This window comes from Miniopterus natalensis, chromosome 19, assembly GCF_054644295.1.
Source record: "Miniopterus natalensis isolate mMinNat1 chromosome 19, mMinNat1.hap1, whole genome shotgun sequence".
Taxonomy (NCBI): Eukaryota; Metazoa; Chordata; class Mammalia; order Chiroptera; family Miniopteridae; genus Miniopterus; species Miniopterus natalensis.
This window is the reverse complement of record NC_142099.1, coordinates 34,918,971-34,979,918: the sequence shown is the minus strand read 5'-3', so window position 1 is coordinate 34,979,918 and position 60,948 is coordinate 34,918,971. Positions and strand designations below refer to the sequence as shown.

At 46.6% G+C, this 60,948-nt stretch overlaps 4 protein-coding genes across 6 annotated transcripts; 1 reads left to right on the top strand and 3 right to left on the bottom strand.

Moving 5' to 3' along the window:
* Positions 1-451: 451 nt before the first annotated feature.
* On the bottom strand, positions 452-21,827 carry LIX1L (limb and CNS expressed 1 like). Its single transcript, XM_087828053.1, has 6 exons — positions 21,521-21,827; positions 13,263-13,426; positions 10,027-10,167; positions 3,766-3,861; positions 2,915-2,992; positions 452-2,579 (listed from the first exon to the last, which is right to left on the bottom strand). The coding sequence occupies exons 1-6, from the start codon at positions 21,810-21,812 to the stop codon at positions 2,337-2,339; spliced, it is 1,014 nt and encodes a 337-aa protein (XP_087684179.1). The 5' UTR covers positions 21,813-21,827; the 3' UTR covers positions 452-2,336.
* A 357-nt stretch (positions 21,828-22,184) lies between these two features.
* Positions 22,185-38,434, top strand: POLR3GL (RNA polymerase III subunit GL). Of its 3 annotated transcripts, XM_016202411.2 has the most exons (10): positions 22,185-22,252; positions 22,840-22,918; positions 23,083-23,145; positions 35,138-35,293; positions 35,626-35,755; positions 36,601-36,669; positions 37,012-37,068; positions 37,287-37,360; positions 37,671-37,781; positions 37,944-38,434. In XM_016202411.2, exons 4-10 carry the CDS (start codon positions 35,180-35,182, stop codon positions 38,028-38,030), a joined length of 642 nt encoding a protein of 213 aa, XP_016057897.2. In that variant the 5' UTR covers positions 22,185-22,252; positions 22,840-22,918; positions 23,083-23,145; positions 35,138-35,179; the 3' UTR covers positions 38,031-38,434. The 3 variants fall into 3 exon arrangements, with proteins under 3 accessions (XP_016057897.2, XP_016057895.2, XP_016057896.2); XM_016202409.2 differs by lacking the exon at positions 23,083-23,145; XM_016202410.2 differs by lacking the exons at positions 22,185-22,252; positions 22,840-22,918; positions 23,083-23,145 and adding an exon at positions 28,301-28,375.
* Positions 24,054-25,538, bottom strand: ANKRD34A (ankyrin repeat domain 34A). The gene has a single exon (XM_016202408.2). The coding sequence runs from the start codon at positions 25,536-25,538 to the stop codon at positions 24,054-24,056; it is 1,485 nt and encodes a 494-aa protein (XP_016057894.1).
* A 12,795-nt stretch (positions 38,435-51,229) lies between the features above and the next one.
* On the bottom strand, positions 51,230-55,382 carry TXNIP (thioredoxin interacting protein). Its single transcript, XM_016202412.2, has 8 exons — positions 54,898-55,382; positions 54,237-54,309; positions 53,983-54,130; positions 53,522-53,624; positions 53,140-53,396; positions 52,891-53,038; positions 52,627-52,778; positions 51,230-52,494 (listed from the first exon to the last, which is right to left on the bottom strand). The coding sequence occupies exons 1-8, from the start codon at positions 55,145-55,147 to the stop codon at positions 52,459-52,461; spliced, it is 1,167 nt and encodes a 388-aa protein (XP_016057898.1). The 5' UTR covers positions 55,148-55,382; the 3' UTR covers positions 51,230-52,458.
* Positions 55,383-60,948: the final 5,566 nt, after the last annotated feature.

Genomic DNA, 60,948 nt, shown 5'->3' with positions numbered 1-60,948 from the left:
TGAATAGTTCACTTGGTTAGGGTGTCATCTTGATCTGGGGCCTCAAAGAGGAGCATGTATGGAGAAATGAGTTTCATTTTGAATATATGAGTTCAAACAACTTGGGTCATATTCAGGTGGTGATGTCCAAAGTGTGGAAATACAGATTTAAAAGCTCAAAACAGGTTGGGGTAGAAAAAATAGATTTGAGAATCATGTGTATGATAGAGTTTAGATCACCACAGTGGGTGAGATTGCAAGTGGAATTGGGTAGAACTTCAGGAGAAAGAACTAAGAACAAAACCCAGGCTTCCCAAATGTCTGAAGAAGGGGAGGCAGAATGCTTTCCCCCAGCAGTACAATCTTATCTCTATCACCCAAAGCATACTAATAAAAATTATTTTTTAGTATATATGTAAAAGAAAGGGTCATTTTATAGCTCCTCTGATACAAAAGTCTCAAAGAGTCAATGTGGCACACTAGACAAAAATCTATTTTAATTGTATAAAATTATACATATAAAATACATAGAAAGTACTAAAAAGACAAGTAAAATCTTTAACACCAAAAGTGTACAGATCAGGGAACAATTTTTCTCAAGTTCTTTGGGATCTTACTGGTTGGTATTTGAGAAAAATAGTAAATCCAGGAGGTGCAAAGACAAGTTCTTCCCACAACTCACACCCCTTAACACTTCCCAGAGAAAGAAGCATAGGAGAAATGAAGGTTTATGATTTCTGGATTATAAATATCAATAAAAACTGAATAGACACACCTATTGTTTAATGTAGGAGCCTCTGCTCCAATCCTACCTGTACTTGGTGGAATACAGAGAAGGGGCTTGGAGAATTCAAGGAAGTTCATTTCAAGCAGTGATACATTTGTTGCTAGATACCTTACCTTTGATCCCATAGATGATTTCAAAAGGAAGAAAGCTGACTTTCATCTTGTCCCTATCTGATCCAAAAGAGAAAATTGTGGCCTGTTTACTAACCTATTTGTGAAAGCAAAGTGTATAATCATTAAATGGAAAGTTTAACTGTAGAAACATTAAACTTCCCAAGCTTAGTTTAGAAAGTGCACTGAGCTATAATATTGTATAAAGGAGACTACAGAAACAAGGGGAAAATATATCTTAGCTCTACAAAAAATTATCCCAAAGTGAATGTTTTCCTGTACTCCAGATGATTTCTCTCCTAATTCCACCCAGGAGAGTGGTAGGGGAAGAGAACAGTATTAAAAACACAAATGGCTGATCACTGATTCTCTTTCTCTTCCTACAGTCTCCCAACTTTCCAATTAGGAAGTGCCATGATGCCAAAGTCTCATTTAATTTACCTGATCAACTTATGCTCTAATAATCAATATGAAGGAAGAGGAAAGAAAACAGAAAACAAATGTGAATCTACGGTATGTACATCTAAGGTAGTAGACAGCAGCAACTTTGTGGCAGTGAGAGGAACATGGCCCTCACCAAATAGGACAGATAATTTTTCTAAAGAGCAAAATGATGGCAGGAGAGTGAGGAGGGAAATATGTTTTACCTTCTACCAATCTCTACAGCCAGGAAGGTCTAAATAAAAGGCTTAACTAAGCTAGGGGAGCATGGGGGTAGAACTGAAAAGGGAATATGGAAAGACAAGGAACTTCAACCCTGACCCCTTCTGTAATGTACAGCACATCCAGAAATCTGGACTAGCAATTTAGGTGACAAACCCTTGTGAGTTGTGTTTATAATTCCTCTCTTGTTCCTTGGCACTTTCTCAGGAATGACTTTAAAGATGAGAAACCAGATCTCCAGTTTCTACCTAGTACCAACTAGAGTCAGAGGGGAGTAAGGTAGTGGTGAAGAGGGGTGGTGTAGGTTAGGGAATATCATTACTGGAGGAACAACTCGGTACCAAGTAGGCCCAGCTCAAGATAAACCAAGCCAAAGGTTTTGCTTTGTACCTTATAACCCATTTGAGTCTAAGAGAAAGCAGGAGGGGGGCAGGGGAAATAGTCCTTATTCAAGCTCCCTGTTATTTTAAAAGAAGGAGACATGAACACTTAATCATCTTGTGCTACTGAAATGACTACACAGGATTACTGGGAGTGTAAAAGCCAGCAAAGACCCAAAGACAGCCTGCCCTTCTTGTAAAGTGGCGTGGAGATGCTTCAAATGAAAGCACATCCAAAAGCTAGAAGAAAAGGGATCTATCTCTTAGCCAAAAGGAATCCAGGTGTAGAATTTATACATACATATATGTGTATATATATGTATATTTTTAAAAGTATAAAATTGAGAAAGTATGTACAGAAATTATTCTAAATCTTAGAAAACATTAAAAAGGGCCTGGAGATATGTGGGTGGGCACCTAGCAGTTGGAAGAATGCATGTTGCCTAGCTGCCCAGCAGCCAGCATGAGAATATCTTTCTTCTCCTTGTGGAAACGCAGCTCCTTGCCTGCCAGGCGGGCTTCATCCAGCTCCCGCTCAGTTGAGGCCAGCTCTCTAGACAGTGCCCCTGGCACACTCTGCTCCCGGCTCACCCAATCCAATGCCATTTGGTGGCGAATATCATCATCCAGCGCTCGATGTGAATAGTGAGCCAAGACTTCCTAGAGGGGGAGAGGAAATGTGAAGGTCACTGACAAGGTAAAGGTTCACACCACATTGACTCAACTGGGACTAGGAACTCAGCCTTGGAGTCCTAAGTGAAGTCAGCACTTAAGCCGTCTAAGAAGATTCTTAAGGGAAATGTCCCGGTGGGGGAAGCAAGGCAGGCAAAAGAATCACAGCTAAGATTTAAATAGGAAAGATAATAGGAGTGAGTAGGGCACTTTAAGGCTTTCAATACTCACAACCTGGTGTCCATAGACTTGATTATTTCTAATACAACCACCATCTTAAAACATCCCTCTGCCAGACTCCCCTCACCCATAGGATCTCTTACCTGCCGAGAGCACTGTCTTTCCCTCATGGCCTTAAGGCTGCCATTCCAGTGCAGCAGTTGAAAAACTGTCATTAGCTCCTGGGGGAAGAAAATATGAAGTGCCAGGACAGTAATTTTATATTGTTTGCATCAGAATGACATGGGTAACCTTTTACAGCATGTATTTGCAGAAGCATCTGGTGTGTTTTTTTAAAGATTTTTAAAATTTATTTTTAGAGAGAAAGTGGGGGGGGGGAGGTGAAAGAGTAACATCAATCAGCTACCTCCTGCATGCCCCCTACTGGGGATGGAGCCCAAAACCCGGGCATGTGCCCTGACCTAGAATCGAACCAGCAAACTTTCTGTGCGCAGGATGATGCCCAACCAACTGAGCCACACAGGCCAGGGTACAAAGCATCTCTTACAGCAACTCTGAATGCCCTTGGGGGAAGGAAGATATTTATATTTTGAAAAATATTCTAGCCCTGGCTGCTGTGGTTCAGTTGGGCATCATCCTGTGCACCGATAGGTTGCCAGTTCAATTTCTGGTCAGGGCACATACCCAGGTTGCAGATTTGATCCCAGGTTGGGGTGCCTGTGAGAGGCAATCGATCAGTGTTTCTCTCTCACATCGATGTTTTTTTCTCTCTCTCCCTTTCGCTTCCTCTCTAAAGATCAGTAAAAATATTTAAAAAAAAATATTGTAACCTCTTGCTCTCCCTTCCTTTCCAGTTGAATATCAATGTATTAGGGATTAGTAGCAGGCATACACACACACACACACACACACACACACACACACACACACACACACACACACACAAAAGGGCTGACCCATGCTATTAGAGCCAAGGAAGTAAATAGAATCGTACCTGGAATTCCAACATTGACTTGCCCTTGTTGGATTCCAACATGAATCGGAAGGCACCAATCCCTGTATTTGGGTTGTCAGCTTCCTCCCTGTTGCCCTGGTAACAAAGGAATAAAGATTTTCAATAAGAATTATCTCCTCAAGCAGCACTATCCAATAGAAATGTAGTTAATATAAAATATATTAATTTTAATAGCATATTTTATTTAACCCAATATATGCAAAATATTATTTCATCTGTAATTAGTATAAACTTATTAATGAAATATTTTTCTTGTACTGATTTTTCAAAATCTAGTGTCTCATGCTTACAGCACATCTCAGTTCATAGTAGCATATTTCAAGTGTTCAATAACTATATGTAGCTCGTGGCTATTCTGCTGGTCAGCACAGACCTAGAGGACTCTAAAGTTATCACACATTTTAACTCAGGTGACAGAGAAAGGTCAATCTGATTTTACCTATTTTACAAGGGAGAATACTGAGACAGAGAGAAGAGCCCAGATTTAGCCAAAATAACTGAGTGAGTTCAGCATGTGAGACTGGACTAGACTAGAGAACAATTGGGCAAATGCGTTCTAAAGGGAGACAGTAGGAGCCATAAGCATGGCAAACTCTGGGTAGCAGTTTGGCCTCCTGAACATTTGCCTCATGTATCTTCTACTGGTGACATGAGTCTGCAGGGCTAGAACTAAGATATATTGTCCTACCTGTAAGCATGGTGTGTGAAAAAAAAACTATACAATATAGAAGTTAAGAGCATGGTCTGGAACTCCTAATAGTCTCATGGCTTTGGTGCAGTCATATAACCTTCTGTTCCTCAGTTTCCTTATCTGTAAAATGGGAATAATCACAGATGTACCTTATAGGATAGTTTTGAGAATTAAATAAGTTGAAAATTTTTAATTTAAAAAGTAATATCGTTTAAAACTCCAATCATATACAATGTAGGTGCATAATTGTACTAGATCTGGTGTTCAGTTACACAATCTAAATCCATACTGGTATTGGCTCTGGTTTGGTGCTATTTGGTGGTAGTTTAATATTATTTAGTGAGCTCTAGTTGGGTAGCTCAGTTGGTTAGAGTGTCGTCCTGATATGCCAAGGTTGCAGGTTCAGTCCCTGGTCAGGGTACATACAAGAATCAACCAATGATGCATAAATAAGTAGAGTAATAGATTGTTTTCTCTCTTTCTCCCCTTTCCTCTCTCTCTCAAAAAAGCCAGTGAAAAACATTAAAAAGAAAAAAAATATTATTGATAATTCCAGGTCCTCGGGCTAGCTGGGACTTCTAAAATAAGGGTATTGGTTTATCAGTGACCCTTTTGTCAATCTGATCTAGGAAAGTAAGGCCAGGAGACTACTGGGAACATAGGGACCCAAATTTCTCCTCCTGCTCCCTGAGAAGTTGCCTGTTCTTTCTAGCCAGTTCCAAACCATACACTCCACCTCCCAAGTAAGAACTTTTATTCTGCTGTCTTTGAGAAAGGGACCTGGGTAGAGGTCAGGCACCAGCACGTTATACCCAAATTCAGTTTATTGTGGGGCACTTTAACATGGGGTCTTATTGTATTTGTATCATACCTAAAATAATGCCAGACACTTAGCAAGGACACCATAAGTGCTAGCAAACTATTATTATTTATTTTCATTGTGTTAGAATCAATGAGTCAGAATTACTCAAGATCAACCCATATTGTTTTGTGGCTCCTGAGAAACAATCTTGCCACATGTAGTTAATCTCTGCGGTGAACAAAGATGACAAAATTTAGATTTAGAAGTGAAAAGCAAGGAGGAGGAAAAAAAGGGTAATCTTCACTGTTAGCACTTAGGGCTCTGAAGAAACAACCATTTTCATTTTTGCCTATAATTGTCCAATATGGTACCTTACTCAGTATCTTCAAAACTTTCCATGATATGGTACCTAGACAATAATGATCATACCTGTATAGCCAACTGGGATATACAGAGCAGCCTGCCAGCAGAGGCTGTGTGGCAGAGGAGTCCACCTGCCCCGGCCCTGCTGAGGGGATTAATATCATGGCACATCTGTAACCTATCTGGAGTACATCAGAGTGGCATGAAGCACCAGTTGGGAAGTTGTAACTCATATGACACTTGTACACTTAACATGGTTATAAATGAACTCCATTTATTCAATAAACGTTTAATCACAGAATACTTGATAAGGGGTGGGAACATTAGAACGTAACTGGAAAGGAATTAGAGTTCACTTAATTCAATCTACTTATTTTACAAATGAGGAAACTCAGACCAACAGAGAAGCTACGTGATTTGTCAAAAGACATAGTATAATATAGTGTCAGATTCAGGAATTTTAAAGAACAAAAGCTGAAAATAAAGAATGTGGTCCTCACTCTTCACCCATGGCTAAGACTAAGTGAAAATTGTTATTCTGACCCCAGCCGGTTTGGCTAAGTGGTTAGAGCATTGACCTGCAGACTGAAGGGTCCCGGGTTTGATTCTGGCCAAGGGCACATACCTCAGTTGCAGGCTTAATCCCCCGTTGGGGCTGGTGTGGGAGGCAACCAATCAATGTGTCTCTCTCACATTGATGCTTCTCTCTTTCTCTCTCCTTTCTACTCTCTCTGAAAAGCAATGGAAAAAATATCCTTGGGTGAAGATTAAAAAAGAAAGAAAATTGTTAATCTAGATAATGGGGATTCTATTGGGGCATTAATGTGAAATCCATTAAGTTCTCGATTTGGGGATAATCAAAGAAGAGTACTGGCATGAGAATAATAATTGCTTACATTTCTTTACTTTTACTTTGTAGTAGACACTGCTGGTGACCTACCCAACATCTATTTCCTTCTTCCATACACTAGAACAGGGGTGGGGAACCTTTTTTCTGCCAAGCGCCATTTGGATATTTATATCATCATTCATGCGGGCCATATAAAATAATCAACTTAAAAATTAGCCTGCTATATTTGGTCAAAACTTTAATTAACTCACCCCTAATGCGATAGCTGGAACTGCTTCTCTTTGGTGAGGCCTTTGCAGGGCAGACAATCCCCACCCCTGCTATAGGGTTCTAGTGTCTACTTATCTCCTATGTGCCTCAGGGAAGAGTGGGTAGATCCTAATCCCTTTTGGTGCCTGTAATTTGTTTTTGTAATTGTTTTGGTTTTTTTAAAACATATCTTTATTTATTTCAGAGAGAGGAAAGGAGGGGGAGAGAGAGACAGAAACATCAATGATGAGAGAGTTATTGGTCAGCTGCCTAGCCCGCAACCCCGGCATGTGCCCTGACCGGGAATCAAACCCTGATCTCCTGGATCTTAGGTCAATGCTCAACTGCTGAGCCACATCCAGCCGGGCTGTAATTGGTTTTAAGGTGGGAATTCTGGCCATTGGGAGGTAGAAGGGAGGTCTGCTGGAGGGCTTCTGGGAAAACATTCTTTACTATTAAAGGGAAACTAGAAAAGATGGTCTCTTTCTGTCTCTGAATGTAATTATGTCTGAATGTCTAGAATTTTGTAGCCTTTTGAACCCTGAGGGGAACCTGCCCAAGTACAAAGCCAATATCCAGAGAATGGCTGAGTGGGGATGGAAAGAATTTGGGCCAGATGATGATATTCTTGATCCATAGAATCAACCAGCCCTGAAATCTGCTCTACTTCTGGACTTCCTGTCTGTCATGTTAGATAATAAACTTCCTTCCTTATTCCCTTGAGTCAATTTGAAGTGACATTTTCTATTACTTGCATCCAAAGGCATCTAAATAGATAACACGTGCTAAGTGCTGAATATATTCTCTTTTACCCAATAATCCTATGTGATAGGTATAATTGTTATCCTATTTTACAGATGAGGAAACTGAGACTTAGATTCAGTAATTTGCTCAAAGTCACATAGCTAGTAGAATCATAATTTCAAAACAAGAATCAGAGCCCATGCTCACAACCCCTGCTTCCTATAATCCAAACTAATGTGGGTTTTTTTGTTTTTAACCCTCACCTGAGGATATTTCTTCCACTGCTTTTCAGAGAGAGTGGAAGCGACAGAAAGAGAGAAACATCGATGTGAGAGAGGCACATCAATTGGTTGCCTCCCGGACGCACCCCAGCCAGGGCCCGGGATCGAGCCTGCAACCAAGGTGTGTGCCCTTGACTGGAATTGAACCCAAGACCCTTCAGTCCAAGGTCTGATGCTTTGTCCACTGAGCCAAACCAGCTAGGGCACTAATGTTTTGTTTTATAATACATTAAATAACTAGTGACAAATGTACTTTCTTAATTTTAATTGGCTTTGATTAATATAAAAGTGTTTTTATTCCCTGCAGACACTGCTGCCTGGGGTAAAGAGTAATGGGAGAAAAACAGGTGTATCCTAGGTAACAATGGGAAGCCAACTTAAAGTGTTCAGCATTGCCCTGGCCAGTTTGCTCGGTGGTTAGAGCATCAGCCAGAGGTTGCAGGCTCAATCCCTGGCCCCGGTGTTCAGGAGGCAACCAGTCAATGTGTCTCTCTCACATAGATGTTTCTCTCTGTGTGTCTCTCTCTCCCTTCCACTCTCTGTGAAAAGCAGTGGAAAAAATATCCTCCATGGAGGATTAAAAAAATACATAAATGAAGCGTTCAACACTAATCCACAAACAGGTAAATGAAGCAGTTTAGTGCATGTAATTACAACTTAAATGCAAAGAGGACAGAAACAGAAAATTGGTCTGACTTTACCGCCTTGTCAATGAAGTTGTGGGAGGGAGGAAGAAGGCGGTGTTAACTTTTAAGATATACTTTAAGCCCTGGCCAGTTTTGCTCAGTGGTTAGAGCATTGGCCCTGGAACTGAAGGGTCCTGGTTTCGATTCCAGCCAAGGGCACGTACCTAAATTGCCCCGGTCGGGGTATGTAGGGGAGGCAACCAATCTCTCTCTCTCTCTTTCTCCCTCTCCCCCCGCGCCGCCCTCTACTCAAAAAGAAAAAAAGTTCCTTAAGCTAGAAAAGTTTCTAAGTTGGCTTAGGTTCCAGTCTTGGCTCTAGCACTTTAGGCAAAACTTCACTTCTGTGTTTTTAGTTTCTTCATCTGTAAAACAGGGGCAATAATAGTACTTACATATCATAGGATTGTTGTTAAGATCAAATGAGATGTGCCCTAGCTGGCTTGGTTCAGTGGTTAGAGTGTTGGCCCTCGGACTGAAGGGTCCCGGGTTTGATTCCTGGTTAAGGGCACATACCTTGCTTGCAGGCTCCATCCCCGGCCTGGGATGGGGTGTGTGCAGGAAGCAACCAATTGATGTCTCTCTCACATCGATGTTTTTCTCACTCTCTCTCCCTTCCACTCACTCTGAAAAGCAATGGAAAAAATATCCTCAAGTGAGGATTAAAAAAAAAAGATCAAATGAGATGTAATACATATAAATCACTAGAATAGCCCCTGGTATAAAGTAAATGTTAGGATTAGCTGTGGTTATTCATCATCACCATCATTTGAAAGGACAAATGTTCTTTTTTTTAACTCTCACCCGAGGATGTTTTTCCACTGCTTTTCAGAGTGGAAGGGTGGGGGGAAGAGAGAGAGAGAGACATTGATGTGAGAGAGACACATCAATTGGTTGCCTCCAGCACAAGCCCCAACCTGGGCCGGGGATCGAGCCTACAACCGAGGTATGTGCCCTTGGCTGGAATCGAATCCAGGCCCCTTCAGTCCATGGGCCGACGCTCTAACCACTGAGCCAAACTGGCCAGGGCAACAAATGTTTTTTTTAGAGAGAGTAAATAACATATCCTCCCCATTCCTAGAAAGGAAAAAGCCAAGACACACTGTATTATAAAGTATTCTTTATATTCTTTATTAATAGAATAAAGTAATGGAAGCAGGAGACAAGTGACAATAAAAAAAGTCATATGAAAGAAAGAAAAAAAAGAACAGTGGAACAGTGAAGGAAGAAGAAACTAAAGTCTAAAATCAAAACTGGGAAAAACAAAATTCAAGCTCAATTTTTGTTTTGTAATATCTCTAAAATTCCATATATCTTGAATTAAAGGTTTCTAGATACCAAAGAGACACAAAGGTTTTGATATACTAAAGAAACAAAATAGCAACAAAAACATAAACACATATATAGAATGAGAGACTGAGACATATGGAGCATGTACTACAAAAAACAGAAAAAACAGAACAGAGATGCAGACAGGAAATAAAACAAGAATTCAGGAGTTCCCCAGGAGTATACAAGACTTCCCAACCAGCCAGTTCTATCCCCACTCTCCTTCCTTCCAAGTCCAAGTAACTTACATTGAAAGATGCCAGCGCCTCAGAGACACTCTTCTCAATGAACTCGTCAGTGATTCTTCGGGAAGGATGTTCATTAAATACAGAGTTCATTAGTGCAATCTTTGCAGCACTCCGCCGGGCCTCAGCTTTTGTGGGGCAAAACTAGGCAGGGTAAAGAGAGAGAAAATGCGTGTATGTGCGCCTGAGAGAGAGAAGGAACAATGGGAGGGAAACAGTTGGGACAGAAGACACTTGGACACTCTTTGGATAAATCAGTTTGTTCAATGCTCCCTCCAACGTTTTTACTGTACAGTGGTGGGGGCATTTGGAAACATAATTTTGATTCAACATCCTGAAGTTATTAAAGAACTAGAGATGGCTATAGCTCACACCAAATTGAAAGAATCAGGAAGGCTGCTGAAGTCAGCATATAATCACTGGATCTGAAAAATAGCCCTGTTTAAACTGTCAACAGAATTAATGACTCAAAAGCCAGATTCTGGCCAACCTATTAGAAATCTGTATCCTGTTCTCTTGTTCTGTGGACAGGCCAGACGTTTTCATCCCTCTAGATGACCTAAGATTAGAACAAAGCTGTGTCTAGGCTGCTGCTTTAGCGGAGACCTCTAATCTGTCAGAAGCACTCATCTGGGATTCTTGGCCTTTACTTTTAGCTGCAAGCAGATCCCCCAATTGTGTAATGAACCAAGGAGCTATCCCTGAACAGAGTCTAAGGCCTGGGAAAGGAATCTGGAGTCTTCTTTTTCCGCAGTGGAAACAAGGAGAAGAGGGGTGGCTAGGGGAAGGAAAGCTGACCTGAGGAAAGCAAGAAAAGTTAAAAAGTCATGTTTTTACGTTGCATCCAACATAGGTACCATAGAACAGTCTGATTTTCAGAAATCTTAAATCATCCCACTTCGGACCCCGAGCACCACAGTATCCCTTTATAATGCATCTTCCCTGGCTGCTTAAAGGTCCCTGTGCCCTTTGTCACTTATGACTAGGATTAGAGGAAAGGAAGGAAGTGATGTTACGATTTTCATAAGTAGACCAGGATATGTTTGCTACTTAACCATCCTTAATTATCAGTAATTCCCAATTTCTTTGAGCTGACAGATCTCTGAAACAGCATACGGAGCTTGGCACATTAACCCTAAGTCTTCTTGCTTCTCCTGTTTCTGTTTCCACTTCTCTATTTACTAGCCTGCTGTCCATTCTATCATCTAGTGCTGTTTCTGAGAAGTCATCTATGAAAAAAAGGCAACGGGAGAAACTTCAGCTGCCAAAGTGAATATAAAACAGATAATCTAAAGGGGGCCACAAGAGATAATCCTACTCTTTCAGGAAATAAGAGAAATCGAATTACTATAACGGTCCAGTTTGGGGCACTGCCATAAAAGAATCAAGTCCTTATTCAGCAGTATGATGAGGTGGGAGAAGGGAAGGAAAGGTCTTATTCTGTAGAAGAGAAAGCATAAGCATTAGTCATTCTGGGCACTTGTTTATTTCTCTGAAATGGCTGGGGATTCTAAGAGAAAATTTAGTCATCTGATTTTAAATGAAGCTTCCTGAGGACTGCTTCGTTTGAGGCAGGAACTGAGCTGCAATGGCATTCATTCATGCAACAGATTTATTAAGTGCCTACTTTGTGCTGGGTGCTGAGTTTAGTGGTAGGGATTTAAAACTGAACAAGGGCTCGGCCGAGTGTGGCTCAGCGGTTGAGCATCAACCTAGGACCCAGGAGATCGTGGTTCGATTCCCCGTCAGGGCACATGGCCGGGTTGTGGGCTGGTCCCCAGTTGGGGGCATGTAGGAGGCAGCCAATCAATGAGTCTCTCATCATTGATGTTTCTATCTTTCTCTCCCTCTCCCTTCCTCTCTCTAAAATCAATAAAGACATATTTTAAAATAATAATTAAAAAAAAAAAAAAACTGAACAAGTTTTATTCAGTGTGGCTCAGTTGGCTAGAGCACTGTCCCATACACCAAAAGGTTCAGCTCCAGGTAGGACACATACCCAGGTTGCAGTTTCTATCCCTGGTCAGGGCACATGCAGGGAGCAGCAGGTCGATGTTTCTCTCTCATATCAATGTCTCTCTCTCTCCCTCCCTCTCTTAAAAAAAAAAAAATCAATAAAATTCAATAAATAAATTTTAAAAAATAATACTGAACAAGGAAGAAGACAGATGCTATCTCTGCTTCCCTGGAGTGTTATCCACTAGGAGAGATAAACAGTCATGATATGTTGTGACGAGTGATATGACAGGACAAGTTCAAGGTGTATGGAAGCACATAGCAGGGGTTATAACTTTGTTTAAGGGTTATCCAAACCATATGGAAAACAGAACAAAACTGTCTATTCTCTTTTCTAAATTCCTATTTAGACTCTAAGTTAACATTTCAGAGGGCTCCCTTCCTGTCTGCAATGTAAAGAATCTATCTTTGATGATAATATTCACACTAGTCAAATTTCTCATTACCCTATAATAGCAACCACTCTTTTCATCATCATGTTACAGGTCTTTCATATAATTGCAGAATGCTAGTACTAGAAAGACTTTAGAAATAATATAACGTATCTCCTTCATATTAGAGATGGGGAAACTAAGGCCCAGAGAAGTTACTTGACTTGACCTGGTAGCAGTCAAGGGAATGAGAATTTGAATCTCCTAACTCTTAGATGAGAAATATCTCTACCACTCATAGTACCTCCCCTTTGATCTCTTAGAGAACTCAAATAATGCTTTTCTTAGTAAATGCCTATGAAAACATACTTGGAGCAAGGAATGTTATTCTGTGTTCTTAAAAAGAGATGGCAGGAAGTTGGAAAGCCAGATCAGAACATGGGTTAGGTGCTGGCAGTCTGATATACTGAGTAAGAGCATTATTAATCACTGTTCAAATTCAAAGTGGGTTTGAATTTTTCCAGGCTAAAAAGAAAAGTATGCTACTGAGGTCCTTTTGTGGTCAAATGAGCCTCAGCTGCTTACCAGAATGATTTGCCTAGAATTGGTTCAGGTCCTAAACATGTGATTTCAAACAGAGATTTAAGGGCCAAAGTGATGGAGAAAGCCATTACCAGCACCTAAGCAATTATCTTTTTTCTTTTATTAAATTTATTAGGGTGGCATTGGTTAACAGGGTCATGTAGGTTTCAAGTGTTCATTTCTGTGATACATGATCTGTATATTGCATCGTGTGCCCACCACTCAAAGCCAAAACGATTATCTTTGCTACTGCTGCTTTACAACTCTTACCTGGAAACTCCCAAAGCAACTTCCCCCAGGCAGGGTGACATAGCAGACATAGGGAGGGGTGTTGGAGGGAACCATCTCATAAACCACTAGAGCCCCATTCTTCAAGTCGGCCCCACGGGACTGCTTCATCTGCCAGAATTCCTGCAGCGCTTCCACCACGTTCACTACGAGAGAGCAGCAATTAAGTGCAGCGATGAGAACAGTTCCACGTGGCGCTCTGCTTGACCAGAGGATCTGTAACCTGTACCTGCATTAACAGTCTACCCTCCTTAGCTCCCTACCTATCACCATTTAAAAGCATTTAAAAATTAATAAACTTACACTGTGATTAAGTCCATTTGCATAGAAACCAGAGCACACCTGCTCCCCTCCCCTACCTTTCTAGTTCAAATTTTGATTAGTCCTAGACACCGAGGAACTAATATTGAAGGCAGAGTTTCCAAGGTCAGAAGACCATTATCACTGCCTGATGAAGTACAAGTAGATTATTCCACAATTGGTCAGCTGCCTACAATAATAATAACCATTAAGTGTTAACGTTTACTGAACACTTACTGAATGTCACCCATTTCTCAACAACCTTATGAGGCAGATACCTTTATTATCCCCATTTCACAGATGAGGGAAATGAGGCATAGGGAAGTTAAGTAACTTGCCCAAGGATGTAATAGCTGGAAAGCAGCAGAGCAAGAATTCAATCCCAGGGAGTCTTGGTTGCAGTCAACGTTCTTAACCATGATGTAATACTGCCATGCAAAGAGATATGGTCATATTATGCATTCTCAGCCTATGCTTCTAGCAAGCAAACCCGTGGCCAGATTCCTTTTACCTCCTGGAATACTATGTGTATATTATGTATATATAATATATGATAAGTATATACATATTATATATGTGTTATGTATATGAGAGAAATGAATTTCTCTTCTGAGGCTTACCCTAGACATAAATAATTTTTGGAGAAACTGTATATTGGGAGATATTCTTCCACAGGTCTCTTGCAATCTCCTTTCAGTGTTGCTGGGTATGCCAAGATTTCAAGGCCATTACTGCTCTTTACTTAGGCCATTTCTCAGGATTGTGTTTGCAGCAAGAAAACTTGACAGATGAGATAATATTTTTCTGTGGGACAAAGAACAGGCTTCCATGTCGGACTTAAGAGGCATAGGGAACTGATGCAAACAAACATGATGCTCACGCTACTTGCTGTGCTATGAGCAATAAAATCCTGTGTTTCTGGCCCAGAATTTCTTGACTTCCACCAGTATCCACGAGACAGTAATTGGCTAACTTATTAGCTATAGATAGGGTAAAGTCAAACTCTGGACCCGACACTGTATTCCAAACAGTTGCCCGCATCCCCTAAGACTTGGGCTCAGTTATTTCACAAATATGTATTGAGTACGTACTCTGTGCTCGACTCTGTGCTGGATGCTAGGCTATAATAGTGAGCAAAACCATATACTTTTCCTTTTCCTTATGCAGCTTAGTCTAAAGAGGGAGAGAGGTATTAGCCAATGTGATATGTGCGGTAAAGGAGGGGTAGCTGGTGGGAAATGTTATAGGAACATCTGACTTAGTTAAGAAGTTACCCTGATGAGGAGATATGTAAGCTCAGATATGTATATGAATTCACAAGGCAAAAAGGTGAGACTCGTGCTCTGAACAGAAGGAAGGGCATGTAGAAAGGCTCTGCAGCGGCAGGGAATACGGTGAATAGAGGGACTAGTGTGTCTAGAAAAGAGAGAGAGAGGAAGTATAATACAAGATGAGGTTGCAAAAGGATGCAGGGACCAGACCAGGTTGGATCTTCAGGCCATGATAGAGTATTGGCTTTATCTTAAGAACAATGGGAAGCCACTGAAGGGTTTTAAATGGAAGGAGGGATGAGGTCAGTTTGCCTTTGGAAAGGGCCACTTTGACTCTAGGGTACAAACATTTTAAACGGCTTTAACTAAAGCCTCATAATAATGAATCATCACACTCATTCTCCAATATCTTTCAACATGACCACTTTCTACTCCAAGTTACAACAAGGACTCATTCATTCTTTCTTTTTTTTTAAATTGAATTTATTGGGGGTGACATTAGTTAATTATATAGGTTTCAGGGGCACAATTCTATAATAAACATCTGTCATTTATTCCTTTATATTGTGTTAGTTCAGGTCTGCCAAGGAAAAGACATCAAGATGGGTAGACATGCAAGAGATTTATTGAGGAGGAAGTAGAAGGGAGAGCATTTAGACCATGCTGAAGGTCTGACACCTGTGCAAGGAGAGAGGGAAGGAAGGAGGTTTGGATGTGAGAGACTGCAGTACAGTTCTAAGACAGGTTTGGCCAGGCCAGTGGGAAGTCTTCATGCCAAAGGAGTCCCACATCTCACAAGGATGTGCCTGAGTTAGAACCCCCGCTGTGCTCAGCCATTGGCTGGGAATAGCCTACAGGATATGTAGACTCAGTGCAAATGTGTTGATGGACCTAGAGGGCAAAGCAGCTTAAGGCTGTCAGTCAATTATGCTCCCTGCAGCAAGAGATAGGAACAGCACATTTTCATGGCAACCACACACACATTAAGCAAAAATTTGAGCATGTAATAGGTGCCTCGCTCTATTTTAGGCATTAGGGATGCAAATATAAGTAACACACATTCCGTGCCAGCAAGGGGTTAAAAATCTAGTGGCCAATAACAACTGTTATCTCACCTGCTCTACAACTGAAGCAAGCACTCCATGTGCCAGCCATAGTTTGAAAAGCAGCATTAGCTCTTTTCTACTACCCTATATTTAACTGACTTTTTAGAATGTTCATTCTTCCATTAAAAGACAGCATGAAAAGGAAACTCTCTTTCCCACCCTTCCTTTTGGCAGGGGCTCTTCAAAGGTCACGGCTGCCCAGAAAGCTTAGCCATCTTTGTTCTTTCCACTGAGATCTTTTCAGGCCCAGTTCCCTCTTTGAGACAATTTAACACAATGCTTGGGATGACAACTCTCCTTACATGCAAACAACAGGGAGAATACTGAAGTAAAGGAAGGAGAGGAGAGCACTATAATGGGGAAGGTCCTATTAAAAAGCATATGTCCATATTATATCCAGTTAAATCCCTCTTGGAACAGAGTACAGGGCTATTTTTTAATGATTACCCAAAGCCAGGAAATAAGGAGCTTTATTTCAGAAATGAGAATATGAAATGGGAAATTGGGCAAGTGCTCAGGAAAAAAAAGCAATTATTGTGATCTGCATTTGAAAATGCTCATAGACTCATTTATTTTTAGAGCTGAAAGGGACTTTAGAGACCATCTAGTCCAACTCAGGCGAGGGAAGGGTAAGTGACTTGCTTGAGGTTCCACAGCTGTGGCAGAGTTGGGGGCATGAATGTAGATATCCTGATACCAGTGTTTTTCAATTTGGGAATCTTAACACAGGGGTTAAGGTCTGGTCCATAGTTAAGCTTCATGGGGGTTCAAAATCCCCCTAAAACAATAGGAAAATTGTGTGTGTGTGCACATATCAGTATTTATGTGTGTTGAGGGGGTGCCCATAGTTTTTATAAAATTTTCAGTGAGGAATCATGGATACAGTAGTTTACATAAGAATAGTTAAAGAACAGTGAGATGGGAGGGTAGCAATGACTGAGAAATGCACAGCTGACAGCTACAATTGTTTTTTGGGAGTCACTGATGGATGCTGGGCTGAAAGAGAGAAGAAAGACCAAGATAGTCGGGAATATTTAATTACTTGTACCATGATCCTGAATAGCAACAAGAGGAATTTCTGTTATCACTGTAGGAGATAAAATATTACATGAATGTCTAAGTGGAATGAGAGGTTTAGACTGCATATACACCAGAGTAAAAATATTAAAACAACACAGGAGACCCTACCTTCGAAAGTCACAAACACATCAGCTAACAAAAGTAACAAGAGTGATTCTTCTGCTATTACTGCTTAAAAAAAAATTTTTTTTTAAATCAAGACTCGGAACACCCTTTTACTACACTTGACAAAGGTTCAGTAAATTTTTACCGTCAAACTGACATATTATTATTTATAAATCAAGTTTGATGAAGTGATCACTGTTTACAGTGGTTCAACTTTTAAGTTAAGAAAAAGCTTTTACTTTGTAGATAATATAGAATAAAAACTTTAAAAAACCAACAACACAGGAAATGACAATAAAAATTTTATATCATAAAAATAAATATAATTTTGTGATGGGGGAGCATGGATAAATAGATATGGCGAGAATAGGTTGGCCTGACTAAATTCACATTATTATGAAGATAGGGAAGCTGGTGAACAATATTTTATCTGAAATTTCCTATTTCAGTTTGTAGAAATTACCCCTGAGTAGACCACAGTGCAGAGACTCTTTGGAAGGAAAGGATTGAAAAGTGACAGTGATTTTGGGAGAGGACTGTGGTAGGGTGTATAATACCCCGTCAAGAAGTCCATGGCCTAATCTTTGGAGTTGGTGAATGTTACCTTCTGCAGCAAAGACTTTGTAGATGTGATTAAGTTAATGATCTTAAAATGGGGAGATTATCCTGGATTATCTGGGTGGGCTCTAAATACAATCACAAATGCCCTTAGGGAAGGACATTTGATGAAACACAAAAGAGGAAAAGGCAGTGTGACAATGGAGGCAGAGATTGGAGTGATGGAGTAACAAGCCAAGGAAAGTGGGCAGGCACCAGGGGCTAGCAGCGACATGGAAACAGATTGTCCCCTAGAGCCTCTGTGGAAGGAGTACAGACCTGCTGACACCTTGGTTTTGGCCCACTGATACTGATTTTGGACTTAAAGTCTCCAGAACTTTGAGGGAATAAATGTCTGTTGTTTTAAGCCAACAATTTTGGGATCACTTATTAGAGCAAGCACAGGAAACTGATACAGGATCTAATCCAACATTCCAAAAATTGGAAATATTTAGACCAATCAATTTAACTCCACAGTCACTTACAGGCAAAGGAACCGTCTGGACTCTGAGGAAAAGGAACAACTAAGTTTCACTTGTTTAATCTAGTAGAAAGCTGGGCAGAATTTCCAATCATGTAACCATATTGTATATAAAGGGAGAGCAATAATTTTTAAAAAATAGGTTTGAAGAGAGCAATGCAGAAGTTACCTAGCAAGGAAAGCCCTTCAGTCAATCGTGCCCGTTTAGAGATTGCCAGCTGTCAAACATTAGACGAAGGAAACTATATGTATTCCATGTATTCCTGCATGAGTAGAAAAGGGGGGTGAAGGAAATGGTAATGCTAAAATACCTATCATATGCACAGTTTTCAAAGCATTTCCAAATGCATAACAACAGCAACCACTCATTGAGTACTATGTGTTGCATGCTTTATATTCACCAGGAATCACACCCACAACCTTGGGGTATCAGGACGATGCTCTAACCAACTGAGCTACCTGGCCAGGGCTATTACCTCATTTAACCTGCACAAAACTATTAAGACAGATATTATCCATTTTACAAAATGTGAACAAGCTAAAAAACAGGCCACAGGGGCCAAACCAGGATTTAGACCTAAGATTTGTTTGCCTCCAAAGCCAACTCTCTTGTACTATTCTGCTTTATTTCACCACTAATCCTCACACCTCCTCTGTAAAGTGGACCTTGAGCTCCATGAAGATAGGGACTGAGTATCTGTCTTGTTCACCACTGCACCTGGTGATCAATAAATATTCGTTAGATGAATGAATGGAACAGATGAAGCCTAGAGAGATTAAGCAACTTATCCGAGATCACACAGCCCCTATTTCAGAGCCAGGTTCTAATTCCAAATCCTATGCACTGCACGCTAAGATCCTACAGCACACTGAGCTATGTGTGTATTTTGGGCAGGGATTTGGGGGTGAGGGGGACATAGGATAAACAGGTGAAATAACAGAGGAGTGTTTGTCTGTTTGTCTTGTGTAAATGCTGAGATCCTGCATGAGTGAAAGTAAAGCTGAAGACCTTGACTGGAAAAGGTGAATTTGGAGCAGTCAGAAGATGATGCAGTAAGGCACCGCTAGATCAGGAAACAGCCTGGGCAAAGACCAAAGTAAATTATATTCAGGGGAATAGAGCCAGCTCCCAAATGCCATGCCATCAGTCACAAGGGTATGGGGGTGCATGCCAATGGCAGCTTTGCCTGTTAATCGAAGCAGAATAAGTGATTCCATGTGGTGAGAGACTTCTGAGCCAAGTCGGCCACGATTCTGCTTGCCTGAAGCCGAACTGGCTGCCAAACTCTCCCAAAGTACTGGCTGGACACCCAGACTGGAAATGAGAAACTCAAAAATAATGAGGACTGTGGTGGGAGGCAGGGAGGCTGGGGAGACTTGCTGCGGAATCTGAGGGCTGACTGATTGCTCTGCCAGTGCCATCCCCCGTCCCCTCAGCCTTTCCAAGGGAATGAGCACGTTTTTACAGGGCGCTGCACTTGGCCAAATCAGAGGCTCTCCAGGCAACACAGACAAGAAAGAGGCTACTCTACCCTACAATTTTAAAGAACACCTGTAGGTTTCCAGGAGGCAGGATTCAGATCTGGAGTGAGGAGCCTGGCCACTCCCGCAGAGGCAGGCCCGCCCTTGGTCTTGTCCTACGGAGACCTGAGGCAGCAGGGCAGCAGCTGATGGCAGTTCCACCACATGGCCCTGGTAAATGTGGGAATTCAACTACATTCCCTCACGATGCATTTCCGAGTTACATGCATTTGCGTTCCCAGCACCCAGCAGAGTGCCTGCCCCACGGTAGGAACTCAGAATGTTGAAGAACAGCGGGACACTGAAGGAAGCTGTGTCACTGGGCACATACAGCAAAGTGGGTCTAACGTCCTTTTCCACGGGCACGGTTACGGTCACGCTGCCAGGGTCACGAGGGCCAGAAAACGAGGCGTCCTCCCGAGGAGACAGAGCCTGCACCCTGAGAGGATCATCGCTTCAGCACCCACAGCCTGCCGGCGACCTCTGACCCCTCACAGCAGCCCCTGGGGAAACACGCTCGGTGAGGCTGTCACCTCCCCAAGGACGCGGTGGTAAGTGACAGCGACTTAACCTGGGATTTGACCCAGATTTGTCTGACTCCAAACCCTGTACGTGCTCCTTTCTCTACACTTTCTTAGGGAGAAAACCCCCTCACTTCTGTCGGTAGAGAAGGGCCTGAACCTTCCTCTGCATCATGACTGAACTAGAAAGTTAAAGGTTTAGTCGCTCCGTGTCTGGCCAGCCCGAGAGCGGTGATGTCTCAGAAATTCAGCCCCAAACCCCGGCTGCCCCGCCCCACGGCCCGGTCCCGCCGCCCGGTGACCCAGGAGCCCGAGCTCGGAGGGTCGGCGCTGGCTCTGCGGGAACAGCACCGGGCCTCCGCACAGTCCCCTTCTCAGGGGCCCTGGAAATTAGGCAGCTTTAAGGCGAAGGTTTTAACGGAAATCGGATTTCTGCCTGGCCCGTTTCACAGAGTTCAGCGTCGAAAGGGCCAAGGCCTGGGGTTTGCCCCGAGTCCCCGGGCAAAAGCCGGGGAGGCAGAGCCGGGCCGACAGGCCGAGGTGGAGGCTTCGTACTAAAAAGGACACCAAGCGCGGTCCCAGCCAGAGGGAACTGCTGAGCTCCGGGCCCGGTCCGGTCCGGTCCGGCCCACACGCGGTGGCTGCAGGCAACTCCTGAAGGCACCGCGCGCGGGCTCCCCAGCAAACCTGAAGTCGCCCGGAAACTTTAGAGTGACAAGTAATACAAGTCACGGAGAGGAGAGGACATCTACGGGGAGCCCGGGAAGTGAGGGGCCACACAGGACGGGGCCTGCGGAGGAGGAACGGCCAGGGTCTGAGGTGAAGGAGGGTTCCCGGCGGCGGGACCCGGCGGAGGCGGAGGCGCCGGCTGCGGGAGGATTGCGCGTCCGCAGGAGAGCGGGCGGGAGAGGAGAGCGGGCGCGCCGGCGGGGAGAGCGAGCGGGCGGGCGAGGAGAGCGGGCGCGCGGGCGAGGAGAGCGGGCGGGCGGGCGAGGAGAGCGGGCGCGCGGGCGAGGAGAGCGGGCGCGCGGGCGAGGAGAGCGGGCTGCGTCCGCAGCCGCGGCGCCCGCAGCAGAGCCCTTCCTCACGAGGGGGGGAGGGGCTGAAGCGTGGGCGACCGCGCGTGCGTGCAGCCCAAGGAAACTCCCCAAAAGGAAATGCATGTGAGGGCGCTGCGCCAGGAAAGCGATCCAGAGGCTGGGGGAGCGGGGCTCCCGCGCAGAGGGTGTCCCGCAGGAGGCCGCACCCGCAGACTCACCTCGGCCATAGCCCTGCGTGTGCTTGGCAAAGCTCCTCACCACGGCCTCCACCGCCTCCCGCAGCACCGCCGGGCTGCCGGCGGCGCCGGGGGGCAGTGGCAGCCCGGGGGCCCCGGACAGGAGCAGGGGCGGCGGGGGCGGTGCGGGGGGCGGTGGAGCCGGCGGGGAGCCCACTGAGGGTGTGGCGGGGGCCGCCGCGGCCCCAGTGACTCCGGGCCGCAGCGCTCGCAGGGTGCCCCTCCCGTTGGCGCCCACTCCAGGCTGCAGACGCTGCGCTCGCACCGTCTCCATCCCTGCGGCCCGCGGAGCGGCGGCCCGAGCCTGCCAGCCTGGCGAGCTAACGGTCCCCGCCGCCCGGGCCCTCGAGCGCCCAGGGACTGGGGGCGGTGCCAGAGCCCAGCCGTCAGTCAAGTGGGGGCGGGGACGAGCCGGGCCCGATGCCAATCACCAGGGAGGGGGTGGGAGCTGGCGGGCTCCGGCTCCGCCATAGGCAAGTCACTGAGGAGGCGGGGGCTCTGAGCACCCAATTGCAAGGAGGAACAGCCGTCTCCTCGGAAGCCCAGCAGCTGAGTCGCGGCACCTCGGCGGGAGCGCTCTAAGGCCCTCGGGGCCCCTGGGCGAGGCTGGGGGGAGGGGGAGGGGGTTGGTCTGGGAGCAAGGCCGGGAAGGATCGAAGACAGAGTGAGAGGACACGTAGAGGTCATTTGTCGACTTCGTCGTACAGACCGTAGGTGAGGAAACTGGCTCAGGGAAGCAATGGATGGGACTCGTCCAAGATCACACGCAACTGATGGAGGAGCTAAAAAGCAAGGGAGATGCTGACGTTTAATGAGAAGAGATTTACTGCATGTCAGACACTATGCGATGTACTCGCTGCGTTGTCTTATTTAATAATCACGGTCACTAACTATATCCTACTATTTTGTGAGTAAGACTGCACACTCAGAGAAGCTAGAAAAATCGCCCAGAGTAAACAGGAGATGGCAAGGGGTGGGGGTTCAGACGTCTGTCTTGGGGTTCCCAGTATTTTGGTCTCTTCATTACAGCACGTTGTTGGGTAACTATTCTAACTTGGGGGAGTGAAAAAGAGCAGAGTGGCCTGCTCCCTCGCCTCCCACTGGAGTGAGGGGTCGGAGCACAGGCAGAGAACTTGCAAAGGAGAGGCCCAGAGGCATGCCCTGTTCACAGAGCCTGTCACCTAGGTTCCTAGGACTACCTTACACAGACACGCTCCACTCACCCTTTGTCAGTTGACCACTGTGCCACGGGTACCTAGGTAAGTTTGTACTAATTCCTCTCTCTCTTCCCCCTGAAACAGAAGATGGGGAAATAGAAGCCAGAAGAAAACGATTGAGATGCACCTGGTGAGATGAACGTTAGAACCCGGAGGAAAGCCTGTGAGTGGTCAAGAAATAGGAAGCTTGAAAAAGGGGAAGTTAATCTCCTGGGATACATTTGCTGATGATGGAGGGAGGAACTCTTTGCAGGATTCTTAAAGAATTTGAGGGTGGACATAGGGGAGGGGGTGATGAAAGCATGTCAAATGCCTTTGAACCTCGAGGACACAGGATACTTGCCTTTTCTTCTACAACCACAGCTGGTCAGTTGGACCCCTGGAAAGAAGGTGGGTGGAGCCTCTAAGTATCCCCTGGACCATTGTAGCTACAGTTAGCATCCCCCTTTCTTCAGTGCCCACACCTCACACCCCTAGGCAGAACAGACGAGTGGAGACTTCTGAACACATTTATTCGATATGTCGAGTGGAGTAGATTTAGGGTTCCTCCCCACTTCTACCCTCGAGGGTGTTCATAAGCTCAGACAGACGGAAGAGCAGTGAGAGCCCATGGCCCACCCCTGGGAAAATGAGACGGCTTATTGTACTGGTTGGGGGAACAGGGTGGGAATGAAGAGCGAGAAGTTGAGAAGTACAGCTGAGAGCGGGAAGGGCAGCAGCAGAGCTGAGGCTGGGGGCTGCAGGGGGACACCCCAAGCGCGGAGAAGGTATCCTGAAGGGTGGCTGGGACTGAGGCAGGGCCAACGGGGAGCCAGGCTTGGAGAGGCGAGCAAGACCCGCAGAGCGGGGCGAAACATTCCCGAAGGGGGTCGGGTGTGCAAATCATGAGAGAGCTGTTTCAGGGCTTACATGGAAAGCAAGGGATTGCTTCTGTAGGAGGGCAAGGAGATTGGAGACAGCCCATGAGCGGGGGCTCCCTACCACTTCTGAACAAATGCAGGTGAATTCGGGACCCACTTGGGGCCCTAGCACAAGTGGTCTGTGTGGGCCGTGCCTGTGGGTAATTCTCGTGTGCACGTGAGGTGACCAGGGCATGAACCACGTGTCTGTCCGCCCAGTGAGAAGAGTACTTACCCTTCCCCACGAGTAAGAGTAACTGCTTGCGGACACGTTTGCCCCTGTGTGCGCGCACCCTGCCCAGGAGCACATGCGAAAGACCCCTGTGTGTGTGTGAGCTGGTTCTCCCACCTGTCCCACCAAGGTCCTGAGCCCCAACCTCCTGGCTCCTCTCACTGCTCTCAGCGCCCCGGCTCCCCAGGCCCGCCTAGACTCTGGAGGCCCCCCAGCAGGCGGATCTGCTCAGTCTGCATGGAGTGGCGCCTCACCAATTTGCGCTTGGTCCTGGGCGAGCCTGGCGCCCCCGCCTGGGGAGGGGCGGGCAGCGAAGGCGCTCGACCTCCGGGTTGGGGGCGAATGTCGGGGATGGGCGGGTGAGGGCTGACGTTGAGCGGGGGCAGGAAACCCGGCCGCGTCTGCGAGATGTGGTCCAAGAGCAAGGTTCCCGAGCCCCTCCGCTCCAGCAGCCCCGGGCTCCGCCTCCGCCCGCTCAGCGGAGACACCGCCCCGGGCAGGCTTTCCTGGGACTGTCTCGGGGAGGGAGCCGAGCCAGCCAGAGGGAGAGTCAGCGGGGAGGCGCTGTACCGGCGGCGCTCCAGGGCCTGGCGGCTGCATTCGGGCGAGTCAGGGCAGAGGTTTCCGGGGATGTCCAGCTCCACCGGCTCCATGCGGCTCAGTTTCTGCCTCAGCCCTGAAGGGGGACCAGACTCCTGAGCTTCTGGCGCGGTGTTTCGGCGAAAGAGGGCACCCCCACCCGTCACTTTCTCCACCCACGGGGGCGGGTCCTCCGGGCCCTCGGTGCTGTGACGTCGGGAAAGACGGGGTCTGCCGGTCAGGGTCAGCCCGTTGAATTCCGCGGTCAGGCGCTCCATCCCCAGCCTCCCTTCCGCGGGCGGGACCGGTTGAGGAGCCACTAGGCCCCAGGGCTCCGAGTTGAGCCTTTTAAGTGGCTTTGGAGGGTGACGGGGTGGTTTGGGGAGCGGCTCAGAAGGGGAGGGGTCATCGGGGGGCTTAGGAAGAGGGAATTCGAATACGTCCCGCTTCTCTTCCTCTTCCTGGGCGCGCGGGGACAGCAACCCCCCTCCTCTCCCTGCAGCCTGCAGCTGGATTTCCGAAGGCGACGTGCAGGCGCCCGGGCTAGGAGCAGCGGGAGTGGGGTCCTCCACCCCCGGGGACGGTGGGGAATTGAGATACTGCCGAGTCTTCTTGGTGCCTGAGGGCGAGGTGTCCGTGGTGATGATGATGACCTCCGTGCCCTTGGCCTTACAGGCGTCCAGCAGCGTGGCAAGGGTCTCGCGGTCCCCGCGGTCCAGGGCGTGGACAAGCGCCGAGGCACCCGTGTGGTCTCGGACTGAGGGGTCTGCGCCGTGGGCGAGCAGCAGCGAGGCCACCGCGGCGCCCCCACCCCCGGCGCAAGCGTGCATGAGCGCGGTGCGCCCCAGGCGGTCTGTGATGTTGGGGTCTGCGCCGTGCTCTAGCAGGTAGCGCACCATGCGCGCCTTGTTCTGGGGGTCGTCGTAGCGGGCCCGACAAGCTGCCATCAATGCTGTTTCCCCCTGGGCATCACCCTCATTCACGTAGGCGCCGCCCTCCAGAAGCAGACGGGCCAAGCGTAGTTTACCCTGACCCACCGCCCGAAGAAGAGCATGGCCCTCGGTGTGCAGCATAGCTGCGGCTGGGGCGAGAGCGCTGACGGAGCTGGGACTGGGACCTGCCCAGGAAGGCTAGGGGTGTGGGGGTGGTGGCTGGAAGAGGCCTGAGGGCTCAGTGGCGAAGCCAGTCCCTGCAAGAAAGAGATAGATCTTATTGACGGATTCAGGCAGGGAAACTGAGGCACGGGTGGAAGGAACCGGCGTGGGGCAGAGGAGAACTCCACTGCACCGCGCGCAGCCCTTCCTCTGTCTAACTCATGCCCTGAGCCGCCACCTCCCCCCGAGCATGCCTGAGGTGGTGGGAAGGGTGCACCCGCATTAAAAGACCAGCGCGCGTGCAAATGCGTACGTGCACGCTCGGAGATATCCACAACCCCACCCTCACCCCACGGCTTATCAGACCTTTCCAGCACCCCCCTTTTCTTATCTGCACTTGGAATCCCCCTTTCTCGGATGCTGAATGCCACCCGCCCACGCACATGCACCCATACATTCACACACACATTCCCATTCCTAACCTCTTTTAGGTTGCCACAGCCCCATAAATTGAGTGGGGGGAGGGAAGCAGCTTGCATTTGGGACCTAAAACGGGTGGGGGAGAATTGGGGGTTTCTTTTGCCCCTGCTGTGTTCCCCATCACTCCTTGCTCTTCCCCCTCCCAGGCTTTGCGCCCAAATAGATACCTGAATGTCTGCAGAATCTCCACCCGGCCAGGGCTGAGGCCAGGACCACCAGGCATTCGGGGTGGTGGAGCCGGGTTCCCGGGGGCCCACATGGCGTGTGTGTGGGGGGGCACCTGGATTCCCTTGGTCTCAGTATCTGCGCCCGGGCACCGGATCCTGGTCCCTCCTCCCGGTGCGCCCCGGGCACAGCGCCGGCTGGGGAGGAGAGAAGCTGGGGTGGGGGTGGGGGGGATGTGAAAGGCGGAGCTCTGTCTTGCTATTTATAGCCTAGTCTCCGCGGGTGGGGGCGTCGGGCACCAAACCGTTCCCCACTCATGCACACATAAACCCTCCAAACCTACAGGCTCCAATCCTGATTTTCCTTGCTTAGCCGACCTCCCCTCTGTCCCAACAAACCTAAATGATCCTTAGAAGATTCCTCTGCCACCCACACTGAGACCTCTCGGTTCTTTCTTGAGCTTCAGCAAGTCCCCATTCTTGCTTGGTGTGTTTCTGCGCACTTGTGCGCCAGACCTGACCTACCTACCACGCACGGCACAGGGCACACTGTGCAGAGGGGTGGAGGGAGGAGACTGGAATCCACAGCCGGAGTCCACACTGTGCAGAGAGAGGCGAGGGATCGGGCTGGCTTCTCATAGTTTAAATGTCAGGGCGAGATGGAGTCAGACACAGTGGTACATCCTCACTCCACCTCCGCCCCCAAACGGAACACAGAGCACAAACTTGGACCTCAGCTCCCTTGTACAGACCTCTCAAATGCGTCTGAGGAGGGTGGATATCATGGGTCATTTTTAGAAAAAGGGGCATTCCCAGATGCCTCCTCCCCATATTCTTGGGGGAGGCACAGAGAGAAAGGCGAACCTGTAACATCCCCTCCCTGCCTCTCTTTACTGTCTTGCTTAGGTTCTTTCTTCCTCTTGCTTGAAGGTCTGCGTCCAAATCGCTCCTTAAGTCTCTCCCCCATCGTCGCAATCGGTTTCTCTCACTGTCTCTGCCTCTTTGCCACCTGCCCTGTCTCCATGGTTACCATAGCTTCCATCTGCATATTTTAGGAATGAGTTTGTGTCCAGCTGGAAGGCATCAGGGGAAGTGGGGGATGAGGAAACATTCCCAAGGATCTGGAAAATTCACCTGAGGTAATTCGGAGGCTGGAGGCCACCAGACATACTAAAGATACTAAAAGTAATGGGGGGGGGGGGAGGAATATTTATTTGCAGGGCAGCTACTCATTTTTACTAGCTACCATTTATTGAACACCAACTATGTGCCGAGTACTTTACATACATTGTCTCCAGTCTTCACAGCAATACTAAAAGGAAGGAGTCATCTTCTTGTTCGAGATGAAGACACAGAGACTTAGTAGAGTGAGGCGCGCTCTCCGAAGCCTCCCAGCTGCTCCCGTCCCATCCTCCAGCCTGGCCCGTCCAGAGGCTTTACTCCCAGGGCCGTTTCCTCTGGCATCTGGGATATTCTTGACTCACCCCTAGATTTTATCACCACTCGGGACTCTTTCCCGTCTCTGGGCCGTGTGCGTGCGTGTCAGCAGGACTCCTCTAAAGGCGGCAGAAATTGCGGGGAACGCCGGGCTCCTGGCCCGCCGCCCTAACTCCCGTTCTCTGGTTCTTAACCCTTCCTTCCCCACACCCTCTTCGCTTCTTCTTTCAGACATGGCAGCACCCTACAGGAAAACAACGTTTTTTTAGAAAAGGAATATTCATTGGTGGTGCTAGAGGGACGCAGCGGAGGCGCGGAGGGAAGGCGGGCGTCGCGGAGGCCGGGCTGGGAGGCCAGACCCCGACACGCTGACCGCTGATGGGCGGGTTCCGCGGGGGCGCAGTTCTGCGTCCCCGGTGAGAGCCGGGCGCCAGGTTCCCTCCGGTGAACTCTCGCAGGCCGTGGCGCCTCCATTTGAGCTGAGGTCGGAAATAACCGACCCCCGGTTGGCCCTGCGGCCGCGCCTCTCTCGGCGGCGGCTCCCGGAGCCCGGTTCCGGCCGACTCCCCCGCCGCGCCCGGTGGGCGGGGCTCCGACGCGGCGTCTCCTAGATTGGCGGGGAGGATTCACCAATGGGGAGCCCCGGGAGGCGGGCCTAGAACGCAGCCGGCTCCAGGAAGACGAGCAGATCTCCAGCGGGCCGCGGCGTCGGCTCGCGTGGGGGAGGGGCAGCAGGTAAGGCCCGGACCGGCGGCTCGGACCTGGTTCCGTCCCGCGTTTCCCGAACTAGTTCACCAGGGCAAGCTGCGGGCAGGACAGAGCTCTCCGGCGGCCTGTGGGCTCAGCCCCCTTCTGGCTCCCAGCCCTTTCTCTTCTGGGTTCCCTTTGCTGTATCGACTAGTAAACCACAGGCAAGAGCTATTCACGCAGAAAGTGGGAAAGACACTCCCGTACTTCTGATTCTGCAATGGCATCGGCTTCCCTCGAACCTATTAATACTTCCCTGTCTCAGAGCCTGACAGACTTCTGTCATCCATCAAAGCTCAGCTGAAATGTTACCTGTTTCTTACCTGTAGCTTTCTTGTAACACCTTTTTTTTTTTTTTTTTTTTTCTTCCAGAATTAATCGTTCCCCAGTCTGATGATAGCATTTTATGCATACTTCTATTAGAGTACTTAGTGCACCCTCCCTCTTTAATGTTTCTAGTCTGCTCAGAATATAAGCTTTCGTAGGGCGGGTTCTAATACGTAGTACACGGTGCCCAATAAAGTCTGGCTGGATGGAATTGATTGGGGATGCAGAATTTATACTCCTAGTGTAATTAGAGAATGGTTAATAAAAGACAAAATCCAAGACAATACAATATATAATTAAGGTCTCTTAAAATTAGTGGTTCATAATATAATTGCTCCCACAGTTCAGAGAAGGTAGAAAGCCAGGAGGCCTGGGATGGTGAGGGTGGGCTTTATGAATCACAATGTCTCAAGTCTGGAAGAACGCTTAGAAATCATGTATTCATTCAATCAACAGATATTTATTGAGCATCTACTACATGCCAGACAGTGCTAGACAGTGGGGATCATAATAAATCCTTTACTCTAGACATGCATACTTCCTCCAGTAAACCCTATTTAGTAAATTGTCATCCAGCTTCTATTTAATCGTCTTTAGTAAAAGGACTTCCTATCTCACTTTGTGGGTCATTCCATTTTGGATTTTTGTTCTTCAATTCAAATTCAACAAATATTCTAAACAAATATATAGCTTGAAAAAATGCATTCCACCCTCCCATTGTAAAAGGGGAAGAGCTTTCCTAGTGGTAGCATTCTTAAAAATAAAGACACCATTCCTTCTATTTTCTGATTATAGAAGTAATATACATTTATTCTAGAAAACTTGGAAACACATAAAGGTATAAAGAAAAATACCTATTATTTTATGACCATGATGTAGTGATAACCACTATTATTATTATTTTAATATGTATTCTTTCAATTTCTTTTTTGCATGTATGCATGTGTGTGCATATGTTTATATTACATAAATAGGGTCATACAATAAAAGCAATTTTTATCATGTTTTCCCCCAGTTTACATTATATTGGGATTTTTTTTGCCTTTAAATATTATTATTTTATTTTTTAAATGTTTTTATTGATTTTAGAGAGAGAGAAAGAAAGAGGGATAGAGAGATAGAAATATCAATTGGCTGCCTCTTGCATATCCCCTACTGGGGATAGAGCTGACTGGGAATTGAACCTCTTGGTTCACAGGTTGATGCTCAACCACTAAGCAACACCAGCTGGGTCCTTTAAATATTATTTGAAGTCATTTTTATGGCTACATAATAGTTTAAAATGGATATTTTGAACGTTTAAAATCATTTTTCTTGTTTTAAATCCTTACCCAAGGATATTTTTTCCATTGCTTTTCAGAGAGAGTGGAAGGGGGAGAGAGAGAGAAACATTAAGGTACATGCCCTTGGCCTGAATCGAACTTGGGACCCTTCAGTCTGCAGGCTAATGCTCTAGCCATTGAGTGAAATCACCTAGGGCTAATCATTCATTTTTTTGTTGGACCATTTAAGTTATTTCAGGATTTTTGCTACTATGAATAGCTCTTTGATGAGCATTCTTGAACTTATATCTCTTACTATATATCAGATGATTTCTTTAGGATAGATTTTTTTAAATAGGATTAATAAGGATATGAACATTAAAAAAAGCTGTTGAGCCCTGGCAGGTATGACTGTTAGTTGGAGCATCGTACCCTACACTAGAGGGGGCCAGTTCAGTTTCCAGTCAGAGCATAGACCCAGGTTGCAGGTTCCAATCATCAGTGCTTTTTTTGGTGTGGTTTTTCTCTCTCTCTCTCTCTTCCTCCCTCTCTATAAATAAATAAATAAGTAAATAAATAAATAAATAAATAAGGCTGTTGATTCAAGTGGTCAGATTATTCCCTCAGAAGATTGTGTTCCAGTGAATTATGAGTTTCCATCTCAACAAAATTCATGAGAGCCTGATTATAATTTAAATCTTTATCAGCCTGATAGGTAAAGAGTCGTTTTATTGGTCATACTTTTGTCAATTGTCTATTCATATCCTTTGCATATTTATTCTTTTGGGATGATTTTTCCCCATTTAGATTTCCATGGATTCTAATATAATGAGTGTTAACTCCTTGTCTTATTTATTACAAACATAGGAAAGTCTAAACATTAGAGTGCCCTAGGCCTCAGTCTCTGGATCTCTTAGAACAGTGCCTGGCACATAGTAAGCTCTCAGTAAACATTTGTTAAATGAATTAAGGTGATTTTATTTTTATTATTCTCTTTTTGCAGATGAAAAAACAGGTTTAGAGATATTAAATAAATTGCTGAAGGTTATGTAGCTAGGAAATGACAGAACTGGGATCCAAGTCCATGTTCTTAACCGCTGCATGTGCTGCCTTCCTTAAATTCGATGTAACTGTTTTTCTGTATGTTTTGTTGCAACCTGTTCTCAGTAACTTCTACCATAATACACAGTTATGCATTACTGGAAATGAGTATAATGTATAGGAGATGTTGTTGTTTTGGGGGAAGGAGAATGCAGGGGTGAACACCAGGGAGAGTTGATATTAAGAAGAGTAGTTTGGAACCACTACTATGGGAGGTTTTAAATATTTTCAAGAATTGAGACACTATCACAATCTCAAATATAAGAGACTCATTGTAATTACTGAACTGAGTGGGTTAGAGATGGGTGGTTTAATTTCCCAAACACCAGTTTATTGCCTGAATTAAATAAAATTTTGTCTTATCTTACCCCACTTCGTTGGGAGTCACTTGGTACGTATGTGGAAATGGAGTTAGATTTACCTAACCTCAAAACTCATAGCCTTTTCCTGACTCCTCACTGCTTTGCAGTCAAAACAGCTCCCATCTCCACTTCTTGAACTGTATCTGTCAAGTGGAAAGAACCTATGCCAGCTGGTTACAGTGTTCTTTCCCTTGAAAGGGCCTGAGGACATGGTGATGAATTCTTACTCCAGTGTCTGTGAGACTTCCTCTCTCCCCTAATATGCTCTTCAATCAGATCGCAATTTAATCTATTAACAGCCATTTTTTTCTTCACATTTTTTGTTGCAATGGGACTTGAAACTTTCCAAATTCTCAGACACATATTCTTTTACCCTCTCCTTCCTGCTACATATTGTCTCATCTACTATTGTAGTATATATTTTAAATTTTAAATTAATATTTTTCTCTTATTACAAAAACAGTACCTATTCAGTATAGAAGAAAACCTTAAATTACAAATAACAAAAACCCCCCAAACAACAACAAAATACACCTCAAATTAACTGATGTTAACTTTCTATGTATATTCTTTAAGAACATTTTTATTCATAAATGTGTGTGTATGTTTGACAACATTGATTATAAATATTTTAAAATCTTTTTTTACCAACTAATCTTTTGTAGAATGCCCTTCATTTCTTGTGTAGAGTATTTGTTGAATATTAATTGAAGAACAAATATCCAAAAATGGAAGGACTTACACAGGGAGACAGGGAGTTCTCCCACTAAACATGTTTAAAGAGAAAATGAATGACAATTTGCTAAATATGGTTTATCAGAAGAAGGATGCAAGTCTAGAGTAGAGCACTCACTATGATCCCATTATCTAGCATTGTGTCTGGCATGTAGTAGATGCTCAATAAATATTTGTTGCATGATGAATTACTGCATGATCTCTAAGAGTTCTTCCAAACTTGAGAACTTGTGATTCATAAGTCTTCCCCTCGCCATCCCAGACTTCCTAGCTTTCTCCCTTCTCTGGACTGTGGGAGCAATTATAGCATGAAGCACTAATTTAAGAGATCTTAATTATATACTGTGTTATTTCTTACTGTTTCCCAACAGGTTGTTAGTATGTACCCTTATGATGATGTGATGAAATGGTACTTTAGCTCTGTGATTCTCCTCCCCCAAACCCATAACCCCAGTCCAATCAGGAGAAAATCGTCAGGCAGTTTATATCAGAGGAGCATCCCATCATGTACCTGATCAGTATGCTTCAGAACGGTCAAGGTCTGCCCTAGCCGGCTTGGCTCTGTGGTTAGAACGTCGGCCCTCGGGCTGAGGGGGCCAAGGTCAGGTACCTGGGTTGCAGGCTTGATCCTGGCTCCAGGTTGGGGCCCGGGTCAGGGTGCGTACGGGAGGCAACCAACTAATGTTTCTCACTCTCTCTGAAAAACAATGGAAAAAATATCCTCAGGTGAGGATTTAAAAAAAAAAAGATTTTATTTTTTAAAACAGTTTTAAATTTACAGAAGAACTGAAGAGGTAGTATGGAAAGTTCCTATATGCCCTGGCACAGGATTTCCCCTCTTGTTAGCATCATACGTTAGTATGGTACATAAGTTACAATTGTGAAACCATACCGATGCATGATATTCTTTAAGATCATACTTGATTCATATTTCCTTAGTTTTTACCTACTGCTCTTTTTCTCTTCCAGGATTCCACCCAGTATACTAATTACATTTAGCTGTCATGGCCCTATTGTGTGTGTGTGTGTGTGTGTGTGTGTGTGTGTGTGTGTGTGTGTGTGTGTGTTTGCATGTATATGTCTGTATACACACGGAAATGAAATTAAAAGGATTCATATTAAAATATTAATAATGGTTATTACTACATGGTGATCATCATGAAATAATAGGTAGTTTTCTTTATACCTTTATGTGTTTCCATGTTTTCTAGAATAAGTGTATATTACTTCTATAATCAGAAAACAAAAGGGATGGTGTTCTTTATTTTTAAGAATGCTACCACTAGGACAGCCCTCCCCCTTTTACAATGGGAGAGTGGACCTTCCTTGTTTTTGGTGACTTTGGCAGTGTTACAGAGCGCTGGTCAGGCATATGACAGGATGCTCCTCTGCTGGCCTACAACCCGGGATTAGATGGGTTATGGATTTGGGTGAGAGGGGATCACAGCGGTAAAGTGGCAAAGTGCCATTTTCATCACTTCAGTACTAAGAGTACATATTAATGACATGATTTAATATTGTTGATATTGACCTTCGTCACCTGACTGAAGGAGTTAGTGTTCGTTCAACTTCTCCATTGTAAAGTTACTAGCCCCCCTTCAAAAATTGTACGTATTGGATAACATTCCCTATCCACAGCCCACACTTAAGGAGAGGGGAGTTCTACCCTTTGTCTTTAGGGGAATCTACATAACATATTTGGAACTCTGCATGAGAGATTTGTCCTCTCTCCCCCATGTATTAACTGATTCAATCATTTATTTATAGTAGTACGGACTCATGGGTATTTATTTTATGCTTTTGGGTTATAATCCAATACTACTTTATTTTATTGTTCGAGTTGTTCCAGTGTGGGCCACTGGGCTCTCTTTCATATGGCTCTCACCCTCCTTCGGCATAGCCCGGTCAACATGTGGCGTTTCTGGCGGTGCTGTTCTAGCACTTCCTTACCTTCTGGCACTAGAAGATTCTTCAGGCTTATCCTGTATATTTCCTGCCCTAGGCCTGGAATCAGCCAGTTCTCCAAGAAGCCTTGGTTCCTTTTATTGGAAAATGGTATTGGAAACCAAGATCTGGGTGCTAGGTGTGTTCCTTGCTAGCAGGGTATCATTTTTTTCATTTCATTTTCATTTGGTGACTTTATCCCCCATCCTGGCTGCATTTGACTCTCCCCTCAAGACTGCTGATGACAAGAGTCAGAGTTCAGTTCAGTAGCAAGAGGAGCTTTCCATTCATCAGAGCGGATCACAGAGGAATGGACTGCCAGGGGGAAATAGACACCCTCTCTTTAGGAAAATGCCTCCGGAAGCAGAATCACTAACAGCTTACCGAGCGGAGTACTACCCTGGGAGGGGGTTTGGACTAGGTAACTCTGTGGGTCCTTCCAGTCCTAAGTTCTGTGCTTCCAAGTGGAGTTTTAAAAGATCAGTTTGATTGTCATGGTTCTCCTCTCTGCCCACCCCCACCACTGACAGTGAGACTGATGATTTGTCCCTGTGCCCCCACAGTGCCTGTCACACTACTTTTTTCATGGCATATACTTAATAAATGTCTTGTTGAAATGCATTGAATTGGGGCTTGGTTGGGTTTGGAAAGCCAGGGAGAGAAAGAATTAAAAGGTCATGTGTAGATATGCAGATGGTGATAAACATCAAATTATCTTAAGGATGAAGGAAAGTTTTATCCAAGGATCTAATCACTTTCCCCTTTGTGCTACAGTTACACTAGATTGCAATTACCCGTCCTGTTGAGACTGCATCTCATCCATGTTTATATTTCCGGAAATAACTTGCCTGGCACTATACTTTCTCAATCAAAATTTGTTGAATTACACTGTCTTTTCAGGTCTCAGAGAAAAAAATATATGTATTTTTTTTCCCAGAGAAAAATATTGAGTGTCTTATACCTCCCTGGCTTCCTATCCCTTCTACTATACTTTTTCTCTTTGTTTTTGTCTTTATCAGGTTTTTCTCACTGGATCTCTGAATGCCCAGGCCCCTGCCACCATGGCCAGCCGGGGCCGGGGTCGTGGCCAGTTGACCTTCAACATGGAGGCTGTGGGCATTGGGAAGGGCGATGCTCTGCCCCCACCCACACTGCAGCCTTCTCCACTCTTCCCCGTGAGTGTCTGCCCTCCCTTCCCAAGCCTCCCGGTGCCCCTGGCTGACTGTATGATCGCGGGTTTCTCCTGGGCCATCAGAAAACCATGCTAATCTTGCCCCTCCCTGTCCCTGTGCGGGTGCTCACATGGGATGTTTTGCAGGCAAGGACGTACCTCTCCTTACTTCTCACAATCCTAGCTCCCCAGCTTTCAAAATGCTGTGTTGCTCCCCTTACTATCCTTTGGCCCTTTGCTCAAGAGTAGCATTGGATTGAATTGAGGGGAGACAGCCTTCTGGATTTGTACCCCAGCATTTTCTCCCTGGACTGACCACTGCTCCTGTCTCCTTAGCCACTGGAGTTCCACCCAGTGCCTCTGCCCTCAGGAGAGGAGGGGGAATATGTCCTGGCACTGAAGCAGGAGCTGCGAGGGGCTATGAGGCAGCTCCCCTATTTCATCCGGCCAGCTGTCCCCAAGAGAGGTCAGTTGGAATGCTAGCATCATGTTCTGTGCCTTCCCTGGGCAGTGCCCGATATTCAGCACTACTGGGGGCCAGAGATGCCAGAAGAGGCATAGGAAGCTCCCCGTCTAACTGAGGAGATCATTATAATGATCCCTGAATTTGAAATGCATGACAGACTCCATGGTTTGTTCTGTGTTTCACAGTAGAAGGGACAGTAGGAGGTTAAGTATTTCACATGTATAAAGCGGGGGGGGGGGGGGTATTATAATTTTTAGTAATCTGGATATTACCAGTACCAACCAATCAGAAGTGGGGGCTGGCTCTAGGTCTCTGAGATACCCTGCTAACTGAAGTATTACCTTTTTGGTTAGTGGATTGTGGAGAAGTCGGAGACCAGGAGGGACTGGAGAAAGGGTGTACTTGGGAGGCCTGGGGTAGTGGTATTTACTAGCTGCTGTGGAAGTACAGTATTGCAGGATACCGACAACTGTGCTTTCCTACTAGAGCCCTAGAAGCTGAAGCTCAGAGAGAGGCAAGGCTTGTCAAGGACCCCTTAACAAGGAGTAAAGGGAGTGTGGAAACCCTGGTTTCTTGCTCTCTAGTATACTTTTACTGCATCACACTGCCTCTTGATATAGTCATGCCTTTGGGTTAAGGGAGGTGACAAAATTGTAATTTTAGGTGGCAAAGGGACAGGTTACAAGTCTGTTGAAGGCCCTCACTGAAGCAGACCCCCGGGCTCTGAGTTTGGTCTGAGGGAGCAGACAACTCCCAAGTATTGAGGGGGCTGGGCCCTCCAGAACAATCCTACTCTAGGCCTCTGAAAGGATAAAAGTTTGACCCTTGGCCTCTGACCCCCTCAGATGTGGAGCGTTACTCAGACAAATATCAGATGTCAGGGCCGATTGACAGCGCCATCGATTGGAACCCTGGTAGGTGATGGGTCTTTTCACTGACTGCCCTTCTTTCAAATGTTTGAGATGCCTCAAGCCACCAGCCACCACCCCATTCACCCTCTTCTGTCCCCCCTCCACCCCATTCAGTATTTACAAACTGGACCTGTAGATATGCTAGTAAACACTCTCAGGCTCTGCCTAAAAACCTGCTAAATAGCCCTCACTCCCCTGGAAGCATCCGAGCCACAGTTTTGTTCCAAGCGGCTTTGACCCAACCCCTTCATTCCTCACCTTTATCCCGATCCTCTCTCTCCTTTAAAACCAGCCATAGAAGAGCCCCCAGGGTCTTACTGACTTTTACATTCCCACTGTTCCCAGACTGGCGCCGTCTGCCCCGGGAGCTAAGGATCCGAGTGCGGAAGCTCCAGAAGGAGCGTAAGTATCTGGAAAAAGAAGGGAAGCGTTTTCCTTCTTCAGCCCAAGGGCCAGGGCTGCTTGCCTGCCCTCCCAGTTCCTGCCGCAGCGCCCAGTGTTGTCGTGGGTGCCCTGGTGGCCACCGGAGGGCAGCAGAGTGACGTGGTCTTTGCAGGGAGGGTAGCCCGGGAACTAGCAAGCTGGCTTTCTGATGGCTCACTTTTTGATCTTCTCACCAGGGACCACCATTCTACTCCCCAAGAGGCCCCCCAAGACCACAGAAGACAAGGAGGAAACCATACAGAAGCTGGAGGTAGGAGGACATGGGCACAGGGCCCAGCAGGCCCAGACCCATTCCCTCCTCTGGACCAGGGGGCCTCAGTGCCTCCTTCCGTGAGCGGGTCCATTTGTCTTCCTGCTCACACTCCCACGGGAGCCTGGGAGCCCCGGCCGGCTGGCCGGCAGGTGCTGGTTCAGCCCCCGGTCAGGGCCCAGGCCCGGGCTTCGGGCTGCATCCCCAGCAGGCATCCCGCTCTCACATCAGCGTTTCTCTCTCCCTCTCCCCTCCTCTCTCTCTCTCTCAAAAATCAATAAAAAAAAAATCTTAAAACAACCCAAACAAGACCCTGGAGAAGAAGGAGGAAGAGGTGACGTCGGAGGAAGAGGAGGAGAAAGAGGAGGAGGAGAAGGAGGAGGGAGAGGAGGAGGAGTACGACGAGGAGGAGCACGAGGAGGTGCCCGGCTGCCCCGGAGGGCCGAGCGGGGAGCCCCAGGCAGGCCTCCCTCACCTGCCCCCAGCAGGTGTCCAGGCCCAGTGGCCTGGCTGGGAGGGAAGGGCCCGTGGGGAGGGCGGGGGATCCCAAAAGGTGCCTGACTTTTCTTTATTTTCATTACAGGAAACAGATTACATCATGTCCTATTTCGACAACGGAGAGGACTTCGGGGGTGACAGCGATGACAATATGGACGAGGCTATATACTGAACAAGGGCCCTGGACAGCAGCCGGCGCCTCCGCATGTTTCTGATTTAAGATACAGATAGTAACGGTCCCTATTAGTCGGTTTTGTGGACAAGCCAGTCATTCGCCCAGCGTCCAGACAGCCCGCTTGGTCCCTGGATACAGAATGGAGACCGGCGACAGGCAGACCCTTCCCCGCCCTCTGCCCTCGTGTCACTTCTGATATCTCAGCGACACCGCAGAGGACCCATGTCTTAATTGTATGATGGGGAGAGAGGAGGGTGGAAAGAAGTGGAATTGTTAGACCTGAGGCCGCTGTACACATGCCCGTGCCCATTTTTTATAGTTCTTTGTGAAGATAATTGGGGTGGGAGCAGTTAGGAGTAAGGCCAGTTTTATATTTTTTAAATAAAAATTTTGTATCTCTCTTTCTGTTCAGGGTGAGGCCTGATGGGAGAGGGCTGGAGGAATGGGGGGATGCCCAGCTGAGCCATTCTCTCCCTGCCTGTCAGAGTCCAGGGTCGCACCTGGGGGTTACAGCCTTCCTGTTCTTTGCCCCTTCCCTCCCGCCCCAGTGCTGGGACACATGCTCGCCATCTAGCCTTGCCCAGGAACATGCAGGAGACCCATCTGCAGGGCTGTGCAGAGTGAGTCATAGGGAACAGCTCAGGCCCTGAGATCAGCTGACTTCTGAGCCTCTGGTCCTCAGGCCACGAGGACAGGATTGTGCCTGTTCACATGTGTTGACAGGGACACAGGCGTTCTCTTTCCCACACTTGACCTCGAGCCTGTCCTTGTTTACAAAGAACGATTGCAGCTATTTTTGTGGGTAGAAGAAGGCCAGGTGTGGCAAGGGAACAGGGAGGAGGAGCTGATTCTTCTTCCTCAGCACACTCGCCCTCTTCCAGGCCCTGGAGACACCACTTTGAAAAACTTGTCTGTGCAGCTGAAGCCCTCTGAATATTCTGTTCTCTACTTCTAGAAGCCCTGTGGCTAAGCTGCAGTTTCTCTTGGTTCTTCTCATGTGGGATTTAGTTAGCCTTTCTCACTTCCTTCTTTGGGTTGCTTTACAGGAACTAAGAAGGGGGGCAGGGGAGTGATTTAGGGACACACAGCTCTGAGAGATGCTTTCTCACCCACATAGCTCTCCCTTGGGTGAGGTCACTTTCCTAGGCTCTGATTGGCCTCTGAGAAAGCCCGAGATAAGCTGATTGGTTCCAGCCACTTGACATGCAGCAGTCACAGGCTAGCTGCATGTGCAGAACCCGGACTGAGTAAGGAGGCAGGCGCAGATAGCAGCCCTGCTGAACATTTGAAAGCCATAAAGATGGGAAGCAGGAGAACCTTCAAGAAATTCCCTGACCTGGCCAGATTGCTCAGTTGGTTAGAGCGTCGTCCTGCTATGTCAAGGTTGTAGGTTCCATCCCCAATCAGGGCACATACAAGAATCAACCAATGAATGCATTATTAAGTGGAACAGTAAATCGATGTTTCTCCCTCCCTCTCCCCCCCTCCTCTCACAAAGCAATAAATAAAATAAGAGAAATTCCTCAACCAGATTCAGGCTGGCATTCTGAATTCCATACAGCATCAAGTGACAGAGACTGACAATCTAATATTAGATCTTTCTGACCCCTTTGCAAAGAATTAATAGGGCTGTGACTCCATTGGGGAAAGCCCCTTAAAAGCCTGGTATGGGTGCAGTAGTAGATGTTACGGTAGAAGCAGCCAAGAGAACAGAGAAGGAAACTGGCTTAGAAACAGAACATTCCAGAGGTATTGAGCAATTTGTGATGATTGATGTGTTTCCTTTCTAGCTCTCTGAGGTGCTGTGAGTGGAGTGGGGGTAGGGAAACGACCTACCACTGGGGTTTCCCAGACACACTGTAGCCCGTGATGTTGCTAGGGAGAACTCAGCAAGGAACAAAACTAAAAGATACTGAAAAATCTCCATTTGCCCTTGTCCCCTACACACACACACACACACACACACACACACACACACACACACACACCCATTCCTGGGGTCACGGCCAACCCCCTATATTCCACCTAATGCCAGCCTGGGAAGTTAAACAGAATGGGAACAAAGAAGATTGTAGACAAGAGACAGTAGAGGAGGACTGCACACATCCTGAACCTTCCCTCCCCACCTCTCTTCACATGCATCCTTTGCCCATGAAACGGGAAAGGAAGACAAAGGTTACAGTGACCACTTGGGAGCAGTTGTATTGCCTCAGAACCATTCTTGGACTCTTTTCCTGTCTGGCTTCCTGCCTCTGCTGGCAGGTGACCTTGCTAAACAAAGCCAGAGAGACATGGGACCCAGCAGCTTCCCCAGATTCCGGAGCCGTTCCAGGAATGAGCTAGACTTTCCATTGACCTCTCCCCCACTTTCCACAGGCTCTCAGGCCGGCCGAGGTTGAAGCCTCCGGCCCAGTAAACAGGGCTGCCATGCCCTGGAAGACCAAGAGAAAGGTTACAGGTTGAGGTCCTTCTTACAGACATTTAGGGAGGACCCCTGTGTGCTTGCTCAGCCTGGACTAGGGGCCTGCTTATGTTGAACAGGTTGCTCCCATGCCCATGGCCTGGGAGGCAATGGCCTCAGGCAGGGCAGGTTCTCTGGCAAGAATCCTATCTTTTCCTATCATATGTTACTAGGCTTCCGGTCCCCTCCCACCTTGGGCAGGAAGCTTGAGAGTGGGGTCTATGCATTTAACTGCAGGGTCTCCAGTGGTTTGAGGGAGACCTGAATGGGAGACCTGGATGCAGCATGATGTTTAGAAGACCAGGAGTGGAGACCAAAGAAAACGGGACGGTCAAATGTCAGATGGGTAGGACACCCTTGGTTTGGTGAGGAAAAGACAATTATTTCCCTCAATTCATTTTTACTGCTGTTTGAACTTCGAAAGGAAGGCAGGGTGGCTTGAAGCACAGCCGGGTAAGAACTAAGCCAGCGGGAAGGGCTGTCATCCCAACTGGGCAAAGCACAGGGTTATGGTCCTGGCTTTACCACTCCATAGCTTTGTGTCCTTGGGAAAATTATGGCAAGTCTCCAAGCCTCAAATTCCTCATATATGAAACAGAATTTGGATTGGAACGTCCAACTAGGAATCCTTCAAGCTGATGTTGCCCCACCTGCAAGAGTCCAAATGGTTCTGAGAACAAAGGTCAGGATGTGCCCAGCTTTTGCTGAACTCATTCCATCCGCTGGATTTCCCCCATCTTATTTTGAGCTTGGGCAAGCTAAAGATAACTCAGGCATCTAGCCAGACCTTTCCAAGAACCTGTTTCAGCTTGAGCAGTAGGAGGATCAATAATTCCATCAACTACGCCCAGCCAGGCGTGGCTCAGCGGTTGAGCGTCGACCTAGGATCCAGGCGATCAGGATTCGATTCCTGCTCAGGGCACATGCCCGGGTTGTGGGCTCGATCAATGACTCTCTCATCATTGATGTTTCTATCTCTCCCTCTCCTTTCCTCTCTCTGAAATCAATAAAGATATATTTTTAAAAAATAATAATTCCATCAACTAGCAAGGAAGGGGACAAGCTCTATAGCAGAGTTCAAGGTCACAAGCTAGGACTCAAATCGAGCAGGCCACCAAGAAACTTCTGATTGAGAAAGAAGCCGGTGGGGCAGGTCCTCTCTATCTCTGCTCATATATCATGTCTGGCCAGAGGACAGAGAGAAGAAATGGGATGGAGAGGAACGCTGTAGGTCAGTTACCTAATCTGGCCAGAACAGTGGTAACCCCTTCTCCATTAACCTTTCCCCTAGTGAGGCTCACTTAAAATTTTTTTTTTTTTATTGATTGATTTTTAGAGAGAGAGGAAAGGAGAGAGAGAGAGAGAGGAGAGAGAAACATTGATTGGTTGCCTCCCATTCTCTCTCCAACCAGGGACTGGACCTGCAGCCTGGGTATGTTCCCTGAACGGGAACTGAACCTGCAGTCTTTTGGCGTACTGGCTGATGCTCCTACCAACTGAGCCACCTGGCCTAGGCGAGGCTCGCTTTTTGCCCTGAAGTTATTTGGGACTGGAAAGCTGGAAATAATAAATATCTAGCTTCCTCTATCACCTCAGAAAAGCTGTTGCCTTATCCCCAATAGGACTTAATTTGCTATCTTGTATTCTGGAGGGAACGGAGGTTTTCCCTGCAACCCTAATGGGAGTCACTGGGAAGACAACGACCCAACCCTAACTTGGAAGCTAAGTGCAATCACCTTGGGAAACCAGGACTTTGGAGGATGGTATCCAGGGATTTCTCAGACCTCGTCCTGACCAATGCAGAGAGGGGCTATGCCCCCCCGACCTCTGACTCCGGGACTATTCTCCATTCTCAAACCTCCTCTCCTCTAGGATCCTCAGCTGTGGCTGGGTTTCCCAAAACTGGGACCCCTGCCTCCCTGAATCTCCCTCATCCTGCGATTCCATTTCTCTTGGTGTACAATGGGCAAAGGGAGAAAATATCCTAGTCTTTCTTGTCTCTAATGTTCTTTGTCACACGCAGGGCAGCACCGATAGTGTTAGAACAGGAGGGAGATTAGTTAGTCCTGTCTTTGCCTTGCTGAAAGGGTGAGGGAAACGAACTCACCTAAGTCAGGGACACTGATCTGGGGTATTTTCTATCTTGGGGAAAATAGATAAAATCCCATTTGGACGTAGAAGCAAACCCTGGCACTCATCCTCCTGTGCTCTGCCATGGCCAGAGTTGCAGCCACCCTGGAGAAGAAAATTCTCTCATCTAAGGTGTTCAAAGTAACTCTTTTAGCTCGTCTTTTCTCAAGCAGACGTGGTAAGGAAACAAAGATGGGCACAGTGGGTGAAAGGGCAGATGCTGACCAGCCCTTTCCAAAGCCCTCAGCTCCCGTCCCCACGCCTCTCTCCTGGCTCCTAGACTTTCTTTCCTGTCTGACGGCACTAGGCTGCTCGGAGTCCCTCACCTCTCCCTTACTTGGCCTGGCTCTTGTTTTGAGACTTGCTTTTTACTCTGAGCCGCCACCCTAACACCTGTCTGGAAACATCAGGCGCCAGCTTGGGCCAGGTCAGGAGGGATGACTTAGGGCCAGAGAGCGAGCTTGTCTCTCAGGCTCATTCCTATTGCCTTTGAGACTCTTTTCCTCCTCTTGACTCTTTCTCTTTCTCCATGTCTTTCTTTCTGTATCTCTCTTTGCCTCATGTCGTCAGCACTGTGCTGCTGAAATTGGGTTATTCATGGACGGTGTGGTGAGGGGTGTTTGGAGCCACAGAATACACATAGCGCATCTTCCAGAGTCTCAATTTTACTTTTAAGATTTGGTGGGAGATAAATTATTTTTATACCAAAACTACATAAATATATTATATAGTGTAAATGAACTTTTTCACTTTTTAAACCAAAAATACATGCTTCAAAGACATTTCTGACTTGTAACAGACTACTTTGGACTGCTCTGGAAGTCTTGGGGAAGATGGTTCACTCTCCCTAATCTTAGAGGTCCTGCAGAGGAAATCATCGAGAAGCTCTGCTTAGAGCAGGGGTGACCACCAGACAGGTGTCGGGCAGGTATAAGGGAGCTGAAGCAGGTGAATGTAATGCAATAGGGAATGGTGAGACCTGGCAAGTAAGAGCAAGGCTGGCCCCTTCAGCTCCAGCAGGCTGATACCGTGTGGGTTCAGGATCACCAAATATGATTGCTTTTTAAGAGAAGCCAGAACAGATTTGCGTGAAAGTGTGATTTTGATTTTTAAATGTTTATAACCAATTCAAATTTTTAGAAAGAAGCTGTACAGGTTTCTAAATGTCTGCAAGCTGACTCCACCTATGGGCCCCTAGTTTGCTGCCTCTGACCTCTAACTTTTGCTTTACTTTCCAAAGGAACATGAGGTACAAATCTGGGCTCCCAAGTTCTCAAATTCTGTTCTCAAGAGTTGGGGGCAGTGAGGTGCATGCGGTTGCAGGAGAGTTTGGAGCTCTCCTGCTGGACAACTTGGGGAGGTAGAACCACAGAGACGCCTCTGGGTACCACTGGCAGGCTATGCCTTTCTCCAGGGGAGCAAAGGAGGCACTGATCACTGCCCAGCCACCCCTTCCCCGATCCACACTGATATGGAGCCAACACCTCATGGTCTGGAGCAGAAACCAAAGATTCCTCAGAGCTGGACGGTGAGTCAAGCATGAAAGACCAGGAATAGAGAGAAGTGGGAACACAGGGGACAAAGAAAGGATTAGCTGTGAGTGGACGGATGAAGGACAAAGTCAGAATTTAGGTGAAGTGCCACAGAACCATGTAAGGGAAGCACAGTTCTCATGACCCCGACCCCACTTTCTCCCCAAGCAATTGAAATCCTTCCTCTGTCCGTCTGTCCAGGAGGTTAAAAATATTCAAGCTGGACACCCAGCCAGACATTTCCAAGAACCTGTTTACTAAATATTTGTTTGACTTGGAGAGATAGTGAGCAGCTCCATCACCCAATAAGGAACGAGAGCAGACCTTGCCAGACATCCCAGGACTCAAAGCACGTGGGATTCACAATCATGCCCCGTGTTCTGCCTTCTCCCGTCTCTGGAGATGACGGATCACTTGGTAGTCAGAAGAGTCCCAGGCTTCAGAATCTGTTCATTCTTTTCTCCTTACACAACAAGCCAGTGCCGAGGACAGCATCAAGGCAGGCGGAAGGTCAGGACGAAACGGACGCCTAAATAGGCCAAACTGGGCCTCGTCAGTGGGCTCATCTCAGCTGGTTTTTGTAAAATCAAACGGATGTAATACCTGTTAATAAGGAGTCTGAGAATTCTTTGTAGTGTCACATTGTATATCCAGCACCCTCTGTTCCTCAGTTTATCACTCCAAGTGGCGGAACACTTTCTTCTGGAGTTGTATACTAAAAGGTTAAAGTTCAGTTATTTCCAGAAGGTTCCAGAGACCCGAGAAGCACACTGCGAGAAAGAAAGAAAACGCTCGTTCCCCCGGGGCTATACCATGAGATGCTGAAGGGGTGCAGAGGGCCTGTCCTGGCCTCCGGGTGGGAGGCCCACAGTAGGCGACCTGTCCCATACCACAGTGAACGCCAGGCCGAATCAGCCTCTGTACACGGGCCTCTTCTCAGACTGTTTTCTTCCCCAAACACAGGAAGGGAATGAAGAGGAACAAAGAGAGAATGGCTTGCCTTCTGATAGGTTCCAGAGGTTAGAGAGGAAGAACACTTTTTGGACATGCCCAAGGATATTTTTTCTATTGCTTTTCAGAGAGAGAGAGAGAAACATCGATGTGAGAGAGACACATCGATTGGTTGCCTCTTGCATACGCCCCGACTGGGCCGGGGATCGAGCCTGCAACCGAGGTACATGCCCTTGGCTGGAATCAAGCCCAGGGCCCTTCAGTCCACCGGCTGATGCTCTAACCACTGAGCCAAACTGGCCAGGGCACCGCCTCTTTTATTTTAGGCAACAAGTACTTTACTTGCTATTGTTCTAACACTTCTCAAATATTTTTAAAATCTTCACAATAATCTTCTGAGGTAGGTACTGTTATTATCTCCCATTTTACAGGTAAACGAACAGAGAGGTTAAACAAGTTGCCCAAAGTCATACAGCTTAAGTGGTGGAAGTAAGATTTGAATTTAGATAGTTTGGCTCTAGGGTCTATTTCCTTTTCACTACCACACTATACTCCTTCCTTGCTTCCTTGCTTCCTCTCCCTCCTAATCTTCACCCAAGGATAGTTTTTCCATTGCTTTTCAGAGAGAGCGGAAGAGAGAGAGACATCGATGTGAGAGAAACACATCGATTGGTTGCCTTGCACATGCGCCCCGACCTGGGCTGGGCATTGAGCCTGCAACCGAAGTACATGTCCTTGGTCGGAATTGAACCTGGGACCCTTCAGTCCACAGGGCACTGCTCTACCCTATGAGCCAAACCAGCTAGGGCTCCTGTCTTTCTTTTTGATTCAAACTGGCCTCATCCAGCCCCTTGGCTCACCTGCCTCTTCCTCCGCTTGCTTAATCATTAAGCCCTCAGCTGGGGGCTCTGATGGGGTTCTGATCAGCATCAATTAATCTTAAGAACAAAGCCTTGGGTCTGTTGACCAAACAGTTTTGGTCAAACTGGATATAGCATCTAGGACTCAGTTGAGTTTCATCTCTAGGCCCAGAAAAGACAAAATGATGCCATGGCTGACAGGACCAGATGATCTGGTCAACTACCACTGCCCTGGCACTGACCAACTAGTAGAGGTGACACCCTGAGCAGGACTGTCGGGGAAGGGAGGCTGCAAGGGGTGTTTCCGAGGTGAGATCCCCAGCGTAAAGAAGGTCCGAGGAGCAGACATGGAGAGAACGATTCTCCCTTTGTTCCGTACAGTGCTGGTTATACAGACTATAGCAAGCAGGGCGATAATATTGCATGTGCAGTTGCATTCTGCTGAATCAGCATTGCATAAGGTCACCATCATGCGCACTGAGACCTACAAGCGCCTCCCTGACGCACACCCAACAACGACCCTCCCTTAGTCACCATGATTAATAATTTCCCCCCTATATATTAATGATTTTTCCAGACCCATCCCCTGGAAACCATGGGGAGCCAGGTCTTTGAGCATTAGGTAGCCTGTCCCTGGGCATGGGGCCACTTCCTAAAAATAGTCTGGTAACACGATTTCTCCTTAATAGCAGAGGAAGGCTGATCCTTGAACTTTTTTTAGGCTATAGACATACCTATTGGGCCAGGCACTGAGGCCCTGGATCTGCGGCCATCTCCAAGAGGGAGTTTTATTTAATTAAATTAATTAATTAACAATTAATTAATTAATTTAAATCCTCACTCGAGGATATGTTTTTATGAGGGGGGTGGACAGAGAAACATCCATGCGAGAGAGAAATATCAATCGGTTGCCTCCCGAAGGTGCCCCAACCAGGGATCAAAGGCAACCTAGGTATGTGCTCAGAAACAAGCCCACGGCCTTTTAGTGTACGGGGTGACACTCCGACCAACTGAGCCACCTGACCAGGGCCCGAGAGGGGATTTTTCAGCTTAGCAAATGGGGTGGATGTGAGGTCTAACAGCGAATGGGACAGAAGTTTCCGCTCTCCCTCTCCAGAACTATCGAGTTCGGGGTACTTGGACAGGGACTGGGCCATTGAAGGGGCAGTGAAACAGTTCCTTGTCCACCTTACGCATCGTCACTTAGAGGTGGTCCAAGACAGGAACACTAGACAAAGGTCTGTAAGCTGTTGAAAGAACTGGACGAAAGTCACTCCTTCACCCCAGTTCATGCCCTTCAGCTACCATGTGATTGCTTTTTGCTGACCAGCTGCTTGGTCAGGTCCTCTCCCCACAATTTTGCCTCCCAATGCCTCAATCCAAGTTGCTACATCCTTGTGTTTCCAGTCTGTTCAGAGGTACCAAGGTAGCCAAGGACCTTTGTTAGGGAAGTAACTGCCCTTTTCCTGCTCATTTTATTTCATTAGCTCTTTTTTTTCTTTCTTTTTTTTTTTTAATATATCTTTATTGATTTCAGAGGGAGGAAGGGAGAGGGAGAGGGAGAGATAGAAACATCAATGATGAGAGAGTCATTGATCGGCTGCCTCCTGCACGCCCCCGGCTGGAGATCGAGCCCGCAACCCGGGCATGTGCCCTGACCGGGAATCGAACCCTGATCGCCTGGATTTTAGGTCGATGCTCAACCTCTGAGCCACGCCCGGCCGGGCGATCTTTTCTTTCTTTAGATAGTTTTCTTCCTGTCTTCTCTCCAATCTTCCTATACCACATTGGACCTGATGAGTATACTATACTAGGAACTACATCTCCTCTAATGGCTGTACATGAAAGTCATAGTGCTTGAAAAACTAAAAGGAACGTGAGAAGAGCATGGGAAAGGCAGACCCCAAACATCTGCCCTCTTAAGTGGAGAAACAGCTGGGCCAGTACCTAGGTAAGTGTATGTAAGTGAACCTACGTACAGAAAATGTTCTGGGGTGAGGTGGAAGTTGTGTGTAGAAGGCAAAAGAAGTCCAGTGGGACCTTTTGTGCTCTAAGGGAGGGGGGAGTTTCCTCTGGGCAACCAGATATTATTGCTTGTTTCCTTCCTCAAATTTTGCTGCACTCTTCAATACGGTAGTCACTAGTCACATGGAGCTTGTCAACATAAGAAACATTCAAACCTGTGAAGAATTTTTGTGAGTTTATTTGAGCCAAACTGTCGAAACGTGCTGGGAAGCAGACTCTCAACGGATTGAGATAAAGCTCCCGAAAATGACAGTTTTGCACCTTGTTTTATACATGACAATAAAAAGAGGAGACGTAAGTGTGTTACATGAAATCCATTGGTGACAAATGAGGGAGGCGGGAGAAAGCAAAGCCAGGAGTCCTCTGGGACTGGATAAAAAGTAAAATGATAGACACGTACTTCTTTTATATAGGTGGGGGCAGGATAGTTAACAGTTACTTAACTCAGTAACAATGAAGGGATTTGTGGTCTCTGCAGAGCAGTGCCTGTGCTTTGAGGAGTCTGGAAAAAGGAAAATTACTTTGACATTCTAATGATATGTTATCGCAGATGCAAAAGACTAATAGACAGGTTCAGTTAAGGTAAAGATTGACCTTTGTCAGGGAAGATACTGGCCTAGGACATGACTACCCAGTATAAACTGCTTTAAGTTAAAAAGTTTTAATTTCAGACCATCCTTTATGGTTACTTTAGGTCTCTTGAGTTTGCAAGGCAGCCATGCAGATCTTCCCTGAGCTTGTCAGGTTAGCAGTTGGGCCCCCTTTCCTCCACAAGCTTATTAAATTTAAGTTAAAAAAAAAAATCAAAATTCAGTTCTTCAGTCACAGTAGCCACAGTTCAGAGCTCAATAGCCAATTGTGACTAGTGGCTACCATATTAGCACAAATATAGAACATTTCATCATCATAGACAGTTCTATTGGACAGTGCTCGATTCGAAGTCCGAGGGTAACAGGAGGGGATGCGTATGTCCTGGCTCTTCCAGGATCAAATCTCTAGCAGCCCTGGGCATGTTATCTACTCTCTCAGTCAATCCCTTCTCAGGTCGGGTACAGTAGCCAGGTTGTGTACACAAACAGCAGGGCTCGTCCCTTCGTGCTGTGCTCAGGCATGCTCCCGTTCTTGCTCCACCTCTCCAGTCCCTGGAAAACCAGCTGCAGAAAAAACTTTTCCATCAACTTTGACCTAGTTTCCTGGTCACAGATCTGAAAAATGGAGGAGCCACTAAATTCTTGAATAGGTAAGAAAAGGCGGAGGCAGGAGTGAGAGTAAAGGAGTCGCGATGGCAATAGCGAGCCAGCAATGTTGACACCTTGCCAGCAAAAAACAACAGAGCTAGTGATAATGAAAGACAGACACAAACAAAGACAGAAGTGGAAAAGAATCCTTTCAATTTCACTTTCTGTTCGGTTCACATTGATTTTATGAATTCCTAGGACTCTTGAGGTTTGGAGTTAGTATGTGGAAGTCCACAGAAAAGCCAAACCCCAAATAAAGGCCAGGACTAGTTCTGTCTACAAAGGTTTAAATGAGCCAGAAATCAGAAGTACATTAACTCCTGCCATTTCAGGCTTTCTCATCCTAGTCATGCCTTCAGGAATAGTAACAATCATTTCAGTTAGAGGTGGAATTATGTGGTGTCAGTCTATGGTTATTAGCCTGCAAGGAAGGAATAGGAACTGCTGAAGCACACGTATCCTAAGGGATGAGGCTGCGGTTGAATACTCAGCAAACATTTACTGAATTGCGATGATATGCTTGGATAGGTACTGTGGTACAAGCTGCAGAGATACAAAATGGGAGCAGCCTTCCAAGAATTTAAGCCCTCCCTGGGTGGGGAGTCAGGTGGTTAGAGCACTGACCCAATGTTGCGGGTTAGATCCCAGGTCAGGGCACATTCAAGAATCAACCAGTGAGCCCTGGCCGGTGTGGCTCAGTTGGTTGGGCATCATTTCATGCACCAAAAGGTGGCTGGTTTGATTCCCATCAGGGCACATGTCTGGATTTCGGGCTGGATCCCTGGTAGGGGGCGCGCAGGAGGCAGCTGATCAATGCTTCTCTCTCACATCGATGTTTCTAAAATCAATTAAAAAAAAGACATTTATAAAAAACCACACCATTCTCTTAAAAAAAAAATCAGCCCATGAGTGCATAGATAAGTGGAACAACAAATTGATGTTTCTCTCTCCCTTACCCTCTCTAAAAATCAATTTAAAAAATAATACTCGTAACTTTAAATCTTTAAGGCCTGAATTACTGTCTTATTGTCTTAAACCGGGTTTACACGGGGGAGAAACCATGATGAGGCCAAATGATAAAATACAGAACAGTAAGCCTCTTCTATGGAAATCCCCTCACAAACCTCATTTCCTTTTCAAGAGCTCATAAAAACAAAAACTCATGCACTCCAAAACTGAAGGAATTTAGTAATGATTAGCTCTAAATGTAGAAAACAAATGTGTATTTGTACCATTTGTTCTATATTTGTGCTAATATGGTAGCCACTAGCCACACATGGCTATTGAGCTCTGAAATATGGCTACTGTGACTGAAGAACAGAATTTTTAACTTAATTTAAATCATTTAGTAATAATTAGCTCTAAGTGTATAAATGTATTAGCTTACAAATGTGTAAGACCTTTGATGGGACCTAGTTATTACTGCGTTACGCCAGATTAAAGTACATTCTACCCAAAGACCACCTTAGAGCTTCTTTCCTTTAATTCACATAAGAAACTCTCCATAGTCCAGACCACCAGATCCCAGCTTGTTCTTTACTGAACCGGAAAAAGACTAAATATAGCTCAAATATCTTTCCTCTTCTCCTCTCCAAACCCCCACTCTATATTCATTAGGGTCAATGGGTAATACTCCTTACAGGGTTTTCAAGAATGGATCGTGAAGTAGGGGAAACACTCCTTTAGGCACACTTAAACACTGTTTTAAATTTATTTTTCTATTTATTTGAGACATTGATTTGTTGTTCCACTCATTTATGCATTAATTGGTTGAAGCCTGTACATGCCCTCACTGGGGATTGAACCCACAACCATGGTGCATCAGGACCCGGCCAGGTCAAGGCAAACTTTCTAATAATGTCTTCAATACCAGCTCACAGACAAGAAAAGTTTTTGCCATTAAAAAACCTTTATTTTTTATTTTTATTTTTTACAAAGAATACCCCCCACTTGGGGTGAAAATATATCTGGTTAAGTACAAAATATAGTTTTTTTAAAATCATACAAAAAGATACACAATTTAAAAAAAAAATGAAACCACTTTTAGTCCACATACTTTCTCAGAAAAGGGTGGAGCTCAGTGTTCTGACACAGGACAGGGTACAAAGCGCTAAAGGCTGCAATGAGAGGGGCTGTTAACATCCCCCACATCCTAACACTGGGCAGGAAGGGGAGCCCTGGGGTCTTTTGTGAAGACCTGCCATCTAGTTTCTCATGGCTATGTCTGGAGGCTCTGATCAGTGCTAGGGCATCCTGATCTCGTTTCTCCTTGGGTTTAGAGAAGTCACAGTGGGCAAAGGCTGATAGCAGCAACCCTTCTAATACAATTAGTGTCAGAATTACAGAATTCTGTACACTGGGACAGTCTCAAAAGTAATGAGCAACACTTTTTATTTTGTCCTTGTGCTTACCCCTAGAGACATAGTAGACCAGTTTTAGCTTACATTTTGAGCTAGAAAAAAATAACAGGAACTAAAGTGCTAAAAAACATCACCTCAGAATGAATTCCAAGGAGTCACATGAAAAGAAAAACACTTTCTCCCACATGAAGATGTTTGCAACAGAACACAGTGCAATAGGCTCTAAAAATGCCTTATAAGACCGCTTTATGCCAGGTTAAAGTACATTCTAAGCAAAGACAATCTTCTTCCCTTTAATTCACATAAGAAGCTCTCCAAAGTCCAGACCAAATCAGCTCTGGAGACTTTTCTTTTTCTATAAATTTACAAAGGGCAAAGATGATTTTAAGAACCCCCTTTTCCCAAAGTTACGGACATGCTTTTTTTCCTTTTCATTTTCCCAGTTTGCTAAATTGGCTCTGTTCCACACGGTACAGAAGTTCAAGATCTGACATCATTATAACAATCAATATTCCACTCCACAGAATCTTGGGATGACCACGCCAGGAGGCCATTTCTACCCCTTATTCAAAACTACTGAATATGCCTCAATTTTCAAGATCTCAGAAAATGGGATGGGCGTAAGTTTTTCTAGTGTGTTTTTAAACCCATCTAGCAAACACCCCATTATCACAACATCTTGGCTGGCAGAGGATGAGTGTGCACCCTTTAAGGCCCAGGAGACTGCCCGCTGGTCACCTCCTACACTGGGGAGTCAGAGGCTGGGGTGGACCCAACCCCCACTGTCGAGACTGTTGAGTCTGCAAGAGAGTCCAGGAAGAGGTGGGAAGAAACAAGTAGATACAGCTGCTTCTTTCCTTCCACATGCTCACTGCACATTGTTGTTGAGGATGCAGGGATCCACCTGGGAAGAAGAAAGAAAACACCATTTTAGTTTGGGTAAGAACTAAAAGAAAACTCCACTTTAGGAATTCCTCCAACTCAATGTCCTATAGAAGGCTTGGAACAAATATAGCGGTGAAGTGACAATTCTTACCTCAGTGTAAGTAGGTGGTGGCATGAACTTGAACTCAGGAGCATACATAAAAATAGGGCTGTCTTGAGAGCCATCTGTGTCATCTAGCAGAGGAGTGGTGGGGCTCTCCAATCGGTGATCTTCAGGAATGATATCCATATAGCAAGGAGGAGCTAGACAGAGAAAGAATAGGGATGAGAACCCGGCCAAGAAATTGCCCGACATTCACAATTTCACAAACCCGAGCAGGCCAGAGGATAAGACGAGACATTAGGTCTGGCTCACCTTCTGGGGTATCAGGGATGTTCAGATCTACCCAACTCATCTCGGAGCTAGCCATGCTGGACGTCCGGCTGTTCAGACCTGACTTGCTGCCAATGACCAGGGGCAGGTCAAGAATGACTTTCTTGGAACCAGGGACGCTAACATAGATCTACAAAGGAAGTTAGCAGTTTGTTAGACTAGAGGCCTGGAGAAAATCCCACTGCTGTTCTGACAGATGAACAACTTCTCTCTCCAGCCCCACCCACTCACCAGAAGGAAATATTCAACTCGAAGGATGTTGCAGCCCAGGATAGAAGGCCTTATCTTCTGCACCCGAAGGCTCTTGCCACGCCATGATGCACAGGTTCCTGAGATAATATGATTGCCTCTAACAGATGACAACTTCTGCGTCAGCACCTTGGTTTGGCCATTGGCAAGGTAAGTGTGGCGGGCTACGATGGCAGCTTTGGGAACCACAATTCGGGAACATGTATTCTCAAAGTCAGCATGGATGGAGATCTCATCGCCTAGCAATAAGATGAAAATGATGCTAAGTACAGTTAATGACTTTTTTCTGTCCCTGCCCTGCCCTCACCCCCAAATCCAGTTTCTATTTTGTCAGTCTGCCGTTTTTTAAGGACTAGGCTTTTACCTTCACAAAATCCTTTCCTGTCAATTCGGGCCGAGACGGAGACCTGCCCATCAGGAATGAACATGCAGGAAACTTTCTTCTCCTTTTTAGCAGACACTGGTGCCTATGTAGGAGGAGGAGGGTGGGTTATTGACTTTAGAGAGGAAGAGAAAAACCTCAATTGATTGGTTGCCTCCCCTGTACACTCCCTGACCGGGGATTGAACCTGCAACCTGGGTACATGGCCTGACTGGGAATAGAACCCGAGACACTTTGGTGCACAGGGTGACGCTGCAACCGAGCCACACCGGCCAGGGCTCTCCGCTTCTCTTCACTTTCCACTCCTTATCTAGAGTAGGCAGCTTTCCCTCCCACCTTGGTAACTTAGGACTTGATTCCTGAAGTGCTTCAATCTCATGCCCAAGGCATGTGACTTATCATCCCTGAGACCCAAGAGAAGAGAATCTTAAAATGAACCTCACCATTAAATCAGGGGTATTGATATCCACTAGGTCCATCACTTCAAAGTTTTTCTTTGTCTCTTGCGTTGGCTGGCTGGGGCGATCAAGAAAAGCCTTTACCCAGTAGTCTACACACCCGTATTTTCCTTTGAAGGATGTTCCCAGAGGCCTGTGTCAAGAAAAAGGAAACATTTAAAAATACTCTCCAAGATCAAATAAGCAGAAGATTTTTTTAGAGACAGAAAAGTCCAAAGATGCATTTAACTGATACCTACCCCTGAGGAAGCTCAAAGCCGAACTTGTACTCATATTTGTTTCCAGGTCTCATGATAACCATCTCATTCTCACCTGCAGGGAGAGAAATTCGAGTAGACATTAGGTTTATTGTTACACTTAAAATGCATCTGTGAGATAAGAGAATTCTTGGGCAGCATGCAAGATCTACTGTAGTGCCCCCATTTTCAGCCCTTATGTGTTTTTTTTTAAGTCTTTACTATTATAAGTATTACAGATGTTCCCCTTCCCCCCACAATGACCCCCTTCACCCAGGTCCCACCTTTCCCTTATGTTCTTGAGAAATTCTATGCATTTTGGGGGGGCAAAAACTTGCAAAGCCTTGCAAAGTTTAACATTAGGCTGCTATCATCTCAAAGCAAAAACAAGCAGAGTAACTTATGCCTGCAAAAAGTTTTTTTAAATAGCTAAGGCAAAATCCCACAGGGATCACCTTCAGAACAGGGCACCATAAGACACTGGACAAAATCGACTTTTGCGGGGGTGAGGGGTGTTGCAAATTATAAAAAGCATAGGGATGCAGCACCAAATTCAAACCGCTCAACCACAGCAAGTTAGAATATTTAGGATAGGCTCCATTTATTCGTGTTGATACTGTTCTCAAATCAGCTCTCACTGCCCCGTAAAGAACTGGGCCCTCACCTGTGGGCTGGTCCTCCAGGAGAAGCGTGTCCTCGTAGCGCAGGTACTCCAGGGTCTGCTTGCACTGCTGCGACCCCTGCATCCACAGCACCTTGGCCACGCCGCACGCCAGGACCCGCACGGCCTTGACGCGGGTGACCTCGCACACCTCCACCACCACCCGGCCGGCCACCTTCTCCCCGCTGCCGTACACCTTTTCAGGGTCGTTAAAGACCACCTCAAAAGACTTGACTTTCTTGAACATCACCATGATTAGGCTGGGTTGGCTGAAGAGTTAGAAGTCGGGGCGGGAGGGTGAACAGAACGCTAAATCCACGGACACTCTGGAATTGAAGATTATTTCCCTCTTCAACTCTGGACAGTTGAAAAGATGTCAAAACAATGTAAGCTCTAGGGGATGCCAAGGAATTTCAAGAGAAAAACAAGCTCTCCGCTTTCCTCCAACAGCTGGAGGGTCTCTGCAGGGCTGTGCGTTGGCGCCCGGGAAAGAGAGGAGAGTGCCAGCCGGGAGCCGGAAACTGCTTTATATAGCAGCTGGGGCAGGCTCGGCCGGGCGGGCGCGCGCCCCGAGGCCGCGTGCTGCCCTCGTGCACAGCCCTCCCATTGGCTGCCCGGCCCTTGTTTACCAGGCGCCTGGCCAATCAGCGAGGCCGCGGCGGAGCGTGGACACGGTGTGCTCGTGGCGGGGAAAATGGTTGCGGTGCGCTGCGGCCTCCCGGGAGGAGGGGGCGGGGGGGCTGCGGGCGGCCTCCCTCGGCCGCGCGCGATGACCTCGCTGACCCCGAAATGCATCGGGGGCCGGGGGCCGCGGGAGGCCGGTGCGGGCGCCTGCGGGCTGGGAGCGCGTTTGCAGGTGAAGGAAAATGTGCGTGGGGGGAGCGCCTCGCCTCGCCCGGGCAGCCCGTTTAGAGCGGCGCCCGGGGGCTCCCAGCGCGCAAACCGCGCGGAAACGACCCCGGGGCGCCGAGCAGGCGGGAGGGGCCGGGGACCCGCGGCGTCCGCGTTACCGGTCGGGAAACCCTCCTTTGTCTTCCTCGCGCCCCGCCTTTCTTTCAAAGAACAAAACCAAAAAAGCCGCGGGTGAGGCAGGGAGAACGTGTCCCTAGTGTCAAACCTCTCCGAGCCGCCCCGGGAAAGCGGGTGCGAGTGAGGGGCTGCCCCCCCCGCCCCAGCGCTCGGCCCGCGCCGTTCTTCCCTGTCCCCTGCGGTCTGCTCTCGGGGACGGAAATGGTAAGGGCGTGTTCACATCCTGTTGTTTGTCCCCTCGGCTCTGCTACCTCTCGGGTTGGGGAGCACGGTGTGTCCCCGCGGCCACCTGGCGACCTCGCCGCTAGGTGTGTGCTTTGGCGCGGACTCTCCCTCCCAGCTTTTCCAGGAAAGGGGCAAAAAAGGATGCTTCACTCCTTTAACTTTCTCCCCGAGTTCTGTTTTCGTGTGTGCATTCATCCCCTCTCCAGGTTATTACTCAGAGGGGTGCCCCTGAATCTGCAGCCCTCACTCCTTCCCGCCGTCTGGTTAGTTAAAAGCAGGGGAGTTCCCACTCCCCCCCCCCCGCCCCCCGGCCCGGTGCTGGGGGTCGGAGCGCTGCCCGGGCGCCACCGCGGTGCGGGCTCGATGGGATCCCCGCCGGGGCACGTGCGGGAGTTAACCAGCGAGCGCACAGAGAAGCGGGACAACAGAGCTCTCTCTAATGAATAAGTAAAAATTAAAAAAAACAAACAGAAAAGCTCTCTTGTTTATAACCAAAGTGTTAGTGGACAAGAGGGTCATATTCCTGTTTGAAGGGAGAATTTCTCTCTTTTAAGAAGCTTTTCCTAACCTGTTTAGAAATTGGTAAAAAAGGAAAGAGAAGACAGGTCATCAGAACAGGGTATGTCAGGCTAAAGGAGACCCTGACTCCATCCTGCGTTGTCATTTGGCTCTCGGTCAGATGAGTCTTCCCCTCGCTGGTCATGAAATGCCTTAGGGGCTGACTCCTGAGGCCTTATTCATAAGTGGGGTAAGAAGAATCTGTATGCGGAGTTACAGGGATTCTTACCCCTTTTCTTTGATTTTGAGCCCCTCCTGTTTCTGTTTTGGGGCATCAGGAGATTATTACCTTGTTTCTTGTGCTGAAAAGAGGAAAAGATAATGTCCCCAGAGCCCAGGATGGGGAAGTAAGTAAGAAGCACTAGAATATACAGAAATCCTTCCCTGTCAGCAAAAAGGTGGCTGTTCACTGCTGTTAAGAATCCTTCTTCCTCATACCCCCTGCCTGGGTTGACATCCTAAGGCTAACAAGTTACAACTCAACCCTAGTATTAAGCAAGCCCAAGAATCGGGCATCAAGACTGTTGGAAACACACACACACACAGCATTAACTCCCACAGACAAAAAAAGGGAACATGTTGATCCTTAGGGTGTATGAATTTGAGGTGACTCCCTGTTCTAGAAAGTTAACCCATGAGTCCTGAGTTGTTTTGGATAAGTCAACGATATTCATTGAATTATCTGGAGCTGAGAAGGTGGGACTTTCACTAAAAAGTAATTTTTAAAATTCAAAATTATGGCTTCTGGGAGAATTTTCAGTTGGATGGGTATGAAAGTGTACACAGAGTGAAACATCAAAATGCAAAGAAATACATGAGTCAGTATTGTTAAACAGTGTGTGATGTGTAACTAGGTTAATTTTGAGGGAAGGGGAGAAGTGAGTATTAATAGATCAGGGTGGTGTTGATTTGGGACATCTTAGAAAAAGGGAATGCTGATACTTACTTGGGCATATCTATGAAGTATTGAATTTTTTAGTTTTAAAAAATTTAATATGATTCTTTCTTGCTCTAAGTTTCTCTTTTGGGTTCCAGTTTCTTTCTTTCCCATTTTGCAGAACTCAGTACAGACCACTTGTTTGCTCTGTGTAATGCCTGGGTTCCCTTAAATGCCAAAAAACTATTTTGCTTTGGCAGCAACTGCTAACCAGGCCTGCGGCCAAGGCATGTTCTGAAATGCAACCCTCCTGGACAGAGTTGTTTACGACCTTTCACCCAATAGCCTGGTATTCTGATAAAAATCTGCTCCCTGATTCTTCTTTCTCAGCTCCTGGGTGAAAGGAAGGAAAGAATCTTGTAAACTCCTGTCTTGAAAATGGTGCAAACACTTGTGGGGTACAGGGGAGAAAAAGGGCAGGTCCAGGAGGAACAGCAAAGTTAGGGCTAAGCCTAGCAGTGTTGCAAGTTAGATCATCTTTACCTGTTCCTTCCCCACCCTCTTCCATCCCAGTGCCAATAGGAAACAAAGTGGTGACTTGTTTGCTTTACTGGATGTGGGTGAGTAGCAAAGGCAAAGCTTTCAGGGAGTGAAGCCCCCTCAGTACTTGGTTACCTGTCAGAGACAAGGAACTGGTTACATTTTTCTTTAACCTCTGGCCTAACAAACATTTAAGAACTCTAAAGACTCCTAGTTCCTAAGGGAAAACGAACCCCTTTCTTTGTCTTTTATTGTTGTTGTTAATCCTCATCGGGGATATTTTTTCCATTGACTTTTTAGAGCGAGCGCAAAGGAGAGGGAGAGACATATCCACTGGTTGCTTCCCACATGCTGGGACCGGTGATGGAGCCTGCAACGGAGGTACCGTGCCCTTGACCTGAATCAAACCCTCGACCCTTCAGTCCTCAGGCTCACGCTCTTAACCACTGTGCCAAACCGGCCAGGGCTCTTTGTCTTTTTAATCACTTCTGTCACCTCCACAAAGACTAAACTTCCCTTTTACTCTTTTTTTTTTTTAATTGATTTTAGAGAGAGAGGAAGGGAGTGGAGAGAGAGACATCGGTGTGAGGAGAAACATCAATTGGTTGCCTCCCATATGCACCCCAACCTGGGATCAAACCTGCAACCTGGGTATGTGCTCTGACTGGAAATCGAACCAGTGACTGGGACAACACTCAACCAACTGAGCCACACCAGCCAGGGCCCGTTTACTCTTAACCATCACCCTTTCTCATTTTCCCTAGAGAATGTCAGGTTAGAGGCAAATAGAGGTTTGAAAGAGAATGTGGAATTGAGACTGCCCAACTGTGTGTGTGCCTCCAACTTACAGATAAATAAGAATACATTAATAATTGTATAGCATTTTGAGTTTGAAATGACTTTTTGTCATTTATTGAGCACCTGTAACGGACCAAGTACTTTACCTAATTACCTCAGTTATATTTTATTTATAATGTGGACGAAAACAGGTTGCATACTACACCTGACAAACTCAGGGGAGGCCTGTGGGGTGGCCTTACAAACTCAGAGACCTAAAGTAACCATATAGGATGATGGTCTGAAATTAAAATTCTTTAGTTAAAAGCAGTTCATGGTAGGTGGTCGTGTTGTAGGCTAGAATCTTCCCTGACAAAAGTCAATCTTTACCTTAATTGAACCTGTCTGTTGTCTTTTTGCATCTACGATAACATACCTTTGGAATGTTAAGGTAATTTCCCTTTTTCCAGACCCCTTGGGGCTACAGATCCCCTCATTGTTACTGTTATCCTGCTAATTGTTGACTATTAACTGTCCTGTACCCACCTTTGTAAAAGTAGTATGTGTCTATCAGTTTACTTTTCATCCAATCCCAGAGGTCTCCCCCACCACCGCTTTGCTTTCTCCCACCTCCCTAATCTATCACCAGTAAATTGCATGTAACTCACTTAGGCCTCCTCTTTTGACTGTAATGAATAAAATAAGGTGCAAAACTGCCATTCTCCGGAGCATTATCTCAATCCGTTGAGATTTTGCTTCCTGGCAGTTGTCATCCGTTTGGCTACAGGTTTGAACATTTCTTAACATTGGCAAGAAGTTCATTTGTTACATTGTTCCAGAAAGGATTTAAGGTTAGATTATTTCATTTAATTCTTATAATAACCCTGTGACTCAGGGTTGATCAAGTCAGATTCAAAGATTAAGTAATTTGCCTCAGGCCTCAGATTTTCTAAGTAGAGCAAGAATTTGGACCCACGTGTGTCTGATCTAAAGTACTGTATGTACTCTTTGCAATGTGTTGTCTCGCCTCTCGGGCTTTAACACATAGTGTCTTGTTTGATGTTCACTGTAAAGGATTCAGGGCAAGACATACAACTTTAGAGTTAAAGAGGACTCTAGCAGACTTTTTTTTTTTTAAAAACCAGTTCCATTATTTTATTTAAATGACTTGCCTTAAGACATACAGCTAGTAATTGGTGGAGCCACTCTCCAAAACCAGGATTCTTAATACATAATCTAGAGTTTTCTCTAGGAGGCTTTGTGAGGGTGTTTTTTATTTATTTTTAAAATTTTTTTTAATTTTTTATTTTTTAATATATCTTTATTGATTTCAGAGAGAGGAAAGGAGAGGGAGAGACAGAGATAGAAACATCAATGATGAGAGAGTCATTGATTGAGCCCTCAACCCGGGCATGTTCCCTGACCGGGAATCGAACCCCGATTGCCCGGACCCTAGGTAGACTCTCAACCGCTGAGCCATGCCCGGCCGGGCAAGGGTGTTTTTTATTTAAGTTTAGCTTTAAAAAAATAAAATAAAATTATTACTTCCTGATTTGGCTCGGGGAGGGGGGGAAGGTGGGGAGAAATGTTGTCCCACTTATTTATGCATTTATTGGTTGGTTCTTGTACATGCCCTGACCTGGACCAAACCCACAACCTTGGTGTATCAGGACAACACTCTAACCAACCAGCTACCCAGCCAGGGCCTAGTTTAGCTTTAATTGCTAAAAATACCTCATCTGAACAGATTGGTCGTTGCTGGAGGTGGGGGTTGGGGGCTGGGCCAAATGGGTAAAGGAAGTCAAAAGGAATAAACTTCTAGTTATAAAGTAAGTCATGGGGATGTAAGGTACCACAGTGACTATAGTTAAAAATACTGTAGGCTGGCCGGTGTGGCTCAGCCGTTGAGCGTCGACCTAGGATCCAGGAGATCAGGGTTTGATTCCCGGTCAGGGCACATGCCTGGGTTGCAGGATGGATCCCCAGTGGGGGGCGTGCAGGAGGCAGCCAACCAATGACTCTCATCGTTGATGTTTCTCTCTCTCTCC

Coding starts and splice junctions, on each gene's coding strand:
- LIX1L (XM_087828053.1), bottom strand. CDS start 21,812: ATGGAGACGGTGCGAGCGCAGCGTCTGCAGCCTGGAGTGGGCGCCAAC. Junction 3,862..10,026: donor AGGCGCTGGCATCTTTCAAT/GTAAGTTACTTG, acceptor CTTTGTTACCAG/GGCAACAGGGAGGAAGCTGA. Junction 2,993..3,765: donor AGTCAATGTTGGAATTCCAG/GTACGATTCTAT, acceptor TTCTTCCCCCAG/GAGCTAATGACAGTTTTTCA.
- ANKRD34A (XM_016202408.2), bottom strand. CDS start 25,538: ATGCTGCACACCGAGGGCCATGCTCTTCTTCGGGCGGTGGGTCAGGGT.
- POLR3GL (XM_016202409.2), top strand. CDS start 35,180: ATGGCCAGCCGGGGCCGGGGTCGTGGCCAGTTGACCTTCAACATGGAG. Junction 35,294..35,625: donor AGCCTTCTCCACTCTTCCCC/GTGAGTGTCTGC, acceptor CTGTCTCCTTAG/CCACTGGAGTTCCACCCAGT. Junction 36,670..37,011: donor CGCCATCGATTGGAACCCTG/GTAGGTGATGGG, acceptor CACTGTTCCCAG/ACTGGCGCCGTCTGCCCCGG.
- TXNIP (XM_016202412.2), bottom strand. CDS start 55,147: ATGGTGATGTTCAAGAAAGTCAAGTCTTTTGAGGTGGTCTTTAACGAC. Junction 54,310..54,897: donor CCTGGAGGACCAGCCCACAG/GTGAGGGCCCAG, acceptor CTCTCCCTGCAG/GTGAGAATGAGATGGTTATC. Junction 53,625..53,982: donor TCAATACCCCTGATTTAATG/GTGAGGTTCATT, acceptor CCTCCTACATAG/GCACCAGTGTCTGCTAAAAA.